Source organism: Trematomus bernacchii, unplaced genomic scaffold (genome assembly GCF_902827165.1).
Source record: "Trematomus bernacchii unplaced genomic scaffold, fTreBer1.1, whole genome shotgun sequence".
Classification (NCBI taxonomy): domain Eukaryota; kingdom Metazoa; phylum Chordata; class Actinopteri; order Perciformes; family Nototheniidae; genus Trematomus; species Trematomus bernacchii.
In genome coordinates, this window is record NW_022987656.1 from 5,968,438 (window position 1) to 6,040,526 (window position 72,089).

General features: G+C 41.8%; 1 protein-coding gene across 1 annotated transcript; it reads right to left on the reverse strand.

Annotated features, from left to right (window-relative positions):
• Positions 1-16,438: 16,438 nt before the first annotated feature.
• Positions 16,439-45,419, reverse strand: LOC117486743 (calpain-1 catalytic subunit-like). The gene is made up of 21 exons (XM_034135277.1): positions 45,173-45,419; positions 42,404-42,473; positions 42,205-42,323; positions 29,641-29,774; positions 29,378-29,552; positions 28,765-28,839; positions 28,520-28,605; positions 27,959-28,033; positions 27,606-27,766; positions 26,775-26,932; positions 26,286-26,297; positions 25,973-26,181; positions 25,848-25,887; positions 25,651-25,725; positions 24,687-24,744; positions 24,455-24,516; positions 18,156-18,224; positions 17,942-18,020; positions 17,349-17,465; positions 17,187-17,239; positions 16,439-16,729 (listed from the first exon to the last, which is right to left on the reverse strand). Exons 1-21 carry the CDS (start codon positions 45,407-45,409, stop codon positions 16,703-16,705), a joined length of 2,091 nt encoding a protein of 696 aa, XP_033991168.1. The 5' UTR covers positions 45,410-45,419; the 3' UTR covers positions 16,439-16,702.
• Between the last annotated feature and the right edge of the window lie 26,670 nt (positions 45,420-72,089).

A 72,089-nucleotide genomic window follows, 5' to 3' on the forward strand; every position in this document is an offset into this window, starting at 1 on the left:
TATACTATCTACATACATCTTATAAGAGTATAATTAATATGTATAATATCAGTTAAAATAAGTGCTTCAACATAGTTAACATTGCAGGAAAGTTGATTGTCAAGTTCCAAAACAAACCATGCAATATATTAGACGTTAAGTACATTGTCAGGCTTAATATCTGTAGATACTCCCAAAGCTTTTTTCTTATTTAAAAGAAGACCTTAACCTAAAGTATTCTTTCATGTTTAAATAAAGCCTTATTAGTTTGTCTGTTTTGCACATCCTCCTATCAGGCACTAAACTGTTTTATTGTAGAGATCACTTACAGTATCTTCTTGATATTTTCTATTCTATATTATTTATATCATTGACCTTCCACTTTCCCACTATATTAAGAGTATGTACTCTTAATATTTAAATGTTTTCATCAAATATAACACATTCAAAAGTGCTTTACAAAAATGAAAGACATTAAGAAAAAGGCATTTCAAAACAGTAATTAAAAAGCAACACAATCTACCTGCATTGCAATTACTCTAAACGTGTAATAACGTGCTTTAACCAGTAGGAGGTGCGGGTTAAAAAGCTGTCAAGTTTACAGTGTTAACAAAATAAAATATACTGCTGTTTCTGGTTTAGTTTACGACGGATATATTCTGTTATTGTTTTGATATTTGTAACACAAAAGCGATGTAAAAAACCCACAGCAACACAGAAAAGATGGTCTTAACATGACCCAGCGGTCTAGTAGTTAATAAAAAACAATAATATCAAAACAAATTATTACTACTAACTTTATTTTTAAATTAAAACAGAACGGTAAAATAATAGTTTCCGGTCTATTCTGAGGCCCGGGTTGCATTCGAATAGTCCATTTAGCTTAGGAACCTTCCTAACGGAGTGAAATGACCCGGAAGTCCCTCAGTGGCAGCCATGATAAGTGCCGTTCGAATTCTCTAAATTAAAAGGAAAGGAGGTTTCAAACTTCCTTTATAACCTCCTTTAGCCTAGGAACCACTGGACCTCCCTAACCGAAAGGAGAGGAGAAAATGCTGCCCCACAATGCCTTGCGGCCGCAGCATTTGCCGTCACACAACAGTCGGCCGTTCACGGAAACAACCGATTATGAACGAGAAATGATATCATGAAAGTTACGGTGCTTATTAAGCATTTTAAAACGTATGTGGTAAGTTGCCAAAGTGCTTTGTTTTGAACGTTCATCAGTATTATAATCAAAAAGAGAAATATGAACGTTAGTTTTTACTGAAATGATCAAATAAAGTCAACATTTCACAGTCTTTACTGAGCTGTGTGGGGTTTGTTCAACTTTTAAAAGATGTTTGAATGGTGATATACACAGTGATAGATGTTAAGGACTAACGTTTATAATAAATACATTTGTATTGATTTTAAGATCTTTTCATACAATCATATGTATTGGGATCATTTGTATTAATGTGGACCGGAGGGAGAGGGTGACGAACATAAGTTTCACTTTCCTTTTTTATTTCAATTTCAACTTTGGTCATGAAGAATATGTTTCTCTGTTGTCCCCGTTCATAAAGCATAAAACAACAGCATCAGAGCACGGTGCAGAGTCTCTAGATGAGTTTACAGTAGTCCCTCGTTCTTATTAAACATCCATGTTGTAGTCCGCTGTATAGAAAACTGTAGTTTCCATAATTTCCCCACAGCAGCAGGCGCACATTTTTGACCTCTGCTGGCGCATCATAAACACGTCGGATAGTGAAAGTGCAGTCGGATTCTCTAAAGTGCCGCAGTCTCTTCTCCTAAATCCTTTTGAATTCTCCTATCCACTATCCCTTAACCCCATGACGTTTCACTCCGAGGTCAAGGAATAGACGATAGGGTTAGAACTTAGGAGCTGTTTTTTTGGAGTATTCGAACGCAACCCCGATCTCTGTAGATAAATAAAGAACTACGACAGATGTGTAATGTTTAATGCAGCCGAACCATTTATTACAATGCATTCATGTGATGACTTTCAAAGAGTAAAGCAAGCACTGCTGAATAAAGTATGATTTTATCTTTTACGAAACGTTTATTTTCATATGGAATGCAGTTGGAGGTCAACCAATCACAGAGCTTGAGGCAAAGCGGAACAATAGCTGAGGATTCTGGGTAGTGTAGTGTCTTCGGCCATCCTAAACTCTGAACACATATTTGTTTCTCCGAATCAAAGGGGAAAATTACAAAAGCATTGTACACAATTTAAACCAATCAATGTTGTGTAATTAACAAGGATAATCTGGTGTTTTTGAGTTGATGAGTAGTGCAGATATCACTGTAAAATCAATCGACAGTAAGGAGAATACTGACTTCCGGGTGTAAAATCCTCCGTTATCCAATGGGAATGGACGCTGACATTGCTCTTTGGGTCCGTAATACAATAAAGGGGACTTGATCAAATAGGAATATAATTATCTTTTAAATAACGTTAACTAAAGGGAACAATCTATTTGACACAGCTGAAGCTCTGGCCTTCCTTAAAAACGAACTCATTTAATAAAAATCACAGTTGTATTACACACAATGCACTGTTTTTTGAGAACAAAAATTGGTAAATAATGCACCATAATACATTCTGACGAAAAATAAAGATTATTATGAATACAAATAAAATAAAAGAAGCCTCTCGTGAGTTACTACAAGCTATAAAGTAGATTTAAAAAACGTTTTATAGAATAAAAGCTCACTGCGGGACGTTGTAGATATGCGTGTGTGCACCACGACAAAGGAGCCTCATTCACTTTACATTGGGGTTGTTTGCGTGGTGCAGACACGTAAATGTAGCAAAGTTTGTGACTCCACCACGTACTGCGGTGTTAAGGAGTCGTGGTGGAGTCACGCATTCTGGTGAGACCAGGTTGGGTAAAGTGCTATTTTTTATGAGTTCGGGGCAGACCTAACCTCCTCTAGGGGGGTCCGGTGCCATGCTCCCCCGGGAAGATTTTCTTTTAAATATTAAAGTTAAAAGCTTCAATCTGGTGCACTTTGAGAGCAACATTAAAGGTGGGGTAGGTAATTTTGGAGAAACCAGCTCGAGATCGCTAGAATTTGAAAATACACAACCGGAAAAAATCTGCCACTTCCTTACAGAGCCCCTCCTCCAACACACACGAACGCGCACATGACCAATGAGGGCACGAGATAAGTGTGTGCACAGATGGAAGGCTGACAGGCAGGTAGGCCATCCAGTTATTTTAGCCGGGCCGGCTAAAATGATTGGTCGTGCTTTTTACAGTACTACGGCTTCCACAGATGACATTTATTATGGATTTTTTGTCAAAGCACTTAAGATATTCATTGCTATCGGGATGTTAAGAGCATTCCATGGAATATAACAAAAAGTGTATCTCGAGCCGGTTTCTCAAACTTACCTACCCCACCTTTAAGAGATATGCATACCAGGGTTTCCGCTAGGATTTTTTCTTGCCGGTCAAGTGTCCGGAAAGAATTTATTTTACCCGACAAATTCGAAACTTACCGGTCATGTTTCAATAATAATAATAATAATAATAATAATTGTGTAGCACTATGACCGGATATGCTGATGTTTTAAACTCAGTTAATGGGGCTCATTTTTATATTGCTTCAGTTTATAATCGGAACAGATCGAAAAGTTCAGATTCATTTTTCAATAAATGATTCCACAAACAACAAACAACATAATTATTACATTCAAACAAACTACTTATAGTAGATGAAGTACATTATTCAAAATGTTACATTAACTTTGAATAATAACACGGGAGAAACGGATCCTCTCTTTTCCTCTCTCCATCCCTCTCTCTCCTGACAGCCCGTTTGTATCCATCATGCAGAGCTGCGTGTCTCCGTCAGACTCAGCAGCTGATCTGATCTCTCTCTTGCGTCCGGTTATACTTCACTCGCGTTTATGTCCATATCGATCAGATCCAGCTCTCCGGATCGGCCTTTATAGAGAGCACCGATCAAACTATTAAACCATTTTACCAGCTAAAAACCGGCTAACGGAAACCCTGATGCATACATTTTTCAACACCCATATGAAACAGATTTTCCAAATAAATCATAAACTATGTCAAATTATTAGAAGTTGTTAGTAATTAGATTAAACAGAAAAAAGGGATGGAAGGAGGAAATAATAATCCCTCCTCACTTGCTGCTTCCCTCATCACTTGCTGTTTCCCTCATCACTTGCTGTTTCCCTCATCACTTGCTGCTTCCTTCATCACTTGCTGTTTCCCTCATCACTTGATGTTTCCCTCCTCACTTGCTGTTTCCCTCATCACTTGCTGCTTCCCTCCTCACTTGATGCTTCCTTCATCACTTGATGCTTCCCTCCTCACTTGATGCTTCCTTCATCACTTGATGCTTCCTTCATCACTTGTTGCTTCCCTCATCACTTGCTGTTTCCCTCATCACTTGCTGCTTCCCTCATCACTTGCTGCTTCCCTCATCACTTGCTGTTTCCTTCATCACTTGCTGCTTCCTTCATCACTTGCTGCTTCCCTCCTCACTTGATGCTTCCTTCATCACTTGTTGCTTCCCTCATCACTTGCTGCTTCCCTCATCACTTGCTGTTTCCTTCATCACTTGCTGTTTCCTTCATCACTTGCTGCTTCCTTCATCACTTACTGCTTCCCTCATCACTTGCTGTTTCCTTCATCACTTGCTGTTTCCTTCATCACTTGCTGCTTCCTTCATCACTTGCTGCTTCCTTCATCACTTGCTGTTTCCCTCATCACTTGCTGTTTCCTTCATCACTTGCTGCTTCCCTCATCAATTGCTGTTTCCCTCCTCACTTGATGCTTCCTTCATCACTTGTTGCTTCCCTCATCACTTGCTGCTTCCCTCATCACTTGCTGCTTCCTTCATCACTTGCTGTTTCCCTCATCACTTGATGCTTCCCTCATCACTTGCTGTTTCCTTCATCACTTGCTGTTTCCTTCATCACTTGCTGTTTCCTTCATCACTTGATGCTTCCCTCCTCACTTGCTGCTTCCTTCATCACTTGCTGTTTCCTTCATCACTTGATGCTTCCCTCCTCACTTGCTGTTTCCTTCATCACTTGCTGTTTCCTTCATCACTTGCTGTTTCCCTCATCACTTGCTGTTTCCTTCATCACTTGATGCTTCCCTCCTCACTTGCTGTTTCCTTCATCACTTGCTGTTTCCCTCATCACTTGCTGTTTCCCTCATCACTTGCTGTTTCCTTCATCACTTGCTGTTTCCCTCATCACTTGCTCCTTTCTTTACTTCACATCGCGTATTCCCTTTCATTTGCTTCTTTTTCTCCCCATCATCACTCGCTGTCTTCACACTCTCTTTTATTGTTTTGTAGGTGGAAATGTTAGGCTAAATCACCTTGGTTTAACCTTCGCAAATCGGTCGATGACCTCCCCATGGGCCACATCAGCCAAGACCTCCTTCTCAATAGAAATGATGGCCAAATGACTAAGCCTCTCCTGGCCCATTGTACTTCTCAGCCAAGTGTGTAGCCTTCGCAGGGCACTGAACGACCTTTCACAACTGCAGCTGGTGACTGGGATTGTCAAAGAAGCTTGGAAGATGGCTTTAAGAGAGGGGAACATATCCTCATCCAAAAGGGAAAATAAACGTTTGATATTTGGCATGTCTTTCTCTTTTCTGGCAAGGTATTGTCTTGCAACAACAACCTCTTCAGTTTGTAAGTGGATGCTGTAATGTTGTGCAATATTTTTGAGTGCCTCTTCATTCAGGAAATTCTCAGAAGCAGGGTGACATGCCTGTATGCCGATTAAGATTTTTTCCCCAACTCCAGAAAACCTGTTTTTAAGCTCCTCCAGCATTCTGTCGAGAACTGGAAAGAAGACTCTCCCTCTCAAATCATCTCCTGTAGTCAGGTCTGACCTTGCTCCACATGATGCCTCGACTACAAAGTCTTCCATGTTTCTACGCTTCTTCCTCTGTGTCACAGTTTCGGGAATATCAAGATCATTGCACAGGGCCTTGGTCTTGTCATAGACCTCATGTGCTTTCTCATCGCTTCGGTAACTTTTCAGTGTGTTCTCAACTGCTGTTTTGTAATCTACTGCCTGCACCAAGTCAATTGTTTCTTTCTGCAGGTATTTGTGCAGGCCCTCAGTTATTGAGAGCAGTGTCTGAAACATGACAAGCATGTAGATTGTACTGAATTTGCAAAGCTTGCTTTCCAGTCCCTTTGCTAGAGGTGCTGAAAGGCTCCCTAAAGTCTTGATCAAAGCAGGGAGGTTTTTTAGAGTTGCATTCACAGACTCAATTTGACATGCCCAGCGAGTGTGCGACAGCTGCACACGTTGTTTGTCTCCTACCTCTAGCTGTTTCTGAAATGTTTGCAATCTCTGATGGTGGACAAGAGATGTGGAGAAGAAAGAGTAGAGACACTCCAGGAGATCAAAGAAGTCACGTGCCTCTGGGATGGCTTTGCAAGTGGCACAAAGTACAAGATTGAGTTCATGGGCATAGCAGTGAACCTAATGTGCCTCTGGATGCTTCTCTCTAAATCGAGCTTGTACACCTCTCACTTTTCCACTCATAACAGCAGCACCATCATAACTTTGAGCAACACATTTAAGATGTCCTATTCCATGTTTCTCAAGTAGCTGCTCTAATTGTTCAGTAATGGTTTTAGCATCAAATGCTGCAAGCTGAGAAAGTCCAAGGAACCTTTCTTTCACTAACCCCTAGATTCCACCGGGTCCGTCTGCGCCGCGTTACGGCTGCGCCGCGGTTTTGGTCCGGCCTCCTCCGGCGTCATACCCTACCAGGCGCGTTTCAGAAGCATTTCAGAAGCGGAGCGGCTAAAATAACTGGATGGCTTACCTGCCTGTCAGCCTTCCATCTGTGCACAAACTTATCTTGTGCCCTCATTGGTCATGTGCGCGTTCGTGTGTGTTGGAGGAGGGGCTCTGTAAGGAAGTGGCAGATTTTCTCCGGTTGTGTATTTTCAAATTCGTGCGCACTCGAGCTGGTTTCTCCGAAATTACCTACCTCACCTTTAATATTTAAATGTTTTCATCAAATATAACACATTCAACAAAACATGCAGCAGACCTTAGGCAAGGCAAGGCAAGTTTATTTATATAGCACCTTTCAACACAAGGCAATTCAAAGTGCTTTACAAAAATGAAAGACATTAAGAAAAAGGCATTTAAAAACAGTAATTAAAAAGCAACACAATCTACCTGCATTGCAATTACTCTAAACGTGTAATAACGTGCTTTAACCAGTAGGTGGTTTGGGTTAAAAAGCTGTCAAGTTTACAGTGTTAAAGGTGGGGTATGTCATTTATTTCAGAAACACTTTTTGTTATATTCCATGGAATGCTCTTAACATCCCGATAGCAATGAATATATTAAATGCTTTGACAATAAATACATAAAAAAATGTCATCTGTGGAAGCCGTGGCGCTGTAAAAAGCACGACCAATCATTTTAGCCGGCCCGGCTAAAATAACTGGATGGCCTACCTGCCTGTCAGCCTTCCATCTGTGCACACACTTATCTCGTGCCCTCATTGGTCATGTGCGCGTTCGTGTGTGTTGGAAGAGGGGCTCTGTAAGGAAGTGGCAGATTTTTTCCGGTTGTGTATTTTCAAATTCTAGCGCACTCGAGCTGGTTTCTCCAAAATGACCTACCCCACCTTTAACACAATAAAATATACTGCTGTTTCCAGTTTAGTTTACAACGGATATATTTTGTTATCCACAGACGACCACACATATATTGTTTTGATATTTGTAACACAAAAGCGATGGGAAAAACCCACAGCAACACAGAATAGATGGTCTTAACATGACCCAGCTGTCTAGTTAATAACAAATAATAATATCAAATAAAATATTACTATTAACTTTATTGTGAAATTAAAACAGAACGGTAAAATAATAGTTTCCGGTCTATTCTGAGGCCCAATTTCTGTAGATAAATAAAGAACTAAGCCAGATGTGTCATATTTAATGCAGCCGAACCATTTATTACAATGCATTTATGTGATGACTTTCAAAGAGTAAAGCAAGCACTAGCTGAATAAAGTATGATTTTATCTTTTACGAAACGTTTTTTTTCATATGGAATACAGTCGGAGGTCAACCAATCACAGAGCTTGAGGACTAATCACGGGGTTTGTCGAGCAAAGTGCATGGTGTAGTCTCAAACGATAGCTGAGGATTATGGGTAGTGTAGTGTCTTCGGCCATCCTAAACTCCGATACAACATGTTTCTCATAGTCGAAGGGGAAAAACACAAAACCATTGTACACAATTTAAACCAATCAATGTTGTGTAATTGATAATCTGGTGTTTTTGAATTGATGAGTAGTGCAGATATCACTGTAAAATCAATCGACAGTAAGGAGAATACTTACTTCCGGGTGTAAAATTCTCCGTTATCCAATGGGAATGGACGCTCACATTGCCTTTAACTGCCGCCGACATGGACCGATGCGGTGCTTCCCTGAGCGTCAAATACCGCCGCCAATGGGAACACATTGCAATCAGTTGAAAGCTCTTTGCGTCCGTTTATGAAGCTGAAGGAGACTCGGTGCGTCACAACTGCACGCCAAAGGACCCTGACCAAGCGTCGCTATTGGACTATCAGGGAGTGAGACTGTTGATTTATAGGCAAATATGGGCGTTACGTGAAGCCCGCAAAAGCTGGGCCGCATTTCGAGTTGATTGTGATTTATAAAGGGAAACCGGCGTAGGACGTGCCTGGTACGTCATGGCCGTTGTGAGATTCCCACCCTGACTAAGACCCTGCTTCACTACTTGGATTATCTTGTGTCTGACCAACAGGCTGAATAAAGAGCCTGAAATGAGAATTGACATTGTGGCCTGGTGTAATCATTTATAATGTTATCAGAGTATTAAGTCAGCTTTATCATCAGTCATCAGCTTGGGGGTCAGAAGGGAACTGCTACATCAGCTAGTCATCAATCACCTGGCAGGTTAGGGTTAGGGTTTTAAACACTGAGCAACTTTTATAGGAGAGAACATGGGTCACGCCTCAAACACAGTATCCATTTCTCTTTTTCACATGACAATATTCCCCTGGGGGAAAGGGTGCTACATCAGCTAGTTATCAATTGACATGTTGGTGATGTTGATGGGATGAAAAGCTGAAGATCAGGATTTTATAAAGAGTGGACTTCTGATTAGCTCGACCTGGGCGCTGGAAATGTTGACAGTAGCGCGTAATTGGCTGTTAAATATTATGCCAACATGTAGTTGGTTAACAGTGGATGACTTTAATCAGCTTATTGGAAGCAGCTGAGGAGTAAATACATGTAAAGTTAGTCTTCCATAATCTACGTTAATATAAATATTTCTATTTTATTTTAAAATAGAGATACTGTCTCCACAGTTGGAGTGGAGACCCCTGAATTAAAGTATCAAGTCACCTCAAGTCAGAAGGCTCAAGTCCAAGTCAAGTCCCGAGTCATTGCTGTTCAAGTCCAAGTCGAGTCGCAAGTGTTTTGTGATTTTGTCTAGTCAAGTCCAAAGTCATCAAATTGGTGACTCGAGTCCAAGCCATGTGACTCAAGTCCACACCTCTGCTTGATGTAGTTGGTTAACAGTGGATGACTTTAATTAGCTTAGTGGAAGCAGGTGAGGAGTAAATACATGTAAAGTTAGTCTTCCATAATCTACGTTAATATAAATATTTCTATTTTATTTTAAAATAGAGATACTGTCCTCACCTGCAAATCTTTGTAACATTTTGTAAATCCGGTATTATTTTTGATACTCACCTCTCTTCTCATTTTAGTCACCACTTCCTGCCCTTTATTGTCCTCTGCCTGTGAAATCATACCATATTCTCACCTGTGCCCAGTGGCGGACGGCCCATAGGGGTGCTAGGGGCGCCGCCCCACCTCTTCCCAAATTCTAGACTGTCATTAAAAAATATTTTAGTTTTATTAATTTTATACATTTTTTTTTTAATGAACAAGTTACATATTATATGGTGTCAGTTAAATGTATAATCTGCAATAAAATATCGATAAAATGTGTTTAACGATGTCTAAAGTTACTGATAAGTCACGTGTTTCCTGCTTGGGGCGCAGAAATCTTTGGCCATTGACTCTTGTTATAAGTGGTGCATGCGCAGTCCGCACCTCTTCAATGCAACAGATAGGAGCAGCTCGGGGCGCACCCAACTGCGCCCAAAGCAGCTGTTGACACCGCCAACAACTAGGGGGCAGCAGGAGCACCAGAGTGAGTGATTTACGTTTGAATGAGAGAGAGTTAGACGGAGACGGAGTGTAAACAAAACTAGATAGCGAATATGGAGAAGGAAAATGATGTTTCATCACTTAAAGAAACACCCTTTGAGAGGACACTGGAGGGAAAGCTAAAAGTAAAAGAGCTCGGACCTGATCAGCCTGACATAGGCAGGAGTTAAGGACAGAGGAAGGCAGTATACCTGCTCTTTTTCAAGGAGCTGGTTTGGCAAGAAGGCTGGGCTAACTACCTGTAGCAACACCAGTGCTATATTTTGCTTCCCCTGCCTCCCTTTTCAAACGTCAGGATCAGACCAGTCTATGGACCAGACCCAGCATGGATCCAGACAGATGTGAGTGACTTAAAGCACATATCAGAAAAAACTAAAAAGCATGAACAAACTAGAGTCCACATGGATAATGCTATGCGACTAGCCATGTTTAGGAAAGTAAACACTGCTGTCCCATAAGTGCTACAGGATAGGGATCAGTAACGGCCCATTCACACGGCAGCGTGCGTTGAAGCTTCAACGCTTCTGCCCATTCACTTTGAATGGGGTGACGTCATGTTTCGCCGAACTGCATTGTGAGAGCGAAGCGTAGCTTCAGAAGCGTTGCTCGCTGCAAAAGTTGAGCAATGTTCAACTTTTGAAGCTTCGGCGGAAGCGTCAGCCAATCGAATCATATGCCAGTATAAGCTCTAGCCAATCAAACCGCGTGCTTGTGTGTCCAGGGCGGGAGATTCATGTGATTGGTTGTTGGTCGAGTTTCAGCCCCCTCCGCCGGCAAGCTTCAACGCACGCCGCCGTGTGGACGGGCCGTAAGCATAATAAGGAGGTTGACAAAAGCAGGCACTAAAATAATAGACTGTATCAAGCAGAGGTGTGGACTCGAGTCACATGACTTGGACTCGAGTCAGACTCGAGTCACCAATTTGATGACTTTGGACTTGACTAGACAAAATCACAAAACACTTGCGACTCGACTTGGACTTGAACAGCAATGACTCGACTTGGACTTGAGGTGACTTGATACTTTAATTCAGGGGTCTCCACTCCAACATGTCGATAGCGAGCTGCCGGTAAAAGAACAGACTGCAATCCATGCAGGGAGGGGCAGGACTTTATTTTGTTGGGCCACCATGTGGCCAATCATATGCGAGGACAGACTAGGATCATACCATTATGGAGAAAAATGCACCAGCCGCCACTGCCTGTGCCCCATTATCATCATCTCCCTGTGTATTTAGTTCGTCTTTGTACCTCCGAGTCAAGCGTTCGAGCACTTTTTATTCCCAGTGTTTAGTGTTTGTGTACCTGCTTTGCCTACTTCTCGTGTGTTGTGGTTGCCTGTCTGAGTGATCCGGCATGTACCGACGTTTTTCAAAAACTACTGCCTTTGTTTCTGAGCGGTGTTGAGTCTGTTGCCTGTGTTCACTGCAGTCATTACATAACTGTTACAAAATCCAATTTAACCCGGGCATATATACAATTTTCAGATTCTGAGTAAACTATATGCTGGATATATGTATTTCTTCTTCATCTGAAAATCTCCTTTCAGCCTATCAATTCCTGTCAATATCTTGTTGCAAATGTTCCTGAACAAGTAGATAGATTTGTGAGAGAAACAAACCGCACACTAATGGACTAAGCCCAGTAGGACTCAACATGTATTTATGTTTGTGCAGTGAGTGGTTTGTACCCTGTGCTGTCATCAGCCACCAGACGGCAGAAGTGCAACAGTAATCTGTGAACTTTTGAGTGGGAGAACAGGTAATAACCCAGACGTAACTTTCTCCCACATCCCTCTGGGAGGCGCTACAGAAAACTAATCCAGAGCAATCACAGTCAAGAGGTTTCACAAAGACAGCAAGCTAACAGTGTCAGTAACACTCTTTCTTCATACACCCAACATCTCTGTACCTGTAGATTTTATATATTATACCTTAAATACATTTTTTAACATGTAAATATCATCTTTGTTTAAAAAAAAAAAACTTACTTCATAAACTGTATTGTCCTCTACCTCAATGGTTAAAGGTGGGGTAGGTAAGTTTGAGAAACCGGCTTGAGATACACTTTTTGTTATATTCCATGGAATGCTCTTAACATCCCGATAGCAATGAATATCTTAAGTGCTTTGACAAAAAATCCATACAAAAATGTCATCCATGGAAGCCGTAGTACTGTAAAAAGCACGACCAATCATTTTAGCCGGCCCGGCTAAAATAACTGCTTTCCATCTGTGCACAAACTTATCTTGTGCCCTCATTGGTCATGTGCGCGTTCGTGTGTGTTGGAGGAGGGGCTCTGTAAGGAAGTGGCAGATTTGTTCCGGCTGTGTATTTTCAAATTCTAGCGATCTCGAGCCGGTTTCTCCAAAATTACCTACCCCACCTTTAACTCTGTTGTGGGGTCAACTGCTTGTTTGTTTAGCGTCCGAGAAGATAACTTCTCATACTTCTCAATGGGCCCTTTTCTGAATGATCCAATTATTTTTATGCAGTTCAATTGAATAATCACTTTATACCATTTTTTGTTATTGTTCCTGTAACTGTCAAGTCATCAAATGCAATTGTATATTTAAATCAGTAAGCTGGACCAATGACAAAAAAAAGCTCTTTCTTTTCTTTAACGGTTTTGAAATGTCATTAGAAGTAAAACAGTTCGTATGCGATACAAATACAGGAAAATCCACGTGTCATTTTTATCCAAGACAAATGAAATTTGCAGATGACCGACAGTGGGGAGATCTGCTAAATGAGGCCAGCCCGGAACCCATTCCAACACTTTACACATATTTTCACAGAATTTACATCTTTATTGTTTGATTAAAGTTGTCAAAAATGGGTAAAGGATTTTGCAGTTAAAAAGTACTTAATATATGTCATATAATGTCCAAAAAGTGATTAGACAAACCCTTGTAAGATTTCATTATAATTCTAATAAAACTACAAAAATAAGTTCAGTAACTAAGTCTGTTATTATTATAACTTTCCATCTTATTATCACATCTTACAATAAAGGTGGGGTAGGTAAGTTTGAGAAACCGGCTCGAGATACACTTTTTGTTATATTCCATGGAATGCTCTTAACATCCCGATAGCAATGAATATCTTAAGTGCTTTGACAAAAAATCCATACAAAAATGTCATCTGTGGAAGCCGTAGTACTGTAAAAAGCACGACCAATCATTTTAGCCGGCCCGGCTAAAATAACTGGATGGCCTACCTGCCTGTCAGCCTTCCATCTGTGCACAAACTTATCTCGTGTCCTCATTGGTCATGTGCGCGTTCGTGTGTGTTGGAGGAGGGGCTCTATAAGGAAGTGGCAGATTTTCTCCGGTTGTGTATTTTCAAATTCTAGCGGACTCGAGCCGGTTTCTCAAACTTACCTACCCTACCTTTAAGTCTACATGGTGCTACAGCTTCATGTTATAGGATTGGTTATTTAGCGTTTTTCTCATTAGTGTGTATTGCAATAGAGATGTCCCGATCCGATCACATGATCGGGGATCGGAGCCGATCACGTGATTTTCAAAAGATCGGAATCGGGAGAAAAAGATCGGGGATCGGGAATTCTTTTTTTGATTTTTATTTATTTTTATAAAATATTTTTATTATTTTGTTTAATGTTACAAAACAAAAATGACCATGTTCACGTCATAAAGTCATCCTGAGGCCTTAGTTTTGGTTTAAAATTACACAACATCATGTATGTGTTGCTTCTTTTGGGCTTGTTTTCATAGACCTGGTTGCTTATTTCTCTCAAATCTGTGAACTTGTGAAGCTAGTCAAGCTACCTCTTTCCAGTAGAGTTATTTTTGTTTTGTTACTGCACTATCTGCACTCAATTTGTTTACATGGTTATTTTGTGGTGGACCACTGATAAGCTTTATTTTGTTTTGATCCAATGCTGCACAACTGAACTGATCCAATGCTGCTGTGAAAAATAGAAGCTATATCCATGTTGGATAGAATGGGTAGTTGGGTACTGTCATTTAAATAAAAAAATAACCTTAAGGGACAACTTGAATGCTTTTTTCCTTTATTTTCTCTTAAAGCTCCCATGTCATGCTTTTCCGGTTATTACCCGTCCCCTTGTGTGTTATGAAGGTTTTTATGCATGTAAACGGTGTGCAGAGTCAAAACCCTCAAAGTACACCCTGTAGCGAGTAAAACTCTAACACAGAAAATACCTCCCCAAAACGCCTCGTTGGAGATACGTCACTGCCCATTTGAGTCTTCCATTTAGTTCCGGGTACCGCCTGATGTCATGCGGTACCCGGAACGAAATGGACCAATCCCGAAGAGCTATGGCCACACCAGCAGCGTCGTGTTCCTCCTCCAGAGGTTCGAAGAACCGGCATTTCACAGACGAAAGCTTCCAAAACATTGCCCAGTTTGAGGCCGGATATGCACAGCTTGTTTGGACCGTTTGGAGCAGGGGAAGATCTGGGTATACAACCTGTAAGTTTGCATTGTTATTTGTGTATTTATCAAACAAGACTGTTTAAATGTGTAAACTGTGTTGGACTGCTAAGCCATTGACACAGTGCTAACTAAGTTGCTAGAGTTTCCATATATCAACTCTAATATCAGCAGATGGCCTTGCATACATGTATCTCATAGCAGGAGAATGTCTGCATTCACACACAAAATACCTATTGACAGTATACTCCGGGTGATTTGCCGGTCAGTCGCGAAACGTAATTACATTATAGCTGGCGTAGCGATCTAACACACGGAGCTAGAGCTAGTTTCGGTCAGAAAAAACATTTTTGTGATGCTACGTTGCTAGCGTTTAAATATATCAACTACAATGTCAGCAGATGGCCTTACATGTTTGTCATGGCAGGAGAATGTCTGCAGTCACACACACGGAATACTCATACAGTATACTGTACTGTGATTTACCGTACATTGTGACCGTACATATACTGCATGTAGCTAACGAGGCTAGCTGTATGCTAGCGCAAAACAATGTACAAGTTACATTGTATGACCGAACGTAGCAGAATACCCGTATACGATTGCAATTATAAACACGTTATTGCTAGCCTAATATGAACCACTAGCTTTTGTTCATAGTAGTTTTATTACACTGCATTATAGTTGCCTTTCCTCCAAGCTAACGTTCATATCGTGTTAGCTACCAAGGTAAAGAAAGCTAGGTTAGCATATTAGCAGGCAAGCTGTTCATTACACAACTACTACTAACGAATCTAAAACAACTAAGTTTCTCTAATATTTTGTGATTTGCATTTGATTTCGTCCAGCCAGATCCTGGCGGACAATCCATGACGGGGAAGGGATTCTACTACTACTGAGGGTGCTAAAAGGCACCGCACCGACTGCGCCCAGGCAAGATGCGAGGAGGAGGAATGGATGATATACCGTGTATATATGTATATTTATGTTCATTTTGTACATTTCTAAAAATAAAGTTTAATGGAAATACTTAGTAGGCCTATCCTTTCTTCCCTGAATTCATATATAGCAAACCATGATTTGATTTCTCATCAAACAGTAGTAGTTTATAACGGGTAAAAATAACTTACTCTTTGTTATGAGAGTCGCTCGTAGGCCACAACGGAAAGACAAGGAGACATACACGAGTTTACAAAACCACGGCACATTTATTGTAGTAAATGCAGAGACAGGTGGTCGAGGGGAGAGGGTCGCTCAGTTCGTCCTTCTGCAGCCGCTTTGGAGAGAGACTCCGGGCCGCTGGGATTAATAGCACCGGCTACGGAGGTGTCCGTGATCGCGCTGATTACCCTCTTCAGCTCCACCCCACCGTAAGACAAAGGCCCTGAGGCCGTCACACTCTTCTATAACAACAGTTTAAAAATATATATGTATATAAAATATACCGCTGTACCGACGCCATGATAAGACTGATGTTACGCTGAGAGCAGCCGGGAAAAGCACTGACATGGGCGCAGCCTCTCTGGTGGTTGACTAATCAGAACGAGTGGCCGAGCTGACCAATCGGAGCACACTAGGCTCACAGGGAGGGGGGGGCAAGAGCTCCAACGAGTCGTTTAGTGGAGAAAGTGAATACTGCTGAATACACATGCTTGACAGAGATGCTGTATGCGAAACCAATGTGAGTTTGGAAAATTGCACAGTATAAATCTATTTTAGTATACCTCAACAATGTAATTATGATCAGTGGAAATGGCCATGACATGGGCCCTTTAATGCATTGCATAAAGATCGGATCGGGAAAAATCGGTATCGGCAGATTGTCAAAATCAAATGATCGGAATCGGATCGGGAGCAAAAAAAGGTGATCGGGACATCCCTAAATGCAACATTGTTAAAGTAGTACAAAAAAATGCCCTTTAGCTAAACTAAAGTATTTATTATGTATTAGCTCATTATGTAATATGACAAATCAAAGAAAACACTTTTTTGAAATATCTACTCCTGTATTTCTTGAAGAATTGTTCCGTCCATCTCCCTTGTTGGGTTAAGTGTACATGGAAATGTACATCCACTGAAAATACAGAACAGACATGTTTTTCTATAATGAATCATTATGAAGTAAATGTTGATTGTTGGCTGCATTATCAGAATTAAAATCTGAATTAGAAAACAATTTATTTATTGACATTTACATGTATATAAACTTAAAAAGTTTAAGTCAGAATGTGTAATAAAAAGATAAAATAGAGTAAATATATTCATATAAACCTTAGTAGTAAAATGTCCAATAAAAGACTAAATAAAATGGAATACAAATGTAAGAATAATGACACCATCAGCATTTCACTTGGTTTCTTCACTACATTTGGGGTATTAACAAAAGTTGGTCTATTGCCACTTTTAATAACATTATGTCAATTTTTATCCGAGCCAAGTATTTATTTCTTCTGTCTTCTAGTCTATCCCAAAAATGGTGGTATGTAAAACAATCTTAAATGAGCTTCTAAAAGAAGAATACATTTCATTACCTCCGACTCCTGAAGAGTGATGGCTTGTCCCCCAGACAATTGTTTAAAGATTTCTGTTGAGTAATACACGCTTCGTAAATCAATTGTCATAAGTCATGTGTATTCTAAATATTTCTTCATCAACATGTTTAGAAAGCAAGAATGGATGTCTCCGGTACTTACTGTACATGCATTTGAAGCGGAGGATGAGACTGATGAAGCTCTCCAGAGTCAGGTGTCCAGAGGAGGCTCCGTAGCGCAGCGCCATCAAACTCAGCATATCATCCTTCACCTTAATGCCTGTTCAACATACACACAGCAAGATGTAGAAGGAGTTTTGGCATTTAGTTATTTTGAGGATATTACATGTTTTGCACAAGCCACATTTTCACTTGCACTCTTTGACCACACTGAATGAATTGAAACGTTGACTTTAATTAAATGTGGAAAATAAAAAATATTAGGTTCAAGTTGATATTATTGCTTCCAACTGACCTAATACAATTATGTGGAATCCGTTGACGTAATATATTTAATTAAAGTCAACTTTTACTTTTTAACAGGTTTGCCCTTGTTTGTATCACTTATTTTGTCTTTTCCCGGCAATTCTTACAAGAAATAGCAATTATGATTGCAAAACATACACTCCTGCACACTGCCCTTTTTTCATGCTTTAATATGAATGTTTCTGTAGAGAGACCTTTATCCGATTATTTATCATCAATAACAGAGGAAGGTCTGTCTATCGAATGAAATTTTGAATTTAAGCTTTGTACCTAAAGCTAGGAAAGCGTTCCTCAGCTCGTTCGTTGACAGTGTTCCAGTTCGTGAAACGTCAGTGCGGAAGAAAATGTCCTGGTAAAAGAAGAAAGCACCATCAATGATCATCCCATATCTGTATTTAAATGTCCTACGGTAGAATAAAGAGACTACTATATAGCAATTCCAAAATATATTATAACAATTTCTTTTTTACAACACTCCTTTTACCTTGTACATGAGGACCTTCTTCCACAGACGAACAAATTCCTCCCCATTCAGTTTGCCGGTGATTGATGTCTAAACAAACATTAAAGGTCACATATCATGCAATTTTTAGGCATTAGCATAGGTCTCAGATATATAAAAATGAATAAAAAACATGTCTATGAAGGGGGCGGGGCTTATGCCTGCTCATGCGGGACCCGGCAGATACTGTCTAAAATAAATGCTGCGGTGATGAAACGCCAAAACCACATCCAGGATCATTTCTGAAACAGTATGGAGCTCAAAGGCTTTCTCTCTTGCAGGTTTACCACAAGGTGACTATATTTCCTGCTTCTTCACACATGTGCTCTCCAGTACAGCTTAGCTCTGAGTGTTGGCATGCTTGCGAATGTAAACAAAGACCATATTACATCCAAAACACGTCGAGCATTGATTCCGATAGCGAGTTTCTAATAGGGCCGTGGGCAGAGTTGGGTGTAACGCGTTACTGTAATAATATTACTTTTGTCGGTAACGGAGTAGTGTAACGCGTTACTTTTATAATTCAGTAATCATACTACAGTTACTAACATTGCCCCGACACGCGTTACTTCGTTACTTTTATAAAATCAGTCATAATCACACTGACAGACAAGAGGGGTTTCCGCCGCAGGTTTATATGTACGTAATATGCGCGACTTGCGTGACCACATCTCCACGTGCAGTGCTGCATAAACATGGCAGAGTCAGCGATAACTTTCGAGGGGTGGAGGTATGCCCATTATTTTGAGTTCGTCCGAAGAATAGACAGGAATGTGACGGTGAGGTGCAAACTGTGCCCAGGCCAGAAGCTGTTATCCACTGCTGCAAACACCACGTCAAACCTCAACAAACACCTGCAAAGAACACATGCTAAGGTGAAGCTAATAGCTAAGGACCCCCGAACCCAGAGTGAGGATGTTGTGAGTGCGCCGCCGCCGACTCCGAAGCAACACAAATTAGAATTTGGAGGACCGGTAACCAAAGCAGAGATGGACAGGCTTGTAGCATCCTTCATAGTAGAGGTAATGTTGCCCATTTGCACAGTGGAATCACCATCGCAGAGATATACTGCGCAAAATACAGATAGCAGGAGACAGAGGACAGCCATAGTCAGAGCTATCTGGATCAGTCTTATGCGACAATGGAAACTGAACTAAAGAGAACATTTGAAACTTTAGCAGTCTGCGTGATCTGCCTGTAGGGAGGGGCGGGCCGGCCCTGCGAGTAAAGTAACGAGTAAAGTAACGAGTAAAGTAACGAGTTACTTTATGTAGAGAGTAACGAAGTAGTGTAATATATTACTTTTTTTTAAAGTAATATGTAATATGTAATATATTACTTTTTTTTAGTAACGACCCCATCTCTGGCCGTGGGTCCACCACGTTGGTGCCATCCGATATGAGGTAAATAACATCAATGGCAAATCTGGATCAGCTCGTTGTACCCCCGTTTTCAGAGATTTGCGCACGGAGGAAAAGAGAGAGGGTTTTATTTTCTGACACTTTGTGAGTTCCCTGACACGCCGGGGACACATATGTATGTATAAAAGACATCAAAAGGTGCATTTTGCATGATAGGTCCCCTTTAAGGTATTAAGAGCTGTATATGATGATTCATGTTTTAGCCTTTCATTTAATATGTTTATTAGAGGTAAATAAAAAAAGTATACATCTTTACTTTATTATTAATTTAAATGAATTTGGTATGTGACGACCCCTGCTTTAAGGTCTCCTGTGGTGTGTGTATGGCCCTTTAATGTTCCTCCTCTGCTTGTGTCCGTCTGATTGAGGACACCTGACGCCCTGATTGAGGACACCTGGCGGCTGGCGGAGGATTAAGAGGCCTGAGCCAGATTCTCGATCTCTCTCTCCCCGCAGAGGACCTGACCTCGGAGCAGCCACGTCGCTTAGTCTTTTTGCTTTGCCTTTGTGTTAGTTTTTGGTTTATGTTAAGTTTTTGTTAATAAATATATTTTTCATATATGTTCTCGTCCTTCCCACGCTTTTTGTTATGGCCAAGAGCCAGGCCATGACAGATGGGGGCTCGTCCACTTCTTTTATCTGTGATACAGCAATGGATAGGTAAGATTTGTGTTGGGAGTTGGGGCGCGTGTATAAAGTTTGTTGGGAGCGCGTTTGCAGTGCGGCCGGTTTCTTTGTTTCGGTTCGTTGTGGGAAGGACATTAGATTTCAGATCGTTGTTTGGGGACTGATTTGATTACTTTGTGAGGCTTTGATTTGTTTGGTATTATATTTCGGGAGAGAGGTTGCTAGTTAGTGATGTGTCGGTCGCGAACGAGCCGATTCTTTTGAACGGCTCTTTGGTACGAACGAGGGGAACCGAGTCGTACTTGGTGAGAGCCGTTCTTCTTATCGTTCAATCAAAGTTGGTCCGCACTCACTGCCTGCCAAAATTCACTCGCCTTTTAAAAAGCTTGATTTTGTTCCCCAAACGTATTCTGTGAAGACCCGCCCCTACTCTGATTTGTAGGTTTCAGCACGAGGAGTTAGGTGGGGTGGGTCTTAACGGAATACGCGAGAGAGAGAAGTCATAACAAGTGGTACTGGACAGATAGACGACGTGTTTTTCGGATGTAAAATGAGCCAAACGCGAAAACGCAGCAGCATTTGGATGCACTTCAACCAAAACCCAGGCAGTGATAAAGCGCACCATTTGTAAAGGCAAAATATCCTTTAAAGCAGGGTCAACAAATAATCTCCATCGCCACTTAAAAACACACTACTAATATTAAGAGTTGCGTGAATTTCATTCAAGGCAAGGCAACTTTATTTACTTAACACATGCAGAGGGTAAATTCAAAGTACATTCACTGACATGAATGACATGGATATGGCGCCACCTTGTGTCATGTTTACAATGCAGATTATTGACATTAGGTCTGGCAATGCAGTCAATCATTATCCTGGTGATTATTTCGCAGATAAACCTAGTAACCCCGCCCCCTTTTTAAAAAAACGGCTCTTTTGAACGGCTCTTTTGAACGGCTCTTTGAAAGGAACGGAGCCATAAGATCCGGCTCCCTTCAAAGAGCCATAATTCCCATCACTATTGCTAGTTGTTCTTGGTCAGTTTTTTTTTTGTTTTTTTTTTTTTTTTTTTCTCTCGTGTGGGTTTGTTGGTGCGTTGCATGTGGAGCAGTGCGGAGCGGTGCAGAGTTTTCCCTGGCAGGTTAAGCGGCGGTTCCCTTGGGATCGTTGAGCGGGGTGTGTGGTGTTGCGGAGAAAGTGGTTGAAGCTTCGGCTTGGGAGCATGGCCGTGGTCTCAGTAGTGTTGCTAGCTTGCTAGTCGCTTTGCTGGGCCAGCGGTCTCCAGTGCATAAATACCCACCACAAGTAACTGCATGAAGACTAGGGAGGAGATTAGTCAGTGGGATGGTGATAGTTAGTGGGGAAACTCCAATCAAAAAATTTGTGTTGTTCCACTTTGGACGCATAATAAACGTGGTGGTATCTGTCCGGTTTGTTTTTTGTGTTTTTGTTTTTTTCCTTCTCTCGGCGTCAAGGTCCAGTGTTGTGTTCCGGTGAGGGGTCGTCGTAAGTTAATATGGCTGACGTAGAGGCATTTATTGAAGCTCCGTCTCAGGAGTCTCTTGGCACTTTTTCAAGAGAGCAGTTGCTCTTGATTGCTGAGCATTTCTCTGTGTCTATTGTCGGTGATAGAAGGGTGAAAGACAACATAAAGGACTCTATAGTGTCGACATTAAGGGAGACAGGAGTTTTTGCTACAAAGGAGGAGGGGGTTTTGTTAAAACCTCTTTTTCAGGCTAGTGCACTTTCTTTTGAGCAGCAGAAGGAAATGTTGTTGTTGCAGCAGGAACACGAAAAAATAAAGTGGGAACATGACAGAGTAAAGTATGAACATGACAGAGTACAGTGTGAACATGACCGGGAACATGACAGAGTAAAGTATGAACGTGACCGGGAACATGACAGAGTGAAGTATGAGTTGGGAATTGAAAAGGAAATCATAGTGTAGCGGATACGACAAGAAACTGAGAAAGCCAAGATAGAGTTGGAGGGACATCGTCTGTCTATTCTCAGAGATGGCGCGTTGTCCGGTGAGGGGCTGGGTGAACAGGTGTCCAGGTCTCCTCATCGCTTTGATGTTAATAACCTGCGCTTGCTGCCTCACTTTAATGAAAGTGATCCTGACACGTTTTTTTTATTATTTGAACGTGTAGCTAGGGCTAGAGATTGGCCTGATGCAGACTGCGCTCTGATGCTTCAGTGTGTTTTCACAGGAAGAGCACAGTCTGCATATTCCTCCTTATGTCTGGAAGATAGCTCTAGCTATAGTAAAATAAAATCGGCGGTGCTTAGAGCATATGAACTGGTGCCAGAGGCCTATCGACAGCGTTTTAGGTCCTTTGAGCAAAAACAAGATCAAACATATGTGGAGATGGCGAGGGATTTGTCTGTTCATTTTAAGCGTTGGTTAACTGCTCTTGAAATCGCTTCTTTTGACGATTTGTGTGAACTCATGATTTTGGAACAGTTCAAAAATATTCTTCCTGATCGCATTGCAACATATGTCACTGAACGAAAGGTCACTTCTGCGGCTGAAGCTGCTTTGGCAGGTGATGAGTTTGTGTTACTTTATAAGAGCAGGTTCGGAGGGCGCTCTGGGGCTCTAACCGTTTTTGAAGGAAGTAGAAAGGCTGTTGATGTTGGTTCATTTGGGATGGATCCAAGGAAATTGGGTTTGGTAAAAACTGATGTAGACAATATGGTTAACATTGATAATTGCCACTACTGTCGTGAAAAAGGCCATTGGAAGGCAGAATGTCCTGCGATTAGAGTAAAATCTGAGGGAGGAAGATGTTTTGTTGGGCCTGTTGCGTTGGCTGCTCCTGTGAAAAGCTGCTGTGTTGCCGATGTGCTTAAATCCCACTTATGTGGATCTGAGGTTTTGGCATCTCATACTCCATTTACTGTATACGAGACGGCTTGGTGTCGTTGGTAGGTAGTAATGTCAGAGTTCCAATCAAAATCTTGCGGGACACAGGGGCTTTTGACTCCTATATTGTTGACTCTGTTTTGCCGTTGTCTGATGAAAGTGACACAGGTGACACAGTTCTGAGTTGGGGGATGGGATTAAAAGTTCTTCCTATTCCTGTTCATAAGGTGTATATTGACTGTGACCTTGTTAAAGGTGAAGTAACTGTTGGTGTACGTCCAGCTTTGCCAATCGAGGGGATACATTTTATTCTGGGCAACGGTTTGGCAGGTAGCAGAATCTGGACTGATGTTCTCCTGGCATTTTTAGTGACGGGTGGTCTGATTGAGTCTGGGTTTGAGGAGAGCTCTACAGTGGTGCCAGAGGTCACGTCCTCCTGCGTGATCACTCATGCTATGGCCAAAACTATGTTGTGTAGAAAGATAAAATAAGATAAGATAAGATGGACCTTTATTAATCCCTGTGGAAGAGCTGCTCAGTACAGGCAGCCACTCTGGGCGGTGCTCAATATCTAACGAGAAGGCCAAGCATTGCTCCACTGGTCAAGGTGGTCAAGGTGGTCGTGGTGGCGGCGGCTTTGATGGTGGTCGTGGCGGCAGTGGCAGCAGGAGTCGAGAACGTGGCAAGGAAATGTTCTGTTATCGGTGTGGAGATCAAGGACATATGGCCAGGGACTGTGACCAAACGGAGGATGTGTGCTACAACTGCAACAAACCAGGCCACATGGCTCGTGACTGTGGGCATGCCAACGACCAGAGGTGCTACTCCTGCGGTGGGCTTGGTCACATCCAGAGACGTTGTAAGAAGGTGGTATGTTACAATTAGGGTTCGTTGAGACGGTGTGCCATATGTATGTTTTGTTTTCTATGACTTTTTGTTTTTGTTTGGGATGGGGTTGGTTCGTTGTGCCGGTGATCCTGGGGACACCGACTTTAAGGGGGGGGGTGTGACGACCCCTGCTTTAAGGTCTCCTGTGGTGTGTGTATGGCCCTTTAATGTTCCTCCTCTGCTTGTGTCCGTCTGATTGAGGACACCTGACGGCTGGCGGAGGATTAAGAGGCCTGAGCCAGAGTCTCGATCTCTCTCTCCCCGCAGAGGACCTGACCTCGGAGCAGCCACGTCGCTTAGTCTTTTTGCTTTGCCTTTGTGTTAGTTTTTGGTTTATGTTAAGTTTTTGTTAATAAATATATTTTTCATATATGTTCTCGTCCTTCCCACGCTTTTTGTTATGGCCAAGAGCCAGGCCATGACAGGTATCAATACCGAAATCAACATCAATGTTATCAAATGCATCAACAGGATACATCCATCAGAGCGACCATGCTGCGACAGGCATCAACGCTAAAGCCTCCAGATTTCAAATCTCCTAAAGAAGAAGAGAAGAAAAAAAAGAAAAAGCATCATTAGGCATGGTTACTTTGGCCTTTACTCTGCAATAGCAGTGCCCATTTCACTTTAGATAATGACCATACTGTATATTAAGACTCTTGTTTTGTTTTTTTATAAAACCTGCTCATATGATTTTACAGTTCAAACCTTTCAGGATGTTTTCATTCAGAAGCCTCTGCAGCTGCTCAGCATCCACCTCTTCGTACTGGAAATGGATGAAAGCAAGATTAAATAGACTGATGTAAACTTGTCCAAATATTTTGTAAGTGAGTATGCTGTTAGCCACAAGCTAAAAGAAAACAAGATTGACCTGTCCATACGTCCAGCTAGCGAATACTGTTACCGTATTTGGCTAACATTGGTCTTGCTGCAATCACAAAAATCAGGCTAAATCAGCAGGACATGTTAGCCTCTTAGCTAAAGGCCAAATCATTCAGTTGCTTTTGCTGCAAATTACATTATCCGCCATGTCAGCAAAGGAAGTGTTCAGTTAGCATGTGCTTTGACTACACGTATGCTGACGTTTAATTCCACAGTCCAGTACCGTTCGTGTTGTAAGTACCTTAAGCTGGTTTGCCAAGAAGAAGATAACAAAACGAACGATTGTTTTCAAATTAGTTTGTGTAAGGAGGTCCCCGGTTACCGAAATTTACATAATTTGTCTTGAAATGAATACAAAGACAGCCAAATTGCTCCTGGCAAATAACGTAATAACATCGTCAGCAAGTGGAGTGGTATGTTGACTAGCATAAGCGCATGTAAGGAACACCAGGCTGGATGAATTAAACGGTTAGCGCATCGACGTTACAGCAGCTCCCTTCGAAACAATTAAGATATGTTTGGAGGCTTAACACTAATGTTGCTCTGTCAGCCTACATCCAGCAGACACAAAAAACACAAGCAATTCAGTCATGTTCCTGTCCACCTGATGAATGGACCTATGTGGACTGTTTAATCAAAACAATCAGCTGAAAAACACAAAAATGCTAAAAGGAAACTGCAGTAATCACATGTTCACTATGTGTATTTATTCGATATTCAAAGAAGTAATCAATGACAATTCCATTTTTCAATTAGGTATTTAGCTAGGCAGTGAGAATGAAAATATTACCTTGTCGGAGTTTTGGCGGAAAAAGGATATCTTATTCTCGTCGTCCTGTTCATTTTTGACTTGTTTGATGTTGAACTTAAATAAAGATAAAGTGCAAGAGATGAATTTTACCCCAAATGACATTTATAAAAAGTGATAGTTAAGGACATAGAATCAGAATAATAAACAACAATGGAATATCATTATATCTTACACACCCTTTCAGTTGGCTCATCTTGAGGGTCACCAGAGTTCTCACTGTCAGGAAAGAATTAGATTTAGCAGGTTTTATTGTTTGATGTACAAAGCGAGTTGGTTAATGGTAGTAGAGAGAGGGACTTACTAGACCATGGCCTCTGCCTTGGACATGATGGTCAGGATGAAGGAGGCCTTCTCATTGGCATTGAAGGTGGACGGTACGATCAGGTACTCACCAGGCCTCAGCATCAGGAACTCCATCACCTCACGTGCATTAATGTAGGTTTTACTCTGGGCAACTGGTGCGTGGCTACTGAAGAAGGAGGCTGGGAACTTCCCCTTCTGCGCCTTGTACTGTAGTCATAAATAAAGAGGGTTAACCCTAACCCTAACTCTTTAAATCAGTCACCTGAGCTGCAAAATGTGGATGGAGGTTTAATAAGGGAAACATTTCTTACCTTGTCTTTCACCTTGAGGGAAATCAGTAGAGTTCATGTTGGCGACAAAAAGGAATTCATTTAATATATTAGCATCAAATGTTCAATTAAATTAATGTATTTTTCTAACAAGCATATGCTTTCACACACATAGAAAGCAGACACTGCCTAAGTCTTAGATCTCCCTCACTAACCAACTCTTGTGTAACCCACAAACTGGTTGTATGGACTTTTACTGTTACATTTGATTTACTGCGACCCTCTGATTCCTTTGACTTTCATTGAGATGTTCTGTCAATTGATAAACGTTGAAAGTATTCTAAACCTGATTAAGATATTTATTCCTTTACTCATTCATTCTCTCTATGGACGCTCTATGGACTTCAGCAAGACGTTATAGTTGTTTTCACTTAATCTGACAACCTCAGCTGCCTTCCATATCTACTGATTGTATATCCATAATAGTCCTTATACTTTGACAACACAAGCAAAAGGAACAACAGTATTTACCTCAAATACACAGAGACCAATGTGGAGGCTTTGAACCAGGTGTCTGTTTCTCTTGTCAGGCTTTTGCATGAGTGACACCAGCACATTTTTCTCTCCATTGTTCTCCGGACTTTGACCGCCAATCTTGACCCGATACTGTGGATTGGTCCAGTAACTGTCTGCAAGACAAAAAGAGTACGATTTATTTGCATGTATAATTTTGTAAATAGTCTGATATGTGATTTGATATATTATCAAGATTAAATTAAAACGTTTTTAGGGTTTACTGATGAACAAAAAAATGGAGTAACAAGGCAAATTGAAGTTTAAATTGTCAACTATCTATTACTGAATCTACATTATCATAGCTTGTGGAAACAAAGAAATGTGAATTGTTTGGTTATTCTGTGCTTTACAAGATTCTAAGTCAAGCTTTGCATTGCTCAAAAGGCACCACAGGGGGGTGGTTGTGCTGGATGTGTTGGGGGGCATGTCTCTTCTGCCTGGGGCACCCAGAGTGTCTTGCAGCGCCACTGCCGGCGACCCTCTGGTTCCCAGCCAAGCCATTATTGATTCAGGTACTGCCGCCCCAGAATGCTCCAATGCTCTTACATAAAGGTTAGGGTTGGGGCTAAGATTAAGACTAACCCTAGTCTTGTTTAGTCACTTCCTAGACAAAAGGGACATAAAAAAAACTAAGCAGGAAAAAGGAGTGTGACCTCTGTTGTCAAATTATGTTATCTGGTGATTCGACAGGTGTAATTTCCTAGTCCTTTAAAGAGTAATCGATCACATAATATGGCACATTTTATCCAGCCTTATTAATTGTAAGTCCAGATATCCTTAAAGTACCTCTATTATTCATGCATCCTCCAGCAGTTGTTCCTGCAACCCATCGGCCATCATTCATGTAGGTCTTCCAGTGACAGGACGAGTTTCCATCAAGGTAGTCTGGACTCAGGGAGCAGATGTCCAGATCTGTGTAGAACTCACACAAGTCTTCCAGGCTCATCCTGTGGAGATTCATTTGACGTAATATATTTGCCCTCTGGATATGATGCTGGAACTATGAAACCCTAACCTGACATATTTTCAATAGGTACAGATTAATTATCTTTCTTTCCAAAGAGTTTTGAAGTAGTTGCTACTGTATATTAAAATCCAGGTGCATAAAAAGGTTTCAACATTTAATTGAATTGGCTTACCAAAACTCTCCATCATCAGCAACTGAAAGGCACATTTCCCGATCTTTGGAACTCACGGTTTGCCACAGAGGAGACCTTAAAGAGGGACAATATTTTATTTCAGTTGATTCTAGACATTCAGGGGCATGTTTTTACAGAAACATAATATGTCCTGGAGATTAGAACATTAGGCCTCTCCCCATGTTCTGCTTATATGCAAATACAGTGGCACAGTACAAAGCTTAGGTTTTAAATGACAGAACTACTTTATAATATCCATAACCAAATCACCGTTTCAAGTCCTTAATAGGTTACCTATGGGAATGTACAGAAAAGGTAACATAAGTGATTTTATATAAAAATAAAAAAAGGATCCTGGCTCTCACGCTTCATTCTTGAAAGACCTTTTTAATCCTTCTAAATACTACCTTTAGGAATGTACCATAAAGGCCATTGCATTGCGTATATTCCAATTCAGTAAAAGACCCATGGCTGCTGCCAATCTTTATTTATATTATCATATGGAAAACAATCTCAATATGTCTTCAAATAAGAGCCATGTCTCTCTGAAGTTGTTCTCACCGATCGCTCCAGTCTCTGTTCCACTCTCCTGTGCCCCAGGGATTCCACAAACGCACCAGGTTTATTTTTTTCCCTCGGCTCATCATCTGAACAGTAATCATGGCAGACAGCACCACAATTATGTAACATATGCTCATCAAAATGCAATAAATTATTTCAAATGATTCATGCAAAGGTAGTAAAAGCTTACAAACCTAGCTGTTGTTTATGTTATCTTGTGCAATGTCTTAAGTTTATTTCCTTACCTGTTTCACACCTGTAACAGTATAGGCATGGCCTTGGACCAATCCATTTGGTAATACGTTATTGGCAGATGTCTCCTACAAGCCAAACATTTTAATCATTGATGTTGTTAACGGATTGTAGACAAGTGAAAACTTGTCCAACTTGGAAAAGTTGAATTTAAATAAAAGTTATCTAATTGCTAAAATATCAAAAATAATGTGGTTAGGTCAAATTCATATTTTTTAAATGTTGGAATACAGAGTTATAGAGAAGATAGAAACAGGAGGCAAGTCTTGACCATTGATACTGGAATTCAAGATGGCCGCCATTCATTTTTCCTTAAGGTTTGTTACCTACTGCACATGCTCAGTAGTGTGTTTGTAGCAGGCCAAACCTGTTCCATCTATAGACTTTACATTGGTATGATGTTAAAAAAAAAACGCTTATCAGCTTTTCAAAATGCAAAAACTGACATGAACAGCTAGATCTTATTTTTGCAGCGTTTTCTATTCCAGGCTCCTTGTTTTTCTCCTTGGTTACTGAAAATGAAATCTGTTGAATTTATCTTACGATAAAAGAGAAGTTGAAAAGTATCCAGCCAGTGATGGTTTTGTGTGGTAAATGTGTCCTTACCCTCTGAGCTGTACCACAGCCCATCAGAGACTTGGTTTGGCTAGCTCTGCACATCAGCTCCCACAGGTTTGTGGGGGGGTTTGACAGCGCGATCGACATGTGAACACCACCAGTGAAGTCCATCATGGCCTCGGCAGGAGTTCCAGCATTCATGTCCATATAGGAACCACACACTCTAAAACACAGATGTAAAAATATTGTTACAGATACTCCAATTCATGCTTAGATAGAACAATTATTGAGAAACAATGTCATTGTCATACTTGGCATAGGCTTTCTCCATCAAAGCAGGCCAGAACTCATTTTGGTCTTTGGAGTGGACAAAGATCAGTCTGCCATCTATTGTTGGTAGCTTGTCATCAATGACGACGTCAACCCATCTTCCAAATCTCCAAAACTGATTGGTTAAACCAAGACGGAAAGAAACATCCATATAATACCAAGTAATTTTTAAAGAAAAAGATTGCATTATTATTAAAATAAATTAAATATTATTTTGTACTCATTGCTCACATTTTCTGTGGAATTGTATGGAAGTAAATAAGAGACAGAATGATTTGAATTTGATCAGACACCAAATTTATAGCATTTCAGTGTTTCCCACAGATCTGAAATATACTTGTGGTGGTAGCCGAGAACGGGGGGGGGGGGGGGCTAGTGGAGCATGCTCATGAACTGTTCGCCGGAGCCTCGCAGCGGAGTTACTGCGGAGCGCATAAAGCAGACCCTTCACGCGATAGCAGAGCAAACAGGTACAGGAGGGGTAGAATCGTCGTGCTCGCGGACGGATAAAAAAAGATTAAACCTAAATGGGTTGCGCTACATACTTTGGCGGACGTTAATATACCTGGGCCCAAGTAAAGTCTATGCGTGGGAAACCCTGCATTTAAATATTTTACTTTGACAACCATGTATCTGAATTTTTTTATTCCGAATGTACCTATGTGAAATAAAAATCTGAAATATCTTGATACGCAATTTTGAGTTCACAAATTCAGATCTAAAAATTCTAGTTTTTAAATTTCAAACAAAATATATTCAGGTTGCTCAAATTCGAATTATCAAATCCAGATCTAAAATTTCAAGTACATTCTTTTTGAAATTCTGTCAAATTCGGAGCTTCCAATTCGGTGATTCAAATTCGGTGCTTCCAATTCGACGTCCAACATTTAGAGGACGCAACATCCGGGCTACCCGGACAGGATGAGCAATCGATCCTGAATGCAATTGAACCGACTTCTGGCCTATCAGAGCGGCGAACTCCGGGGCAGTGCCGGGAAGCCCATGCGGAAATGCTGCAAACTGTAGGCGATGGACGCAGATGGGAGCAATTCCCGTAGACCCTATGTTAAACATTTCCAACTTAAAAGAAATAAACATGTTTCTAGCCTAGATCCAACAAAACACATTCTGTATATAGTTAGATTCCCCCTTCATGACAACTGGACTGTTGCTCCTAGCTTTCTGTCTCTCTGCTAGCAGCTCTGTGATGTTACAGGGGCTCTGCCTGCTCAGCTCATTCGGCGAACACTACTTGAACCCGGCTGTTTTTGCTGTGTTGTTGCCTGGTGGAGTACTCGTCATGCAAATATCGGACTTATCTTAACCTGTTAAGCCCTGAGCCTGTTTTTCAGGTCTCAGGCTCGAAAATGACATTCCCAGAACAAATGACCATATCTTCCCTTCTAAAAGGGTTAAATTAATAATCTTTTTTCTCAAAGTAATGATAAACCTGTGACTTGGATGTAGAAAAGTCAGAATCAATATAGATGTTTTTTATTTTAAAGATAAACACACTCATTGTGAAACAAAAAGGTGGGGGCTTTGCGCATGTAATTTTGCATTAGAGTGAAGCTACAGTCTAGCTCTGACATCTAGAAACGTAAAAGCATGGATTATCCGTTGTATTGCTCATGGATTATCAGAAATCATTTCAAAGGGACACAGACACATTGGATTAACCTATGGATTAACTTCAGCAGCGTTTTTATCGTTTTAATGCCATTGAAGACCACTTTGGAGAGACTACAGAGCCAAGGTAAGAATGTTAGCATTTTTAGCTACCTAGCGTCACCTGTTTTGATGTCTGTTTTTGTTTATAACGTCGCAAATTCGTATAATTCAGTGATAATGAGGGTACCCATCGATTCTGTGTCACCTCACGATGTGAATCGATGTCATGGATGTGGAGAACAGATCAATAATAAGGTTTTGTGAGTGATTTTCGGTGCAGTAATCTGTTAGCATTTTTCGGTCGTTGCTAATTCAGAGGCTCAGTGTTAGCATTGTGGGTTTTCTTTTGAAAAAAAAAAAAAATGATCATGAGTTTCTTCCCGTTACATGGATATAAAACATTCATAGTTTATTAAATGAACATGCCCTCAGACACTGTTTCCTGCAAGATGTTGCGGCAGTGCCCCGGTACCGGGGTCTCTCGGGCTTAACAGGTTAAAACAGACCGTCCTCCATGAATGCAGTTTCTTCGGTAAGTCAAACCCGCCTACTTTATGTTATGTTACTGGTGTTTTTATTAAGCTAACGTTAATGAATGTTTAGAGTTGGGTTAGCATTTGAGCAATCGGTAGCTATATCTGTGCTAACGATGCTAATCAACGATCCAAGTTAAAACGTAATAGAGAAGTGTAAAACATTAAGTGGGATGATACTGTATACCAAAAGGCTCGTCACAGCAACCTCCTGGAGCTGCAAGCAGTGATGTTGGTCCTACAGCACTTCAAACCCTTAACCTGTTAAGCACCTAGCCTGTTTTTCATGTTTCAGGCTCGAAAATGACATGCCCAAAAGAAATGACTACAACTTAACTTCTAAAAGGGTTATATGAATAATTTCTTTTATCAAAGCAAGGTTACATCTGTGAGTTGGATGTAGAAGTGTCAGAATCAATATAAATGTTTTTTATTTTAAAGAAAATTCAGATTTTACATAGTAAAAAACTAAATGATAGTGTCCGTCCAAAGATTATTTTTTACAGATAGTGAAAACTACCCTTGGATGATGGGTTAGTAGACTAAAAGCTTTAGGAATCCAAAGTACAACATATAATAAGTACCCTGTATCAAGATTGATGCAAAACAAGTGACATTTGACCTTTTTAGAGAGGTTTAGCCAAAACCACCCCACCTCTGAGGTGATTTGGGTGAAAATGGTTTTTTTTCTCTATCTCTGGCTCACCTTGCTCGATTTTGAGGGTTGACACACCCTTCTGACCGTTAGAGCCAATAGAATCGAAGGGGGAGGCTCACACACACACACATTGTAAAGAGAAAAGGTGCGGGCTTCGCGTTTGAAAATCTAGGTTTGAGTGGAGCTACATTCTAGCTCTGGCATTTGGAAACTAAAACGCAGTTTTATTGCTTATGGATTATCAGAGATAATTTCAAAGAAGGCACAGATACATAGGATGAACCTATGGATTAACTGCAGCATCGTTTTATTGTTTTAATGCCATTGAAGACCAGTTTTGACCAAGGTAAGCCATGTTAGCGTTTCTAGCTACTTAGCTCCACATGTTATGATGTACGCTTTCGTTTATAGCGTCGCGAATGTTTATCACTGATTGTTGTGGAGGCCACCGTTAGATTCAGTGTCTCCAGGACACCAAAAATGAGTGGTTGGCTGTGCATCTAGGATAAGTAATAAGGGAGTTAGGAGTGAATTTAAGTGCCGTTTCAGGTTAAATATTTTCGCTCGTGGCTAATTCAGAGGCTGAGTGCTAGCATTGTGGGTTTTTTTTGGAATTTTTTTTTAAAAAGATCAGTTAGCTGAGTTTCTTCCCGTTACATGGATATAAAACATTCATAGTTTATTAAATATTAACATTCCTTAGACGTTGTTTCCTGCAAATAACGCGTTTTTCCGCCCGGTACCGGGCGGGCCGTGCGTAACAGGTTAATACAGGGCAAACATGTGCTAGTGAGGAGCGAAAACCGCACCACAGTGGCGTACATCAACAGGCAGGGCGGAGTCCGCTCAATAGTCTTGTTGACCGCAGCAGAGAACCTGTGGTTGTGGGCTTCACAGATTGTGTAGTCTCTAACGGCCCTGCACATCCCGGGACAGGAGAACAGGGGGGCCGACCTCATGTCAAGAGGCGGACCCCTGCCAGACGAGTGGAGGCTTCACCCGGAGGTGGTGATTCAGGTCTGGACTCAGTTCGGAAGGGCAGAGGTGGACCTGTTCGCCAATCGGCGCAAAAGCCACTGTGCCCTGTGGCCCGGCGATGGTGTGAAGGAAGGAGTCTAGAGCCTCTGTCATGTACGTTGGGCTCTAATCTTGCCTACTTACAGATACTGGTGGACAGGGGGCTGGCTCATTCCACAATTAAGGTGTATGCAGCAGCCATTTCGTCCTGCCATGAGGGATTTGGAGGCAGGTCAGCCTTCAGTCAGCCGCTTATGGCGCGGTTTTTGCAGGGGGTCAGGAGGCAGCGCCCAGTGATAAAGAACCTTGAACCTTGAACCTTGAGCTGACCGCTCTGTCGGTGCACCCAAGCTGTCTTTTGATCCTAAGAGCCTAAGGAGTTCGTTCAGCTCAAGGGCTATACAGCTGGGCGGCTTTAATCTTCCACCCCATATTGGGGCCAGGGAGGCTAAATTACACTTCCTCTGCCCAGTGCGTGCGCTAGCATGTTATGTGGAGCACACGGCTGCCATTAGACACACTGAACAGCTGTTTGTGTGCTTTGGGGATGGTGTGGCTGGAAAAGCTCTCTCCAAGAAGTGCCTAATTTCCTGTTCACACCGCAGCGGCGGCGCGTCATAGCTCCGGAATGCGGTTCACTTCCAGCTCCAAAAAATTGTCGGTCCAGAGGCAAGAGCTTCGGAGCTATGACGCGGCGTCGCTTACGTCTCTTACGTCGAGGCGTGCAGGAAACCTTACTTTGACCATCCGTTCGCTGTTATTGATCATTGTGGAGATACATGGGCTGTACAGGTTGTCATGTCCGACTATCACAAGTAGAATCATAATGAAAAATACGCCGGTAAAATGTGCCTGTAGAAAACGGCTTAGCAAGTAGTCAGTTTAGCTTCGGTTGCTATGCTAACATCACCCATGTTATACCAGAGAAACTTTCATAACAGCGTTGTGATGCCAAACAGCGTCAATTCAGACTGACACACATTCACTTAAGGGGAACTGGGGATATGTATCAGCTTGTGTGACAGTCAGACAGTGAATACTTTAGAGCCGTGTGAGCTAACCCGGAGCTAACGGGAGAATAAACTCCCGTGGAAGTGCAGCCAGCACTGCAGCGGTCGGTAAATGCCGCTGAAACACATTAATAAACAATGAACCACGGCACTCTGGAGAAAAGTATAAGGTTGGAGAAGTCGTTATTTAATTTAATCTGGCTTCGTATGATTAAAAGCAACACGATCATCGACCCGACGCAGTCCCCGGCCCGTTGTTGTTGTGGGAGAAAATCAGCGACGTAAACTGTGACGTCATGACGCAGCAGCGGCAGCTCTGGGCAGTGTGAACAGAGCGGGAGCTGAAAAGGGAAACCGGAGCTGAACCAGAAAAGCTCTCGCTAGGAGCTAGAAAGGGAAAAGCGCTGGTGTGAAAGCCGCATAACAGGATGGCTCTGCGAGTGCATTATACATGCCTATGGACGGGCAGGGAGAGCCCTCCCCACTGGGGTCCATGCCCACTCTACACGGAGCGTGTGTGAGTGTGGGGGACGTGGTGCACGTATGTTTTCCCATGCTCCTTAGGGACCTGGGGAACATGGTGCGCGGTAGGCTCCATACGGAGTCTCCGCACTATTTTTTCCATGCACACTCTACACGAGGTAAGCGTGTGTGAGTGTGCCTTATCCAAGCTGCGGCCCCGACTTCTCCACGGTTACAACCGGATGGGAGGAAGTGGGGATGCGGTGGATGTTAGCCAAAAGCCGGTCAGGGACGGTGTGATGGGTCGATGACATGTTGTTGGACGACAGGGCGTTTATACATCTGGGCTCCGCCCACTGTACCCATAGAGTCCAGTAGAGGGCGGAGCCTGTGTGAGATAACGGGGGATTACGTATTGTAACGCTAGTTATATAAGCACAGGCGGAGCCCTCTACCTGGGGGCCCTGTCTTTCCTATGCCGCCTGCTAAAGAGGGTGTAGGATGACGGTCGGAGGGCGTAGCCGCCTTATATACTGTGGGCCTGCGCGTGCATTCAGGTAGGCTCGCCCCGATTGGCCGGCTACGTTTACTTCACTCAGTAGGTGAAAGCACGCACAGCATGATAGAGAGTAGTACCCATAGAGTCCAGTAGTGGGCTCCGCCTGTGCTTATATAACTAGGGTTACAATACGTAACCCACCGTTTCTCCCCAAAGCCTCTAATCATCCATACTGTGAATATGAGAGGGGACATTTTTTTGTAATAAATGCTTTGGACAATAACAAATATAAAGTTAACTGTTGAGTTGCTCAGTTCACGTTGGTGTGAAAGCCCTATTAGTTCATGAGAACTTTTCCCCCCTTTTCAGTCCCTGCTAGAGAGCAGGTACTTTCCTGGGGAGAAAGAAGTTCCCATTTCTGATTGGCTGGGCGAATTGCAAACCACGGCCGTAAAACTCTCAAAAGTTTTGTGAAGCCGCCATTGTATTTGCTGGCATTAGCATTCTTAGCATTAGCATTAGCCCAGTGCACCAACGGAGAGAGACTAACTTATGGCAACACAAAAAAAAACATGGGAGCGGTAGAGTGATGAGGAGGTGCCGGCGTTCTGACGATTTACTCGGAAGGCTTCAGTAGAAGCTGCTGGGACTCCCAGCAGCTTCTACTGAAGCCAGTCCCCAACTCCGGGGACTTCCAGCCGGGGACTTCGGGTGGCAGTATACGCCGTGAGTTGTTTGCGGCCTGCCAGTAAACCCAAAGCAGAAGAAGAAGAAGTGACGTCAGCGGCTTCATTTGCGTAATCTTCCCTCAGGGACTTATTCCGGTGTGAACGCGATCTGCTCTTTAGTTCCATGGGGGAACTAAGTGCTGGGAACTAAGTACGGCAAAGTACTTGGTGTGAAAGCGGCTAATGCTATTTGTAACTGACCGCTATGATTATTTAGTATGCATGGTTAGGGGCTGGCGTAGGTATGGGCGTGACGCTGCGAACCCCGGAATCATAACAACACGTGTTTAAACTGTTGCCGTAATCGGTGTCGCAAAGTATCAAGCGACAAGGTCTGCTACGGACCTCTCAAACGTACATGTGAGTTATAGAATACTATTGCCACAAACATTCTGTGATATTATCGGGTTTATATAGGTTTTAATTGAAACTGTGTGTGTTGTTCTTTGGCTCAACTGTTCATAGTGCCAATTGATATAAGAGATATAAGGACTGCCATGCTTGACGTCGCACATTTTTGCACCCTCGGTGAGCGGAGCGAGGTACGTTAAAGAGACTTTTTTACACGTGGTTATTTGATCTGTGAATTAATACAGTTGTGGTTTAACCAAATGCTTTATTGACGTTTTGTAATGACAATTACAGTAAGTACCTATGTCTGTGTTTATATTTTAGTTTGCACGATGCTTGAAAGACCAATAAAGAAACTGCATCCGTCGAGACTCTGCCGTGATTATTGCAGAGAGCAGCTACACTATTACTGTATTACTAATATCTCACATCTGAAGGTTTAATAAAATAAAAAAAGAAGAGGCACCCTAAAATAAAGATTGGTCTTTCAATAAATGTTGTTGATTTTGTCTTTTGAATTGTTTGTCTGAAGTAGCTAGAACTGGTACTTATAGTTTGAATGATACAGTCTGGATATAATGCTGTTAGGAGGAGGCATCACAGGTAAGAGCACCATTTGTTGTGTTCCATCCACAACAAATGCACACAGATGGATTTGTGTGTATTTCTTTATCTACAATATCTTGAGTCATTATTGTCAGTCCAAAACAAGAGATTCTTTTTTAGTAACATGTTTTTAAAACATTATCTCTTTCCCACTTCAATATCTTGAATATTTTAGTTTTTACATCACTACATTTATCTGACAGCTTTAACACTGTAAAGGTATCACTTCGGACTCTGGGTAATTATGACAGCATTTCCTACTATTTTGAGAGTTTGAACGAACAAGACCTTCATCTATTAATGTAGAAAATAATCAGCACATTAAACCATTAGCCGCTTTCACACCAAGTACTTTGCCGTACTTAGTTCCCAGCACTTAGTTCCCAGCACTTAGTACCCCCATGGAACTAAGAGCCGATCGCGTTCACACCGGAATAAGTTCCCTGAGGGAAGATTACGCAAATGAAGCCGCTGACGTCACTTCTTCTTCTTCTTCTCCTGCTTTTGGTTTACTGGCAGGCCGCAAACAACTTCACGGCGTATACTGCCACCCGAAGTCCCCGGCCGGAAGTCCTCGGAGTTGGGGACTGGCTTCAGTAGAAGCTGCTGGGAGTCCCAGCAGCTTCTACTGAAGCCTTCCGAGTAAATCGCCAGAACGCCGACACCTCCTCATCACTCCACCGCTCCCATGTTTTTTTATTGTGTTGCCATAAGTCATTCTCTCTCTGTTGGTGCGTGGGGCTAATGCTAATGCTAATAATGCTAATGCCAGAAAATACAATGGCTGCTTCAAAAAACCTTTCCGAGTTTTACGGGGCGTGGTTTGCAATTCGCCCAGCCAATCATAAATTGGTACTTTTTTCTCCCCAGGATAGTCCCACCTCTCTAGCAGGCACTAAAAATGGGGGTAAAAGTTCTCTGAACTAAGTTCTCTTTTTGGTGTGAACGCAAAATTCCAGGCACTAACGGAACTAAACGGGAAAAGTACGGGGAAAAGTACTGTGTGAAAGCGTCTATTCTAGCCGCGTTCACACCAAGTACTTTCCTGTACTTAGTTCCGGCACTAAGAGCCCTGGCGCTTTTAACCCCAGGGTACTTAGTACAGATCGCGTTCACACCGGAGTACTTTTCCCTGAGGGAAGATTACAAGTACAGTAGGTGGCGGTAAGCACCTTAAAGTTGTTTGCAACCCGCTACAAAACAAGAGAAGAAGAAAAACTGATACAGGATCTGTTTAATCGCCATGTCGGTTTTCTTTATTGCACTCTCAAGACATAACATTAAATAGAAATATTTTAAATGTAACTAAAGTGTCAGTTGTACATGTCAGTAAACATTGTCAATATAAAATAAAGTGTCAGTTGTACTATATAATAACAGTAATAACAATATAAAATAAACTCCCAGCTGTAGGGAGTCTCAGCAGCAAACCCACCTTTATTATATATCTTCCTGAGACCCACTGCATCCATCTGCCATAAACACTATGCATACATGTTATACATGTTAGTTTTGGCCCATAGTGGACTCCATGTTGTGTTGTGTGAAATGGGGGGGAATTAAAAGTTTAGGTCAAATAATATTTAAAATGATATAAATTATCATATTTGTGTATGTGCCGCTGCCATTCCCCCACAAGGTTGCAACATTGATGATAAATAAATGACAAATAAAGCTTTGCCAGTTTATAACCGATGAAACATGATGGTATCAGAATAATCACTTACATGTGATGTATAGGATGCTACACAGGTCACAAAAGATAAAGTGTCAGGAGAAATAAGCTTAATCGCCATGTCGGTTTTCTTTATTGCACTCTCAAGACATAACATTAAATAGAACAATTTGAAATGTAAATAAAGTGTCAGTTGTACATGTCAGTAAACATTATATATAAAATAAAGTCATAACAGTAATAACAATATAAAATAAACTGTCCCAGGTGTAGGGATATTCTCAGCAGCATGCACACCTTAGTGCAACGTTGTGTGTCGTGTGTCAGTATTTACAAAAACTATACCAAATAAACTGTTATTAAATGCAGTTTGTTGCTCATCCTGCCGCTGCGCCGACGCTTCCTCATGGCGCAGCGCCCACACTTCATCCTGGTGCTGCTGGCGCTCCATCTGCTGCTTGAACACTTCTGCCTGGCGCTCCATCGAGGTGAGCATCTTGTCCTCCGTTTCCTGGGCCTTGGTGAACAGCACCATCTGATCTCCACGCAGCGACTCATTCACCACGGCACGCCGGTCCTCCAACGCCTGGGCGGTGTCAAAGAAATTCGCATCCCGTGTCCGCTTTCCTAAGAGGGGAAAATAAGCAATATACAATATACAAGTTTAGTCGCCATGTAGTTTTACAACATACTAGGAATGTGTTTTTTGTATTTTCACAAATAGAATTAAGGTTTCACAAATCTGAAACTGTGTTATAAAGAATGTTTAGACCAGGGGTTTTCAAAGTGTGGGAAGGTGAGCCTCCCCTCAGAGAACATAAGAACAGCGGCGCCCCCCCTCCCAATTATTATTGCTATTATTATTATTATTGTTGTTGTTGCTATAATGCAGGGGTATTCAATTGCATTTCAAAGAGGTCCAGTAAGAGAAAATGAAGACTGTTTCTCTCCTCTTGTCTCGTCTCTGTGTGTGTGTTTGAATCTATCGTGCTGACTCACTGAGTGCACCGATATGATTGGCTGAGTAGCATCACCTCCTTAAAACATTAAACAATAACTTTTTAAAACATTTTTATCTTTATGTTTTAAACATGTTGTATAAAACTCCCCCACTACTTGGACTATTCCTTGCACCCCTCTAGAATAAGCCCGAATGGTCTCAACTTATAACAAGATCGCAAGGACACTGGTAGCGATCGGACAATTGAGTGTTGTTCAGTGTGTTGTGGAACATGCGTGTGCGTGCATGAAAATATACCACACACCCAATTACAATAGCATGTTCAATTCACTACCATGGAAGTTAATAAAGTTGTTAAAGTTGGAACAGCCTGTGGACAGCCGTTCTTCCTTGCATGTCAGTCGCCGACACCTTCTTACAGAGGACAGGCAAATCTAGCTGCAGCACGACCCGTATATTTTCGCACGGTGTTCTCAACACATATATTTTTTTTTAAATTTACATTTTCAACATCGTGGATAAATCCTTATATGCTCCCGGCAACACACTGAACGTCAACTTTGCCTCCTTATTACACTCACCCCTACTTTAGTGGGAACAATGAGTCTGCGTCTTTGATGCACACAGGAATAAACGCAGATCATCCTCTGGCTGCAGCCTTCACCGGCACTTGCTTTTGATCAAAGTCAATGCGGAAAACCTGCACTCACACAGGTAGGTGGAGGTGAAGGGAATGAGCACTTTTACAGCCTTTTTGGCGAGGTGGGGGAACCCACAGTCTCCACAGACAGCCAAAAGTGTGCAAGTGTCACTTTACTCGTCTTTTTCTCGTTGTTCTTTTTCTCAAGCTGCGCCTCCCCTGAAGCTCTCTGGCGCCCCCCAGGGGAGGCGCGCCTCACACTTTGAAAACCGCTGGTTTAGACCCTCTGGGATAATCCAGTCCAAATAAATCGGCTATGCAGCGATTTAAGAGGTTCAAACACGGAGGATTGTTCCTTTTTGAAGAGTGCTTCATGTATGCTTGAACTTTGTTTAATGTTGTTGAGGCAAGTTAAACATAAAATATGATGAATATTATGAAATAAACATGATTGTGAACATCAGTTCGATGCGTAACGTTCTTTCAAGACAAAGTTACAGTGTGTGTGTACTGTGTGCTCGGGGCCGGTGTTAGCCTATTATGGCTAGCATGGCTAGCTTGATCTACTGAGCAAATAAAAGTACATCTGAGACCATTATTGTGCAGATTAAAACCCCAGTGCATGTAGTTGATTTTACCTTCGTCGTGGTCGTCCTCGTTGGCCACTGAATCCGCCGTTTGTAGTCCTGCCCGAGTTTCTTTATTTTTAGCCGGTGTGCCGTGGGGCTGTGCACATTCCCAGGTCGAGTGAAAGCTACTGAACTGGCTTCAGTGCATTCCCTGGGTCGCGTCCTCTGCGTAGATCTCCAGAAGCGCCGACACCTCCTCATCATTTCTTGATGCTTGCCATAACTGCTTTCAAAAACAAACACAACGCACGGAGCGTTGTGTTTTTGTAGCGAGGAAAAACAATGGCGGCTCTACACAACATTTTCAGAGTTGTACGGGCGTGGTTTGCAATTCGCCCAGCCAATCAGCACTGGGGCACTTTTGGAGAACTTTTCACCCACAGAAAAGTACGCTCTCTGAGTTGGCTCTAAAAATGGGGGTAAAAGTACCCGAGATTAAGTACGATTTTTGGTGTGAACGCGACTCACGGAACTAAAACGCGAAAAGTACGGTGAAAGTACTCCGGTGTGAACGCGGCTAATGAAAGTAATCATTAGTTAGGTCATTGTTCAAAATGAGCTCCAACTACAACAGTTAAGTCAACTCTTGCATGGGTAATAATAATAATAAAAAAACAAATGATATAATATAATAGTATAACTTGTTTCTACTTGAAATACTTTAACAACACCTTCCTGATTATACTAGCATACTTTTACTAAAGTAACATTAACATGTTTAAATGCAGAGCTTTTGTAAGAGAGTATTTGTATAGTGTAGCACTAGTACTTTTACTTTCAAATGTATTTTACTTGAATTTTTATATCTGAATTTGTGAACACTGAAACAAATACATTGAAATTCAGCTTTTTAAATTGCGTATCAAGATATTTCAGATTTTTATTTCACATAAATTCGGAACAAAAATATTCAGATACATGATTTTCAAAGTAAACATTTTCAATGCTATAAATTCGGTGTCTGATCAAATCAAAAATCATTCTGTCTCTTGTTTGCTTCCATATAATTTACATCCCACATTCAGCACATGAAGTTTGATTACAATCAGAGTTCAATGAAAATATAGTGCCAAAAATAAGAACCATTTGTGCTGTGAATATTTACCCTGAAGTGGAACATCCCGCAGTATTTCTCATTGAAAGTTTGCTCAAGAGGGACGACTTTACATAGGATGTCTTTCTGGAATGTCAGTGCTCCAATTGAGGCCAGAAACCAGCAGTCTTCTGCTTAAAAAAATGAGCCAATGAGTTGTTGAGACAAGAAGCATATTATTGGAAAAATGATAAATGAAGAAATGTCCTACCAACAAGTCCTTGACCAAAGTCAAACCTGCAGACCCCGTCAAGTACAAAGGCTGGATAAGGAGCAATTCTCTGAAACAGGGGGAGTGTTGAAGAGTAAATGGTTTAGCTCTATGCTGATGAAAGACTATTTATGACTTACTTAAATATGACTCAAACATACAGGCAGTCATCTATGGAAAGCCGTGTGAAAATTTATTCCATATCCTTTATGTCAGATGGCAGTTTCCTCGACTAGGTGGCTCTTTGTCAGCAGTAATTAGACATTTGGTCCCACTGGTTTGCATTCTTTCTTTCTAGTTGAACAAAGACTTGTCACTCTTTTTTTTAAAGTACACTTTTATCAAACGTGTTCCAACACAGGCCTTAGTGACACCAGGCACCGCACTAATGGTGCCAAAGTTCAAACTAGTCAACTTTATGACTCACTAGTGGCCCTCCAGACATATTAGAGACCATGAACGTTTTACTAGTTAACTACTGGGCTGTAAAGGTCCTGACAAGTTAACTAGTCGAACAGGGATTCAGCTCACCACTTAACCAGTGACCTACAAAAGTCTGCACTAGTTAACTAATTAGATCAACAATCGCTGAGTTAACTAGTTATTCTAAAAGACAATCAAAGTAGTGTGACTTGTCGATTTTTAATTTTACTCGTATACATTTTGAGCCTCACACGCTAGCAGGGTTCCTGCAGGTTTCGCTAACTCAAATGTAAGACTTTTTAAGACCTTTTTAAGACCACTTTGAATAGAATTTAAGACCTATTTCACGGCAAGAAAGTATGAAGGACAATTGCTATGAAAGAAGAAATACGTCCCATAATTACTTACAAAGTAAATGTATTCATGTTCAACATAAGAACAATGACTGAACATAACAGCATAACAGTCCAGAACTGTGTTATCATGTTAGACAAAAAGTGTGTGTGTGTGTGTGTGTGTGTGTTAGGGCTGTGCAATTAATCGTATTTTAATCGCAATTACGATTTTGGCCTGCCACAATTACGAAAACAACATAATCGAAAAAAACGATTATTTTGCTTTGCTAGGTTGTGACAGTGCACTAGAACATATTTGATCTAATTAATTTTAGTCTAATTTATTTTTATTTATCATATTTATATATGTTTAGTAGCTTGTGGAAGTGCGCTCCAAAATATTTGTTGATCTTGTTTATTGGTATTTATTATTTTGATATTATTTATTTAAATGTATCATTTATTTTTGTATTGGTTTTTCAGTTGAATTATACGTAATCAACAGTTAAAAATATACTGTTAAAATTATTATTTGTTTTAAAGTTCAATAAATGGATGTTTTCAAACCAATGAATAATCGTATTTAATAATCGTGATATCAATTATTGACCAAAATAATGATTTTTGCCATAATCGAGCAGCACTAGTGTGTGTGTGTGTGTGTGTGTGTGTGTGTGTGTGTGTGTGTGTGTGTGTGTGTGTGTGTGTGTGTGTGTGTGTGTGTGTGTGTGACAAGAGCTATATTCAGAGCTCTGCTGCCTTGGCTACAATCTTTCATCGTTGCTGTTGTATGATTGGTGTTTAACTACAGTATTTAGCGTCTACAGCACCTCCGCTTTTAGGGTTGACGTAGACCCAAGCGTCGCCCGGAGGTCCCCTGGTGTTGTTGCGGGAGCTGCTGCACTAGCTAACGTTGCACTAGCTAACGCTACATTAGCAAAACAAACGCACATTTATTTTGCAAAAGGTGCAGCGGGCTTCAAACACGTTCCCTCCACTGGGTTCAACCAAGCACTAAATTCGATGTTTTCCAACAAAATACGCTTGAACTTACACTTCCCCATATTTATTTGTAAGTAGATTTGAAGATACATGAGTTTCTGACTGCCGCTAGCTGAAGCTTGGTTGCTAGGTTACTAGCTGGGTGTTCTCCAATAAGGGGCCGGGGGAAACAAAGTTAGTGATTACTGGTTCCATGTTGATTTATTTCAATACAAATTGTTGGGGGGAACTGAAAGGCTCTTACCGTACTGGTTACTTTGCAGCCCGGACATTTCCCCCAAAACACATTTAGACGCGATCGCAACACAGAAGTACCTTTCAAATCCCATCATTTTTAAGACCTTCTAAATCATATTTAAGACCTTTCTTATTTTTTTGGTCATATTTAAGACCTTTTTAAGGCCTTAAATTCAGATTATCAAATGTAAGACTTTTTAAGACCCCGCGGGAACCCTGGCTAGGTAAAATGGGCTTTTACTAGTTACCATGTGAACATTTTTGCCTTAACTTGTAAACTTGTTGAAGCAAGTTTGGAAAAAAGTAAACTAGTAAAGTTAAAAGACAGTTCTACTTGTAAACTAAGGAACATTTTGGTTCAACTAGTGTCGGAAAACGGCCGACTGATATCAAGGATATGGAATAGCTTGCCATATAACGCTTGGAATCTCACAAGTTTAGTTGTAAAGTCATTCCAACAAGATGAACATTTTGTCTTTTACTAATTCCAATAATAAACATTTTGAGCTTCACTAGTTAACTGGTGAGGTGAAAAAGCCTAGAGACCTAGAGAACACTTTTGTATGAACTTATTACCATGTTAAATAATGTATTTATAACTAGTCAACTAGTAAAGTCAAAAGACACTCCTACTAGTTAAGTAGTTAGTATTTTGGTACACACTAGTAAAAGTAGTGAAGGAAACTGCCGTCTGATATCAAGTATATGGAATAAATACTCAAATGGCTTGGCATACTCTTTAGCTTCTGTTGAGCTCTTCCAAAACACTCACCGCTGGTCTCAGCCACACCACTCGCTTCAGGTCAGAAGGCTTCAGTATCCCTTCGCCGATAGATTTCCTGTCGGGGGGGAACATGTCGTCGATGTACCGCACTCCTCGAATGTTGCAATACTGTTCCAGCTGCTGGTAGTCTTGGTTTAAAAACCTCTCAGGGTTGGCAAAGCAACCATAACCGTCCTGCCTTTGACGGGCCTCCATAATGTTCAGACACACACCGGGGGGAGGCATCGCTGCAGTGTTCGGGCTCTGGTGAGGAAAATGGGAAGCAGAACCATTTTGACCTGCAATCATTTTGTATACGCATTTAAGAGATGGGAAAGAGGTTTAAGAAACAACAGCATCGGGTGAAATGAATTGACAATAACACTTCAATGCTTCATTGGATCTCAGCTTTTTCACTTGTCGTCTAACATCTTCCATATTTCTTGTCAGGTTGAAATGAACACCCAAACTATTTCTCTAAGAATTACATTTACACACTCAGAAGTCAGAATAAGTAAAAATGTGATCAAATGGCAAGTGATGGCAACATATGACACATTTTTTGTTATTTTATTTTTTAATGTTAACAAAAGCAGTTAATGTGAAATTAACAATCTACAAATGATAAATAGGTTCTCAAAAATACCACTATTTTCAAATCTGTATTTGAAAGTAAAATATTATTTGCAATAATATTATTAGTAATAAGGGCATTTGGGATTATAATACCCATAGCACACATTTTATTTTTCATCATGCCATTCAGTGTCCTTTTTGTTCCCTTTTTGAACATCTGCATTTGATTTCTTTCTACACTGTAATCTCATTTTGTATTTTTATTTGTAATTTATTTAATAAATGTTCAATTTAAAATGTGTCACACTCATACTTAAACTTTTACATGAGCCTATGAATTATCCAAACCTAACTCAAATGTAATAAAAAAAAAAACGTTTTCTATCATTTATTTAGCACTGTCACCATCTTATGAAGGACCCAAATGCAGCACTCGAGAAACCAAGGAGTATTGGTAATATACTTTATTGGTAATAATACCAGAGCAGAGGGATACCAGCAGAACAGGAACAGCCGGATGATGTGCAGGCAAACGAACCAGAGGACAGCAGGCAGAAGGTGAGTCAGGGCCGGGCAGAGGGTCAGGGAGCAGGCGAGGCGGTCAACGTAGGTACAGGCAGGGTCAGGGAGCAGGCAAGGCAGGATAGTCCAAGGACAGGCAGGATCAGGGAGCAGGCAGGTCAGAGACAGGCAGGGTCGGAACCGGGTAGGCAATCTGTTAACAAACGTGTGAAAGACTAGCATGAAGGCAAAGTACGATCTGGCAATGGGTGTGTGTCTGGTGAGGGTTTACATACTGGCAGTGTGACTAATGGGTGCAGTAGAGAAAGAGAGTGAGCAAAAACGTGTGTGTGGTTAACAGGTGAATGGAAAACTACTGGTGAATGATGGAGCAGACTGTGACAAGCACATTACATTGGTAGTACTAATTTGAGAATTATATATATAGGAGGTCACGAAACATCCTCATAACATTTAACTGTACATTGTCACATATCAGTCTCTTAGAATGTTAAATAGAACGTTTTAACATGCTTGATTTGCTGTAGCTTATGGCATTTAGGCTATACATAAATATGCATTATTCTTCTTATATCTAAAACCTGAATCACCCAGTTTAAGATATCATTGGCTTTACAAAAAAAAAAAGGGAAAAATATATACAGTATAATGTAACTCATTGTGCCTGATTAAAAAATGACAATGTATTTTTCAAATCAGCTCTTCGACATAACGTTCAATGATAATGTGCACCAAATGTCATTGCCAAGTTTATTCTCATACTCTAAAATAAGATTAAGATTGCTACAGCGAGTTCCACAATGCCTTAATATACTTCAAACACATCAAAAGAATAGAATCAGGTGCTTTATAAATAAAGGATTTATTGACTCGTGTCATTTATCAAGCACTTTACCTGATAAACAGAAAATTGTTTTCAATATGTGATCATCAGTCCCTTTTTCTCGGATTCTCTATTGTGTGTTTGCTGTTGAAGTTCATGTTTTTTTCTGGAGTGTAAGTGTAATATAAGTTCTGCGGTTATTGTGAAAATAATTCCTTTCACATTTGTGTGCCCTATACTGAGTTTCATTCTTATTGCTCTTAGTGCTGTGACACCTTCATTTCCCTAAAGATATTAATAAAGGTTTATCCTATCAGAAAAAAGAAAGAACTTTAAGTAAAAGTACTCGTTAGGTCGAATGGCACAATTAAGAACCATATATTTTAATTATTTTATAAAAAATATTTGTGCATTAATGTGTTCATCACTTCAATGTTGCATTGGTGAAGGTGGGGTTTATTTAAATCACTTCATACACTATTGTTTAGCTTAACGTATAATAATATATTTTAATGTATGGGTCATTTTAGGCATGCCTCATTTCGCTCTATTTGCTCTTTTCCAGCCCTGTTTTTGCAAGGGCTGATTCTGTGAGAAGTCTTCTTCGCTGCTTTTGTGGCAGACTACAGCGCCACTTACAGGCCTGGCATATGTACTACAGCGTCTCCAGCGCTTTCGAGCGGCAGTGGCCGTGGCCCAACCCCCCATTCCCCTGATAGGTGGAGAGTTGCCCATATAGGCGGAGCTCCCCGTTTCTGACGTCAGAACAATTTCAGATCTGTATCAGATCCGTTGCAGCCCCGTTTTTAGAGATTTGGGTATGGAGGAAAAGAGAGAGGGTTGTGTTTTCTGACACTTGGTGAGTTCCCTGACACAGCGGGGACACATATTCATATATAAAAGACGTACAAAAGTGCATTTTGCATGATAGGTCCCCTTTAATATGTAAAATAAATGTAGTGGTGTAAAAAGTACAACATTTGCCAACAAATTGTAGTGGTGTAAAAAGTACAACATTTGCCAACAAATTGTAGTAGAGTAAAAGTATATAGTAGCATAATATGAAAACACTCAAGTAAAGTACAAGTTAGTAACATTACACCGCTTTTTGAGAAACTGAAAGCACTTAGATCTACGCAGCTTAATCATTAACAGTATAAAGTTATATCACTCTACTAACTGTGAGAAATGATTAAGCTTGTTTGCACAGCCGCTCGGCTCCAATCTCCAAAATGATTAATCTAAGATCAGAGATCCTGTTTCTCTCCCGGAACGGGGAAGTTGACATGATTACAACAGCAGATCGTGCAGATAGTGAGGAAAACTTAAAAAAATGTAAACGTAGTATGCACACGTTATAATAATAATAACACAATAAGTTATAAACTATAACAAAATAGCAGATATGTACACCATGGTAATACACGTGAAATTGAAGGAGGTTATGTTGCACTTGCATGTACAGTATATTGCACAAAGTTGTATTTACAGACAGTGTTATTGCACATCAGGGGTATTCAAGTCTTTGTGTGTGGGGGGTCTACCAGGGGCCGTACAGTCTGAACGCTGCAGGAAGGAAGACCCTAATGAAGATCAACTCTTACTGTTGATAAACACTCTGTTTCATGTGAATTCGGGTTACATTTCAAAAGAGACAAAGCTTGCTTGCATGCGAGACAAAAATAGGCCACTATCTTTGTGATTACATCAGTTTTGTGCTTGGCATCTCATATAGGTGTAATAGAGGTGTAATATTGGTGCAATATGGTTGCAGTATGGGTAAACAATGGGTGTTATAACAGTGTAATATGCGTGTAATTATACCATTTTATTCTATCTTTTTATTTCAACAATCCAACAGATATATTTATGTTTTCAGGCCTTTACTCAAACAATAATACAGATTATCAGGCAAAAAGGTATAATATGGTTGTGAAAATGTTTTAATATGATAGTGATAACTGTGCAGAATGTTTGAACAATGGGTGTAATAACAGTGTAATATCTGTATTTTATTTTAGCTATTAATTTCTCTCTGCGAATTGAAAGTAGTTATTGCCTGAGATTGCATGCTGTGGTTTTATTAAATGTGCCAAGTGCTAGGACTGTTTTAGGGAAGAAAGCTTTTAGATGTGCAGCTCCACTAACTTGGAACAGTCTGCAAAAAGAATGGAAAATTACCAATCTGGTACCACTACATGTTTTTAAAGCTCGGTTGGATGCTACACAATCAGATGCTGTTGGTACCTGTACATGTGGATAGATATGTAAATTGTAATCCCTGTAATTTTTGCTGTATGATGTCCTTTTGTTGTTCTGTTGTTTATGTTTGTATGTCTTCATGTGGAACCTACTGCTGCAGGTCTCCCTTGAAAAAGAGATCAATGATCTCAATGGGATTTCACCTGGATAAATAAAGGTTTTGAATTTAATTTAATTTCAGTCTGTAAAGTAACTAGTAACCAAAGCTGTCAGAAACTTGTGAGTAATTAGTACAAAATTGCCTTCCAGCATGTAGTGGGTTAGAAATAGAAAGGAGCAAAAAATGGAGGTTCTTGTAATTTAACTAAATATATATAATGGAAGAGTCCATACGGAGACTTCTTTGAAGTAGCTGCCTGTGTGTCCTCAGTGGGTGGAGTCTCACTATACTTCCTGTGATTGTAGTTGGGGCACTTCCTGTGTTTAAACAAATACAGGAAATGTTATCTGGATTCACATGAATTAATTTGGCACATACCGTCCAAATGTACTTTCTGCAACTTCAACACACACAGGTGATGCAGATGTGCCCAAATCCACAACATTTTAGACTTGACTGTTTGACTGCTTTAAGTTTGAGTCGCTTTCCATTTCACTGAGTCTAAACCTCACATTGCAAATGAACACGAAGCAATGAGTTTAGCATTGTATGGAAAAAAGGCATTGTTAGTAGTAGTATTTTAATGTATTTCTTTTAAGTAAATGTCAGGAGTTGTTTTAAGGATACCTTGGTTGGATGAGTTACTTTATTAATTATTTTTGATTTAATCCAAGAGGATGTAAACAAAATGATACCTACTGTAAGGCTTATTTTCATTGTGTTTGCTCCAATTTTAATTATTTAATTATTACTTTTGTGTTAATTATTCATATTAATACACAATACACACACTATGTGCCCTAAATAAATGCCAACCGTATCTCCTACTGTCATAAAGTCTAAATGTGGGCACTCCAACCACAGAAATAACATGAAAGGTTTTATACTGATCACACAGTGAGAGACACAATAAATCCAAACCTATTAATATATTCTGACATATAAGGTGTTAAACAATTTATATCAATGTGTGATATTAATATTACTGCTATACCTAATAAATGTAGGTGGATTGCAGTCCCCGGGACAGCTAGGTAGGCCTCATCTAATGTTACCTTTTTTTAATTTAAAGATAACATTTTTCAAATGAAAACCTAATTTGGTATTTTGGATGTTTTCTTTGAAAGAAGAAGAAAATACTGTATGAAAAAAAATGTTTTGTGAAAATAATAGTTTAGTAGGGAAAATATAAAGTATGTTTAGTAGTATATTGAACATAACCAAGCTTCTTCTGTTTCTTGCCCAGCAGACTGAGCACCAGGTTGATGTGGTTAAACTCCCTGACGAGTTTGCACTAAGAGCACTTAATGGGCATTACAAGGGGGGCCAACAGGGGCCGTTGCCCCAGTAACACTAAGATTGGACCCCCTCAAAAAGGAGACTTTATGATAATACTATTTGTGATAGTGTTGCAGCAAAGACTGTGCTGTACAGTAAGTTGACAAAAATGCATTTTGTTTTCAATAAAGTAATTTAATAAAGCTGTAAGTCTCTGACACACATTCTGTTACTAATACAAATACCAATCGTGGTGTTTTTTTGCTCAGAAATATTTGTATTCGATTTTCTATGACCAAAATCAACCATCATACACCACACATATACACATCCATCCCTTCCCCCTCCCCAGTCCCATCACACCTGAGCAACATGCAATCAGTGTATTTTAAGTTTTTGGTGCGCTATGACTTTATGCTAAATAAAACATTTTGAATCTTAAACACTGGCTATAGTAGAATTGTCACAAACATTAGGTTCTATGTCTTTTCCGAATGACGTTTCCAAAAGATCATGGGGTTCAGAGAGAATTCGTAAAGCTTTTTATCTTGGTTGCATCTCAAACCCAATGTCTTTGTCTCTTTTGTCCCGCATTTAATTACATACATTTTCATTTAATAAAAGAAATTGGTCTAGAACCGCAACAGGAGCATGTCATAACAAATAGAGCTTCAGTGCCAAACTCTACTACTTAAGAAATAGAGCTTCAGTGCCAAACTCTACTACTTAAGAAATAGAGCTTCAGTGCCAAACTCTACTTCTCAAGAAATAGAGCTTCAGTGCCAAACTCTACTTCTCAAGAAATAGAGCTTCAGTGCCAAACTCTACTACTTAAGAAATAGAGCTTCAGTGCCAAACTCTACTACTTAAGAAATAGAGCTTCAGTGCCAAACTCTACTACTTAAGAAATAGAGCTTCAGTGCCAAACTCTACTACTTAAGAAATAGAGCTTCAGTGCCAAACTCTACTTCTCAAGAAATAGAGCTTCAGTGCCAAACTCTACTTTAGAGTTCCCGTTTTAGTAGGCGATTCATCTGGTTCGTTTGCATTGTAGAGGTTAACAAAAATCCTGGATAATACCAATGCATGTTTTCACAGGTGCAGTGTCAGTGCCTTCAGCAGTGTTACAAAATGTTTTATGCCATCTGTCTGGCACTCTGCTTGGGGCTCTTCAATGCTTTTTCATGCTGAAAACTGTCAGAACTATTGTTTCAGTGTCACTCGAAAAACAAGGGTAATACCAAGCCTCTGAATTAGCACTAAGCGAAAAAATGCTAACGCACTTAGCACAGAACTCACGGTAGAAATATGTTATACTTCATCGGTTCTGCACAAACAAGATATCATATTAAAGTTGAGATTCCACAGATTCCAATGGTATACGTATCATCCCTCGACTACCAAAACTCAGGGAAGCGAAGGCAAAACCAGACAACACACAACTTAGCTATAACTAAAGCTATAACAACTTTCACTATAAGTAATGGGGTTTTTTTGGACGGAAACTATAATTTACATTTTTTTACTATGTTCAATCTGAATTTACTTTAAAATAAAAAAAATGCTATATTGATTCTGACTTTTCTACATCCAACTCACAGGTTTATCATTGCTTTGAGAAAAAGGATGATTAATTTACCCCTTTTTAGAAGTGAAGATATAGTTATTTGTTCTGGGAATGTCATTTTCGAGCCTGAGACCTGAAAAACAGGCTTGGGGCTTAAGAGCCAGATTGTGATTAATATAGCATATTAATGTACTCAATATGTACTGCATAAATCAATGACAATGACTAAGTACTGTATGTCATTGCCAGCAGACTGTTTACTATCAAGTAAAATCTAATAATACATCTACTCTGCATCACGTAACGCTACCGTTCTGAGCTACCGTTAAATAGAATTTTTTTATGGGAAAGGGTTATATTAACATTACCTCTTCTGCTGAATTTATTATTTTACAGTGTTGTTTTAAAGCCAATTAAAATGGTAACATGTTAGAGTATTAATGTGTTGTCTACAGTACATTATTTGGTAAGCTCTTAACTGTGCATTACTCTCATGAGCCATTATTCAAAGTTATTATATCCATAGGTTAATTTGATGCATTTTGTGGCATCTTGCATGGCTCATACCTTTCTTTCTTTTTTAACTCTGATCACCTGTAATCTGTTATGTACTTCCTCCATCTGGTTTGTGATCATTTGGGTCCATTTGGGTCCATTTGGTTTGTTTGGTTAGAAATACATCCATTATTATTGTTCGTTCCGTACATGTTAGCCAGCAGGAAACTTAGCCGAGCTAGTGAGCAGTGCTGCCAGATTGTTCATACAGAAGCAACCTTTGGTTATGAAGCAACATTTATGCACCATTGTCTATTTATTCAAAATGTTAATCGCATTTAATCGCATGATAGGTAACTTGTGACTAAAACGCTAATGAATCGTACATTTTATTATCTGTTCTATAGGTACCTTAAAGGGACATGTTTCTAGTTTTTCCAACTGCATCAACTGCATGTGGACAAATATGATTGCTTTACACAAAATGTATTTTGATTATTATTAGTCCGGGAGCCAAAGCCTGATTTTTGGATGAACCTTGTTTCGTGTGATAACGGGTTTTTTTCTGCTGTTTCTTGTAGCTTGGAGGTACCTCTTCAAAATACAGGAGGGTGCCGGGTGATATCCCTTGAGCATTTTTGGATATTAACCCCTTCATGGCCAAAATCCCAGAAAAATAAGGATTTATGAGATTTCATGCAAAATACTCAAATCAAATGCCCCCAATTTACTTTCGCCAATGTGTATTCAATAGGAGTACAGGAGGGTGCCCACTGATAACCTTTTAGCATTTTCAGATATTAACCCATTAACACTTCATGCCCAAAACGCCTAAATCCCACAAAAATAAGGATTTATGAGATTGTATTGCAATAATATTGAAATATATTCAAATCAAATGCATCACATTTGCCTTCCCCAATGTTTATATTCATACAGTGCATTGTATTCTAAATTAATTAATATTAACCGTTTCAAGCTGACCCAGCAAAACATATTGTAGTGCAGTGAATTCTGCAAAGACAATGCAAGCAACTGCGTGGCGTTTATTGCCAACAACAAAAAGGAAAGGCAAGCAGATTGTTGCTCATTATCATATAGAAATGACACATTACAAATATTGCTGATGATCATCTAGTGTTAGGATCTTGAGCAACCCACCCTGAAACATGCACAGAACATTGTGCATGGCAAACCATGCACTTTACAACTGCACTTCTTGGAGTTGCAAGGGGTCTCACTCTTGCAGCCACATGCACCTGATCATCTCCAAAATGTAATCTGGGACAAGTTTGGCATCTTCTGGTAGATGGGTTGGGATCAGTGACCTGTTACACGTATCTTTTTTCCATCCAAATTCCTCTGGGTTCAGTGCTGACAGCAGGTTTACATTGAGATTTCGCCACAACATTGCCTGAAAGTGGGCCCTCTTAACATTCTCAATGAAGGCTTCATTTGTTGGTGGTAGAGCAGCAAGGTTTGGAGCAGACATATGTCCTTTTCCCTTCTTTTCCCCCCCAGACAAGTAGCCTTGTGTGTGACATGTCTGTGTTCTCCTTTATGCCATAACAGGCTGAGATGAGGGCAGTGGCTTGGTAGAGGACTTGCTGGAATGGTGCATCCATCTTGCTGATAGTTCGTACCCAGCTTTTAGGACTTTGATGACAGAGCCTTTTCCCAACCCATAGTAAGATGCAACAGTGTCACATCCCGATATGGCATGGGCTGGTAAAAGGTTCTCGACAATTTCTGAATGCTTGGACAGTGTCGCCTTGATGTCCACTATTGATCTTTCCTTGCGGGGGGATTCCATGATGAGTGGTACATCCAGTCCTGCCTGATGGTAATGGTGAAGGAGTAGGACGAACACATAAGTGTCATCAGAAACCACTGAGATTTGATGAGCTTCTCCAGCACACCCCAGGACTTGTTGGACAATGATGGTGTCAGCTTCTTCCATTCTGATTTTCTAGCTCATATCGGCTCCTTCTTTCTTCCATCCTGATCTCGATGGGGCATGAGTCCTCCCCTGTCACCACCAACTTGTGTTTGTTTGTGCCCCGTAGATGGAAAAGCCTGTCTTCGGTCAGTTCTTTAAATAGTAATAGGTTGAGCTGTTTCTTGTTTTCAATGGATGACAAGACAACCTTCTGGGCTGGTAGCTTAGTTGATAGGAGGAGATGATGTTTCCTATTGACCACTGTCTCCCTGACATCTCTGGTGACAGACTTGATACTGTAATCATAGTATCTGTCAAAGATGAGGTAGACGTCACTCTCTGACAGCATGAAATCAGCCGTGTTTTAACATTATCAATCAAATCAGCGACAGTACCATCAGCTGGCCAGTGTATGGTCCAAAGAAGTGCTGATCCATCAATGACAGTGACATCTGCATCACCGGCATTCCTCCTGGAGACTTCAACCTGGAGTGACTTCTTCAGTGTGGACTTGGCTTTACAAATTCGCATTCCGTCCTCTGTGAACATGGCACTGGTGCCAGCTCATAGACGAGGACATCCTTCACGTCAACATCGCGGTCACTAGAGAACAGTACAATGGTCCTCGAATAGATCACATTTAGGTCATACATTTTGGAGTCGCCAATTTTGATGGATTTGGTTGTTGTTGCCATGGTCTTCACTTTGCTTGAGATGGTGTTGTAAAATCCCTCTGGCCAGGTCTTTTCAAATTGTTCTAACATTGCCTCTCCAATCTTTACAGCACTGTCTACACTGGCAGTTGAAAGGGGATCATGTAGGTTACAGCACGTAGTATTTAGTGTCTCTACTGTGACTTGTCTCCATGCTTTAATGTTCAAAAAGCTCTTTATTTTTCTCATACTGCCTGTGATGCACCACCTCTTTTCACCCTCTGTCTGAAACCAGAGCCCAGTCTGCTCTGATTGGATAGCTGGCCGGCTCTGTTGTGATTGATCAACTGTTTAGAGATGTCCCATCCCTTAGTCTATCACTTGCAATGTGTTGGAGCACTAGCCAATAGAAGCACCAGTGTTACATAGTGATGTCATTCAATTCCATAAACAAAGTAATGGTAAATGGACTGTACTTATATAGTTATCCAGTCTTTACGAACCCTCAAAGTGCTTTACATACGACAAGTCATTCACCCATTCACACCCATTCATATAGAGCAGCCCACCTTGCTCTAGGAACTAACATTTATACACATTCAAACACCATTGGCCATGCCATCGGGAGCAACTTGGGGTTAAGTATCGAGCCCAAGGATACATTGACATGTTGACATGAGTCCAATGGAGGTGTTTCAGGCAGGGGGGGAAGTGTGTGGGAGATAAACTCCCTCCGGAGGGAACACAGGGATTCTCCAGCAGCAGATGAGGGAGGCCTCTGGCTTGGGGACTGCTGGTGTTTCTGCCTCTCAGCCTAGAATTTCTATTTGTATTGTTCGTATGTGTTGTAGTTATTATTCCTGACTTTCTGTGGTGTATTCACACAATAACCATCTTATAATTATTACTGTCTTTATCTGTAGCCATTGTTCATTACATGTCATCTATTTGCAGTGAAAAGGGGTTAGGAAAAGTTATTTCCTGATGAGCTCAATAGGCGCTTTCACACCAAGTACTTTGCCGTACTTAGTTCATCAGAACTCTTTAGTTCTGATTAACTAAAGAGCAGATCGCGTTCACTGAATAAGTCCCTGAGGGAGGATTAGGCAAATGAAGCCGACTGTAAGGTTTCCTAACAGTCTGACCATACAATTTGGTGTACAAGTAGCTTTAATGTTTTCAACAGTGGGCAGTACTGGACAGTAGTTGTGATTCTGGCGCTACAGCTGAAACTCCTGCTGGCCCTATGTAAAGAGTCAATGCTGACTCACCATCACATCCTCGCACTCCCTCGCTTTATGCAAGCACAGTGTGCAACGCCTCACTCATGTTATCAGATAACCGAGGGAGGGAATGCAGAGTGGCAAATACTCCTATCTCTCACTAACTGCCAATTTCAATGAGGGATAGAGATGGATAGATAAGTAACAGCCAAGCTTTGCACGAATTCTGGTTCCAGTGAAAACCAACTAGCTTGGATCAGTCCATAAGTAAAACAATCTGTCTAACATGACCTCTAAAACAAACAAATGATATTGAACTGTCTTGCTGGAATCTGAAGCTCCAAGTGTAGAGAGTTCATCTACTCTTGTGCAGTTTGCAGATTAAACTAAGGACGCTTTTATATCTTACATCTATGATCCATTTGACTATAATAGCACGGTTCATTTGGGTTGCGTGACTTGAAAAAGGCAGGTGTGTGGCCCGCTTCCAAGCAGATTTAGTTTGTTTTGAGATGGGAATGCAAACAAACTCATCAAAGGATTTATGATAGCGGAGATGTTATTTTAACATGATTGAAAAAGCTAAACTACTAATGCATCTGTCAGCTGATTGTGAAATCTGTTCTGGCCTCTCACAAAGTCAACCGATCGTGAACAAGAAAGGGGATCATGTAGGTTACAGCACGTAGTATTTAGTGTCTCTACTGTTACTTGTCTCCATGCTTTAATGTTCAAAAAGCTCTTTATTTTTCTCATACTGCCTGTGATGCAGCACCTCTTTTCACCCTCGGTCTGAAACCAGAGCCCAGTCTGCTCTGATTGGATAGCTGGCCGGCTCTGTTGTGATTGATCAACTGTTTAGAGATGTCCCATCCCTTAGTCTATCACTTGCAATGTGTTGGAGCACTAGCCAATAGAAGCACCAGTGTTACATAGTGATGTCATTCAATTCCATAAACAAAGTAATGGTAAATGGACTGTACTTATATAGTTATCCAGTCTTTACGAACCCTCAAAGTGCTTTACATACGACAAGTCATTCACCCATTCACACCCATTCATATAGAGCAGCCCACCTTGCTCTAGGAACTAACATTTATACACATTCAAACACCATTGGCCATGCCATCGGGAGCAACTTGGGGTTAAGTATCTTGCCCAAGGATACATTGACATGTTGACATGAGTCCAATGGAGGTGTTTCAGGCAGGAGGGGAAGTGTGTGGGAGATAAACTCCCTCCGGAGGGAACACAGGGATTCTCCAGCAGCAGATGAGGGAGGCCTCTGGCTTGGGGACTGCTGGTGTTTCTGCCTCTCAGCCTAGAATTTATATTTGTATTGTTCGTATGTGTTGTAGTTATTATTCCTGACTTTCTGTGGTGTATTCACACAATAACTTTTTACTTATTGTTCCTTATAGCTTTGTGAAGCACCTTGAGATGACGTTGTTTTTATAGTGTGCTATATAAATCAAATGTATTATTATTATTATTATAACCATCTTATAATTATTACTGTCTTTATCTGTAGCCATTGTTCATTACATGTCATCTATTTGCAGTGAAAAGGGGTTCGGAAAAGTTATTTCCTGATGAGCTCAATAGGCGCTTTCACACCAAGTACTTTGCCGTACTTAGTTCATGAGAACTCTTTAGTTCTCATGAACTAAAGAGTTCTGATGAACTAAGTACAGATCGCGTTCACACCGGAATAAGTCCCTGAGGGAGGATTAGGCAACTGAAGCCGCTGGCGTCACTTCTTCTTCTTCTGCTTTGGGTTTACTGGCAGGCCGCAAACAACTTCACGGCGTATACTGCCACCTGAAGTCCCCGGCCGGAAGTCCCCGGAGTTGGGGACTGGCTTCAGTAGAAGCTGCAGGGACTCCCAGCAACTTCTACTGAAGCCTTCCGAGTAAATCGCCAGAAATGCCGACACCTCCTCATCTCCACCGCTCCCATGTTTTCTTTTGTGTTGCCATAAGTTAGTCGCTCTCCGTTTGTGCGCTGGGCTAATGCTAATGCTAATAATGCTAATGCGAGGGAAATAAAATGGCAAAGCTTTTTGGGAGTTTTACGGGCCGTGGTTTGCAATCCGCCCAGCCAATCAGAAATGGGAACCCTTTTCTCCCATGAAAGTCCCTGCTCTCTAGCAGGGACTGAAAAGGGGGTGAAAAGGTTCTCTTGAACTAAGTTCTAGTTCCGGATTTTTTTGGTGTGAACGCACATTTTCGGAACTATACTGGGAAAAGTACTCCGGTGTGAAAGCGCCTATTGTGACACCAAAGTGCTGCATTAAGGGGAGGGAGGGAGGCTGTGGCTAAGTGGTTAGTGCACTGAACTTCGAATCAGGGGGTAGCAAGTTCGAGTCCACTGCAGTCAGCATGTCGTTGTGTCCCTGGGCAAGACACTTGCTCCTGGGATTGCCCACAGTACTGAATGTATGTAAGTCGCTTTGGATAAAAGCGTCTAACAAATGTAATGTAATGTAATGTAATGTAATGTAATGTAATGTAATGTAATGTAATGTAATTAACGACTTTCGGTCACCAGAATTGAGATTTTACCGACATCCTGATGATGCACTGATGACGCAGGATTACAATCACCATAACAAAAGGGAGACCAGACCAGAGGTCGCGTTAACCGAATATTTTCCGTCTATGACGTAATTTTTCCAAGAATGACGGAAAACTCTGAAAGCAGTCCGTCATTTTGACAGATTAGAACACAACTCGGAACAGCGCCAAAATGTCCACCAGCGGCCCACATTATATTACATCCTTAGTGGCCAGGTCGACTGAGGGCGATCTACTGTACTCTACTGTAACTATTATTTAGTCATTCACACCCCTGTCCAGTTGGTGGCGAGTGTGTGCATATTAAGTAGCTATTGTCTAGTCTTGTATTTGACCTCGTTGATTACCTCGTTGTTTAACCGGCTTTAGCAATCGCAAAATGTCACGGCAGCTGAGTGTCCGAAGCTTTTTTAATAAGCCCAGTAATTAATAATAATAATAATAATGGGTTCCATTTATAAAGCACTTCATATTCGAATTCAAATCCCGAAGTGCTACAGGCAGTGAGCAGGAACAGTATAAATAGACATGACACAACACGGTAGAATTAATAAAAAGCAATAAAAAATAAATAAATAAAAATAAAGATAAAAGGATGGTAAAAGGGGTCTAGGCAAAGGCTCTTTTGAAAAGATGGGTTTTGAGGCCTTTTTTAAAAGCCTCCACGCTCTGTGGTGCTCTCATGTGGTCGGGGAGAGCGTTCCACAGACTGGGGGCAGCCGAGCAGAAGGCCCGGTCTCCCATGGTACGGAGCTTAGTCCTGGGGGGTTTGAGCAGGTAGGAGTTGCTGGAGCGGGTGGTCCGCAAGGAGGTATGGGTGGTGAGGAGTTCCTTGAGGTAGGGAGGGGCAGTTCCATGGACACACTGGTGGGTGAGGACGGAGACCTTGAATTCTATCCTCAGTTCTACGGGTAGCCAGTGTAGTGCTTTGAGGATGGGGGTGATGTGGTCATATTTGCGCACCCTCATCAGGATCCTAGCAGCGCTGTTCTGTATGTACTGGAGCTTCTGGATGCTTTTGTTAGGGATCCCGATGAGGAGTGCATTGCAATAGTCCAGCCTGGAGGAGACAAAGGCGTGGACCAGTTTTTCGGCGTCGGACAGAGTGAGTGTGGGGCGGAGTTTGGCGATGTTCCTGAGGTGATAGAAGGAGTTCTTGCACAGCTGTTTAATGTGGGCCTCAAAGGTGAGATGGGCGTCCATTTTAACACCCAGGTTGGTGACTATTGAGGAGAGGGTAATGTCCTGGCCGGAGAAGGTGATGGTGGTGATGGTGGATGACTGAACCTGGTGTGGGGTGCCAACTATAATGGCTTCGGTCTTGGAGCTGTTGAGTTTCAGGAAGTTTTGCTTCATCCACGCCTGTATCTCCTCCAGGCAGGCAGTGAGTGTGGGTGAAGGCAGGGCTGCAGAGGAGGTAGGGTTGATCCTGAGGTACAGTTGGGTATCATCAGCGTAACAGTGGAATGATACTCCATGTCGGCTGATGATAGAGCCAAGGGGGAGCATGTAGAGTGTGAAGAGGGTGGGGCCGAGAACTGATCCTTGAGGGACACCACAGGTGACGTTGTGGGTACCCGACTCTGCCTCGCCCAAGGAGACGTACTCTGTTCTCCCGGTGAGGTAAGATCTGAACCAGTCAAGGGGAGAGTCAGAGAGTCCGATGGTGGAGTGCAGACGATGGAGGAGGATGCCGTGATCGACGGTGTCGAAAGCTGCAGTGAGATCGAGGAGGATGAGGAGAGAGGGAGAGCCAGCATCAGCCGTCATCAGCAGGTCGTTGGTGACCCTGACCAGGGCAGTTTCCGTGCTGTGGCCTGAGCGGAAACCAGACTGGAACTTCTCAAAGAGGCTGTTGGAGTTTAAGTGGTCCTGGAGCTGAGCAGCAACTAGGTTTTCCAGCACCTTCGACAGAAAAGGAAGGTTGGAAATGGGTCTGTAGTTGGCCAGGACTCCCGGGTCAAGGGAGGGTTTTTTGAGACGAGGTTTGATGACAGCGGTTTTTAGGGCAGAGGGGACATGGCCAGCCTGGAGAGAGAGGTTTGCGATCTTAGTGATCATGGGGCTCATGGTACAGATGTAAGATTTCACAATAGCTGACGGAAGGGGGTCCAGGACACAGGTGGAGGGCTTCATCCTCCTAACGATGCCCTCAACCTCTCGCTGAGAGACGTCCGTGAAACAGCGAAGAGGCTGGGTTGTCCCAGGCTGTGGGTCAGCAGTTGGAACTGGAGGTGTAGAGGGGCTAGAGAGGAGGGAGCGGATGGTGTCAACTTTGTTGGTGAAGAAGGCGGCGAAGTTGCTACACTGCTTCTCAGTGGAGTCGGAGTGTAAAGGACTTTGGGGTTTGAGGAGGTGGTTAATGGTGGAGAAGAGTTGCTTGGAGTTTCCAGAACTGTTGTTGATGAGGGAGGAGTAGTACTGGGACCGTGCATCTCTGAGGGACTGTGCGTAGGCCTTCTGGTGTTCACGATAGGCTAACTGGTGAACAGTGAGTCCTGAGGCCTTGAGCCGCCGCTCAAGGACATGCCCAGCTGTCTTCATTCTCCGCAGCTCGCCGGTGTACCAAGGGGCTGAGCGCGAGAAGGTGACCATCCTGGTTTTGAGGGGGGCGTGCAGATCAAGGAGACGGTTAAGGGAGTGGTTGTAATAAGCAACTGACTCATTTACTGATGAGAAGGTGGCGGATGAGAGATGCTGGAGATCCAGGGTCATGGTGTCCGGGTTGATGTTCCTCAGGTTCCTGAAGCGGATTTGGCGTTTGGGCATGCTGAGTGGGGACTGGAAAAAGAGCTCCATAGAGATGGTCTTGTGGTCAGACACCCCCAGGTCATACACCAGCAGATTGCTGATGGGGGCGGAGTTTGTGATGACCAGGTCGAGCGTGTGGCCCTTGGCGTGTGTGGGGACATTAACATGCTGTGTCAGATTGAGGCAGTCCAGAAGTAGCAGAAACTCAGTGGCAAAGTGGCAGGAGGGGGAGTCGACGTGAATATTAAGATCTCCAAGTATGATGATATTGGCAGAGGTTGTGCATAGCGTAGTGAGAAGGTCTTGTATCTCTGGGATGAAAGCTGAGTTGGGTTTGGGTGGCCGGTAGATCAGAAGTATTGTCAGGGCGAAGGGGGGTTTACATTTAAATGCAAGGCATTCAAAAGAGGACAATACAGGCAGGGGCAGGAGTGACAGTTCCAATTCCTGTCGGTAGATGACAGCTAAACCTCCACCACGACCAGTGTTGCGGGCTTTCTCCAAGTAGCTGTAGCCAGGAGGGCATGCTTCATTGAGGGCGGAATAAACCTCTGGCTGATGCCAGGTTTCCGTGAGGCACATGAAGTCCATTTTCTCATCAGTGATGTGGTCATGAATGAAGGATGCTTTATTACTGAGGGATTGTGTATTCAGAAGTTCTATTTTGGCTTTGGAAGATGTGGTGAATCTCTGTAGGGGCCGGAGTAGGCTGTAATCCACTCCACGTTTTCCAGACTCCTTCGTGTGTGGCGGTCTCGCGATGCTCTCCGTGTATTCATGCAGCGGTCTCGCGATGTTTCCGGCGCGATTTGACCCCGCCATGACCGGGCTCTGATGACGCGTCAGATGTGCGACACGACGGCAAACAGAGTGGATGGATGGAATTTCTGCATCTCCGTGCTGGGAATATACAGTTTGTCTTCTTCTTTGGCTTCGGTGGATATAGCGAGGCCGACGAAGAAGTCCAACTTGTTTAATGACTGAGGTGCAGGTTGGAGCGTTGGAGTGGTTGAAACTCAGGAGTTGGGGAATAGAAAACCTCAACATGTCAACAGGTCGGGCGCCGAAGAAGTTTGGTAGCGGTGCTTAGCAGTGAGGGCTAACAGCAACGAGACAGCCGGGAGGCTATCCCGTTAGTAGACCTCACGTCAGGGAATGAAACAGAGGATTGGGAGTCCGCCTGCTATCACAGTAGTAGCGGGAGAGAGGCAAGCAGTCAGCCGGAGATAGTCGGCGAATTTGGGCGATACAGCAGGTGAGTCCCAAACCGTCAATAATCACGAGGTTTAAGATATAAAAGCAGTTGTTAAACAGACTCAAAGTTTAGCCATATAACTATAGCTTAAAAGCAGATAAAATAGCTTAAAAGCAGATAAAAAACCCTGAGGCGTAGGAGAAGCGGCGAACAAACAAGCGCCAGCGTCCTCTCCCTACGAGTTCCTACGAGGTACTGGCAAATCTCTACCTCTGCTTCAGATGTCATCAAGGGATTTTGCCCTTGTGATGGTGTGGATAAACGAGGTGAAAAAAGAGGGATTGATGCAGTGGAGGATGAAGGACAAGCCAGTAAGACTAAAACTGACAACGTTCAGCCAGCAGCAGAGGGACAAGCAAGTGGCAAGGAAAAATAAATCATTCATATTCGTTTTGACATGAAAAGTGACCGCACGGTCGGTGTCTCTGTTCATCTTTTTTTTTCTCCATGCCCTTAAAAGTTCTGTATGAATCATAAAAAAAAGGAATGAATGAACATTTGCTGCTTAGTACCCAAACATAAATATTAAATATGTCTCATCATTAAAACATGAAAAATAAAATGACGGGTAATAATGGATTATGACGGAAATGTCACGATCCTGTCCGTCAAAATGACGGACAACGAAAAAGTCTACGCAACCACTGGACCAGACTCTAATAAGCTAATGGCAGGACAAAGAGTTTGTATTTTTGCAAAATTGTGGTACATTGTGCTTATGCATAGATGTGATCTAAAATTTTGATTTAATGTCTGTCTATCAAACTTTCTTTTTTTTTATAATTCTAGCCTTAACTCATCATCTTTGGAAAACCCTGGACATTTTTTGTACAGCACCTAAGTCAATCCTAACTTGCTGTAATAACATTGCATGTCAGATTTGTATTGCATAGAAATCCAGTATGGTACATTTTAGTATGACAAAGGAACCCTTCTGTTTTTTGAGAGACATAAAATGAAGGGATCATACAGTAAAATTCCTCAAGCTGATTCTTGGATAGCAGCCCATACCCAATTAAACTTGGCAAGCCTATGGACTGCGAATGGATGGTTTGCCCCTGGTAGGGACGATTATGAGTTTATTTAAAATTCCTTCCACCCTTGGATTTATACTCCATATTCCATATATTTTGAATATATATATATATATGTGTATATATATATATAATATCTGCATGTATATTTTCTATTTCGACATGTATATTTTATATTTTATTTTATTTTTCTTTCTATTCTTGTATATTTTGTAGTTTTGTTTTATTGTAAAATGCCTTTTATGCTGCTGTAACTACAACAATTTCCCAATTTGGGATCAATAAAGTACGATCTATCTATCTATCTAATCCATGGACTGGACGTTTTTTTTTACTGGAATGGCAACATGTCGGTGCACTAGCTACCACTTAGCAGTGGGAACACATTTACAGTTTATCATGTCTCCACTTCTCAAATTCAGATGTCATTCATTAAAGAAATAATTGGAGAGATTTAGAAAACATGTTTGACTCAAATGAGGAATCTTTTGGGCACCAAAATTGGCTACTAGCATAGTTAGCATTATGTATGTTTTTACTTTATTTGTTAGCTTGATGTAACTGACATTATCTGATATACTGTACGTACAACATATTAATACAATACAATAATATCTAATGGGATTTTATGGATCATCACCAGGACGGAGTTGCCATCCATGGAGGACCTCTACTCCCAGCGGCTCAGGAAGAAAGCCCTCAGGATTATGAAAGACCCCCATCACCCCAGCCACAAACTATTCTGTCTGCTGCCGTCTGGCAGGCGGTACCGCAGCATCCGGACTAAAACCACCAGACTCAGGGAAAGTTTCATCCCACAGGCCATAAGACTATTAAACACCTGAACTTTTGAAAGAACATACATAACATTCATCTGTTTGCAACTCATATAAACTTAACACAAAAAGTAAGGCAATTTGTGTTTAGTAGATGATTTTTATGTCGTAACAACGCTTTTTGGCAATACATCTTATACCGTTGGAAAGCCTGTTTTCTTACCTTTCCAATGGTACCACATTTGTGAGGAACAAGCATTTGTGGGATGAGCAGCAGAGCTGAGTATGTGGAGTGCGCCCAGGAAAAATGTGACACATCTCCACTGCTTTTTGTTGCTGCTGACTCTTGTTTGGTGTTGTTTGGTGGATTGGATGATTGAAGTCTGATAAATAAAGACATATTGGCAACAATTTATTTATTAACAATGTATTCATTTAATAAGCAGCCTCAGTAGCGTGTGGAAGAACCAAACACAGCCACAACAGCCTCTCCTCCTCATGCTGTCACCAGCCTGCTCACACTCTGCTGTGGGATGGCATCCCATTCTTCAACCAGCATTTGTCCCAAGTCAGCCAACGTGGTTGTGTTGGTCACTCTGACACGGACAGCAGGGCCAAGTTGATCCCAAAATGGGGTTCAATGGGGTTGAGGTCAGGACTGCAGGCCATCCCATCCTCTCCTCTCCTACTCTATCGGTGCAGCAATCAGCAAAGCGTTCTCTGCGTCTTCTCCACACTGTGACCCTACGATCCATGTGCCGTAGGCAGAATCTGGACTCATCGCTGAACATAATGTTCCTCCACATGTTGAGGTTCCAGTGCTCTGAACATAATGTTCCTCCACATGTTGAGGTTCCAGTGCTCTGAACATAATGTTCCTCCACATGTTGAGGTTCCAGTCATGGCAGGCTCCTAGCGGCCGTACGAGACCAGAGAGTGGCTGCTGTTTGGCATTGGCAGAGGAGATTTGTCACATTTTTCTGCTGCTCATCCCACAAATGCTTGTTCTTCACAAATGTGGTACCATTGGAAAGGTAGGAAAACAGGCTTTCCAACCGTTTATTGCCAAAAACCATTGTTACAACATAGAAATCATCTACCAAACAGTGTTGTGTTAAGTTTATATCATTATTCCAATTACTGTATATAGACCTGACCCTCTTCAGTAGAGAGAATATGAAAAACACCTCTCGAGTTACAAACTTTGCACAAATACAAGACATTATAATCAAGTTCAGACATTTTACAGGGTATAAACACAAACAATACAAATACATTTTTTAGTGGAACGGATCTTTAAAGGGCCCATGTCAGAGAGTGAATACCGGTGAATACACATACTATACAGAGATGCTGTATGAGAAACCAATGTGAGTTTGGAAAATTGCACAATATAAATCTATTCTAGTAGACCTCAAAAATGGAATTATGATCAGTAGAAATGGCCATGACATGGGACCTTTACGTTACTTTAGTAAAGTAGCCATGGGAGCCTGCCTGCAGGCGCCAGTCTCAGGACACCTCCACTCTGAGGACACCTCCACTCTCAGGACAGGAAGTGCACGCCAAATATTACTCAATAAAATCGCCACTTTACAAACAGGAAATGCACACAAATACAAAATAAAATCGTACTGACACTTAGGCCCAATCCCAAACCACTCCCTCGACCCTACCCCTCCGTGACGGAGTGAACTCCGTCTGTAGCCACACTCGCAGCTGAATGAAGTTCCCTCCATTAAGGGTTAAGGGTATAAATACAGCGCACCGCTTTGGGACGGCCTCCCCTCTCTCCGGCAGAAAACAGGAAATGCTGCAACTGTATGTAACAACGGTTTCAAATCGGCATCTCTTAGACCACAAATTTAAATTAAGAACTCAAATAAAACTCCAAACATCTTTAATTGTGATTTTTATAAGCTTCTTAGTTTTTGCAACAATCTGTAAATATACACAACTTTATAATAAAATGCACACATTGACCTTTTTCTAGACTAAACACAGGTATGACCTTAAGTTAAAAAAATATGAGGTTATCATGAGGTTGTTAACATCGCAGTTTATCAGTGGATGTTTGATGGAACTGTTTGTAAACAGCGTGTTTCCTGACGGACACACACAGCGTGACTCCGGTCAGGTAGAGACCGGTCTCAAGTCAGCACCGCTGCAGACTCGCTGTTTGAGGGCTTGATAACCCACTCCCCCTTCACACCGCTCCACACTCGTTGGTTTGGAACAGCACTTAATGTGGCGGACCCTACACATTAGTGTGTAGGGGTAGGGTGTAGTGGGCGGTTTGGGATTGGGCGTTGGTGTTCAGATCAGGGGGTCACAGGTTCAAACCCCACTGCAGTCAGCATGTCGTTGTGTCCCTGGGCAAGACACTTCACCCCAAATTGCTCCTGTGGGGATTGCCCACAGTATTGAGTATGTAAGTCGCTTTGGATAAAAGCGTATAACAAGTGACATGTAATGTAATGTAATTTAATATTATATACATATGCATATATATTTATCTATATAGATAGTCTATATATATATATATAAATAGGGACACCTTGTATTGTAGTTACTCTCAGTACAGCGCCACTTTCCGAACAGGAAATGCACGTAAATACAAAACAGTATTATAGGACAACAGTGGAGGGTTCGAGAAACAACCGTGTTTGCTGGGTGCACCATGGCGGAGTCTGCGGGACCCGTGGTGGGACCATAGACTGTATATATAAATGGACGTAGTGTCCGTGACGCACACCCATAGGATTCTGCAGAGTTGCCGAGAAGCCCTTAGTAGGCGGAGTGGGCCACTAACGGCTCGACAGTGACGTCAGAGTCTAACTCCCGCCTGCTCCAGCCTGATCCAAATAAGGGCAAAGAGGCGGAGCCGAGGCGGGACCTGCTGCCACCGAGCTGGAAGTACCAGAGCTAGCTCAAGCTAAGAAGCTAAGCTAACATGAAATACATGCAAACCAAGTTACTGCGTGGCACTTTGGTTTTGATAAAACAGTGTCGTTCCCCTATATAAACGTTACATTCATAATCAAACGAGACAATCTGCAAGAGAATTAGCTATTTTTTGTTATTCTTAATGCTTGTCATTCACACGTTAATAAAATAAAATAAGTACCGATACATAGCAGAACAATTGTGGCGATGTTCAGCTTAATAAGCCTTGTTCAACATAATTTATTTAGTTAATACCACAGCGGGCTGCAGGCGAACCAAGTCCGCGTTTCGCTGCATTCCTTGATCTCCAGTTATAACGCCGGACTCCACCGCCTGGAGCTAACGGAGCCGCAGGGGGCTAGCTCCGGCCGCCAGGACGCCGGCTGGAGCTAGCCCCCTGCGGCTCCGTTAGCTCCGGCGGCCACCACTGGGATAATTGGGTCCCCTTTTAACATTTGCTCCTGTTTAGCATTATGGGCATCATATCCATAGACCCCTGAAATTCAAGGTGTTTTAAAAAATATATATATATAATTTTCTTTTTTATAATAAGTTGTGTTACCGTGTTACCGTGTGGACCGTCCACACAGCAGCGTTAAAAAATCTTGGAACGCTTCTGCCCATTCACTTTGAATGGGGTGACGTCACTTTGCCTCACTTTTCGCCAAACTGCATTGTGGGCAGCAGAGCGGAGATTTTCAGGATTTTCAGGATTCAAAGTTGAGCAATGTTCAACTTTTGAAGCTGAGGTGGAAGCGTCAGCCAATCAAATCCCGTGTATGCAAATCTGACAGTTCAAGCGCTAGCCAATCAAACCGCGTGTATGCTGGGAGAGACATACCGCAGGTCATTTCCTCATATTCCAAAACATGGAGGAGAAATTAGCGGTAGGGAATCACCCGGTGCTTTATGACCAGTCCCTATTTACCTACCGGGATATAAACCGGAGGAGCCAGGCATGGAGGGAGGTGGCAGAGACAGTGGTATGTTTTCGCCTGTTTGGGGAGTTTATATCCAGTTTACTTCGGGCTGTTTTGCTTCGTATGTCGGGGGCGGGAGATTCATGTGATTGGTTGTTGGTGCCTTGCTCGCAAAAAATCCCCAAGCTTCAGATACGCCCACCTCCAAGATTTTTTTAATGCTGCTGTGTGGACGGGCCATAAGAAACACTGATGCATTAATCAATAACAATAATCCACAGCTCCTCTCTCTGCTCAAGAGGATTTAAAAAAAGATATCCCAATACTTGAAAAATCTTTCAAGGGTGTTGCCCTGCGTGAGAATGGCAGGCTTGTACAGATTCATGCAGGTCAGTTTTACCGCAGTATGGTAGAGAATCTGAGACACAGAATGACTTCCACAACCTCCTCTCATGTCAGCACAAGAGAAAGCCCATTACATGGCCGGGAGGCCCGGGACAATCAGCTAATACATGACATGAAAGTTCTCCATCCTGGTAGTTGGCCTGAAGAGGAGTTAGACATACAGTATGGGGTTTTTATCAAATGTAATGGACCACCGCTAGGACAGTTCAATCCAGAAAATGATGTGAGGTTGTGGCTGGCAAAGGGAAGGAGAAGTGCTGATGAAAGAGCCTGTCCAGCTCCAGCCCCTGATACTGCTGTCCCCAAGGCCTTCTGGAGCCTTTTTTAACAATGTGAGTATAAAACAATACATAATAATATTGAAAAAGTAGATATAATGAACACATACAGTATATAATGTCTCTCTTTCTCTCTCTCTCTCTCTCTCTCTCTCTCTCTCTCTCTCTCTCTCTCTCTCTCTCTCTCTCTCTCTCTCTCTCTCTCTCTCTCTCTCTCTCTCTATCTCTCTCTCTCTCCTACAGGTCTCCATACAAAGTGTGCTACGTCTGCATCCCATAAACCACCGTCTGGATTCCCCTGTGTCCTCCCTGGCAGCTCCATTGATTCCCTCTCCTTTCCTGCTGAAAGCTGGTGAGTGTACTCAGGGACGAGGAGTCATTTAACCAGCCGCCAGTAGGAGTCAGGCTTTAGCCATATCCCCTGCCTTTCATACTTTTTTTAAGTACAGTGAGCCTTTCTAAAATATACAGTAAAGAGACAAACCCACCAGCATTATAGGATATACTATATGACTTTGAGCCAAATTCTTGTTTTCCAATTCAAGCACTGACTATTGTTAATAGTTTACTCAGGCAGGCATCCTCAAAGTCCGGACTCCGGTCCGGATCCGGACCGAACCACAACTGTCTCTGGACTCTGAGCAAATTATACTTTTCATATGTATTATCTGTATTTTCTGTGTTATCTGCGAGACATCGCCACAACGCAACGAGTCAAAATGATCCGCTATGTCCACTGCAAACAGCGCTCTGCATGTACGACTGTTCCACTGTCTGTGTGTGTCTGTCAACGCATTGGTCCAATCACATTCAGCATCCCGTCAGCGTTTTTTCCCCCCACCAACAGTCTGCGAATCAGAGGCACAGTAGGGCGGGTCTTCTCATTCGGACCCAAGTACTGAACGAATGAGGTATTTGCGGTCTACAATGACAGAGAAGAGACTGTCAAGTTTGGCTGTACTCAGCATTGAATCAAAACGCACTAAACCTTTGGATCTTACTAATTTTGTGAGGTGTTTTGCTGAACAAAATGGTAAGCGCCGCATTCAGCTGTAATAGACATGCCAACTTGATGCTCTGCTCACGGATGAGCATACACAACTGTTAAGATGATGACCTTACGTGTGTAAATATATTTTTTTCTGCCCCCAAAAAACAGTTTTAAGTCCTGAGAAAGTCAAATAAGACGGTGTGTAAAACTACACTGCCCAGCCAAAAAAAAGTAACCACTTTGATTTAAAGGACACCTATCATGCTATATTTAAATGATATATTGTAGGGCCATACCTATATAAGGTATATTTATACGTTTCTGTTTTCAAAATACCAAACAGATCATGCATTTTAGCCATGCCTCATTTCGCTCTATGTGCTGTTTGCTGTCTACGGGGCTGATTCTGTGAGCTGCAGCTGACCACGCCCCCCTGCAGGAGAGGGGAGCCGTGCTCTGATCAAGTCAAGAGGGGGAGAAAAAAAGATCTCCGTTCTTCGTGTTTTATTATATTATTATAGGCCTATAGAGTCGTTATTCATTTGTTTTAAAGCTCAATAAATAACAAAGAAGACCTTTGACCGGCACTTTTCTAATTTTGTCCGGAAGATTTAAACTTTAACGGACATCTTGACCGGCGAAAGAAACTGAAACTGAAACTCTGCCGCACGGTCCCCTCGTTCCTTGGAAGAGGCGGAGAGGTGGGTGTTTGTCATCTGCTGGTGGACTAACCGGAGAGAATTACAGTGCTTGCCTCGACGCGGAGGGATTGCATTGAATTACAGCAGCGGGAGCAAACGCTTGCCTCGGGGAGGGAGAAAAAAAGCCACAGCGGAGAATAAACAGAAGGGTAACCATGGTAACTATGGGCGGGAAGTCTTCTTCGCTGCTTTTGTGGCAGACTACAGCGCCACTTACAGGCCTGGCATATGTACTACAGCGTCTCCAGCGATTTCGAGCGGCAATGGCCGGCCGTGGCCCAACCACATTCCCCTGATAGGTGGAGAGTTGGCCCAATAGCCGTAGCGCCACCGTCCTGACGTCAGGACAGTGTTCAAATCTGGATCAGTTTTTATCAGATCCGTTGCAGCCCCTTCTTTTGAGATTTGGGTATGGAGGAAAATAGAGAGGGTTGTGTTTTCTGACACTTGGTGAGTTCCCTGGAACACCGGGGACACATATTGTTTGTTTGTTTTGTTTGTAGCCTTTATTTAACCAGGTTAAAAAATCCCATTGAGATCAACGATCTCTTTTTCAATGGAGACCTGGGGTACATTGGTTACACATAAAAACAACAGAAAACAAAAAGGACATCACATAACTCCTTAGCTCTCAGGTGATCAGCTGATCAGCGGGGGCTGTGTGTGACTCTCTTTGTTTACACACCTAATGTATGAGGTGTGATTTGTGCCAAAGAACAAACTCACTGAGCAGACAATCGTGTCGATCGTCGCCTACCATGCCGTGAACTATGCCGCGAGAGAAGTAACGTGACACTCTCGTCGCCACCCCTCTCGTCTGAGAAGCTACGTGACGTCTGCGTCTGAAGTTACTTT

Bases quoted from the DNA above. Each gene is read 5' to 3' on its own strand.
- LOC117486743 (XM_034135277.1), bottom strand. From the start codon at position 45,409: ATGCCTCCCCCCGGTGTGTGTCTGAACATTATGGAGGCCCGTCAAAGG. The intron at 29,775-42,204 runs GTAAATATTCAC...TTAACCAATCAG, and splicing joins GCGGGATGTTCCACTTCAGG to TTTTGGAGATTTGGAAGATG. The intron at 28,606-28,764 runs GTAAGGAAATAA...ATTACTGTTCAG, and splicing joins CTGTTACAGGTGTGAAACAG to ATGATGAGCCGAGGGAAAAA.